Source organism: Gopherus evgoodei, chromosome 9 (assembly GCF_007399415.2).
Source record: "Gopherus evgoodei ecotype Sinaloan lineage chromosome 9, rGopEvg1_v1.p, whole genome shotgun sequence".
NCBI lineage: Eukaryota > Metazoa > Chordata > Testudines > Testudinidae > Gopherus > Gopherus evgoodei.
Genome location: NC_044330.1, coordinates 70,064,405 through 70,134,295, shown reverse-complemented (window position 1 = coordinate 70,134,295; position 69,891 = coordinate 70,064,405). Strand labels below are relative to the sequence as shown.

Here is a 69,891-nt window from a genome sequence, read left to right as displayed (position 1 = left end):
GCCTGGAGGAATGTAGTTATTATAACTACCTCAGGTATACTAATTACCCCATTCAGTGTTACAAAAGAATAGTGTTTTGACAATTCCCCGACTGCAACAGAATGGCTGGTACACTCAATTCCGTGAGCTGATTCTGAAGAGGATCAGTCAGTTCAAACATGATTTCAGCAGGCTGGGACCAGGTGAAAACTGGGGGTCATGAAGTGCACTCCAGAGGAGGGAGATCAGAGGAAATTTCCTAAAATTCAGAAAACAGAATGGTTAATGAACATGTTTCCCAGCTCTAGAGATCAGGAATCTCACAGAGCTTAAGTCACAAAGTGGAAACAAGTTTATGGGTCGCATGCTATCCACAGCAGATAGTGGTCCTCACTGCAAAATGTACCACCATTCAACATCTTCACCCCTGCTCTGAAAGACCCAATATGGGATCAGCGAGGGAGCTGTGGGTTACATTGAGGAGTAGAAGCAGAGTAGTGCGGTGAACAAGAGGAGGCGAGGCAGTACTAGAATAGCAGGGAGCACTGCAAGCTAGAACTGTAGTGCACTAAAAGAGCTGGGAAGAAGCAGAACTAGTCTAGGTCTAGGGTGATGGGAAGGAGGTCTAGGTAAGTAACCAAGGTGCATAAGCACGCATGTGTAGGAGATTCCACAGCACCTGTCTGCTCTGTCCTTGCACATGAAGGTTTCTATTTTGCTTTAAACTTTAAGAGTCAAAGAACTGCTTACTACAAAATGTGGGTTCTTCTCTCTGCTAGATGCTTATAGAAGAAACACAAATTTGAGTAGAGCCCCGCACATCCGAGTGGGTAGACCTGCACATGGGTGTGCATGCTTCCCTGCCCAGACCTTTCTTTGTACATACGCACACAGCCTTATGAAAGCGCAGGCCTACAAAAGATCTCCCTCATCCCTAGATTTCCAGACAGGCACACGATTCAGTGCACAAGTATATCAATACACACACACACGGCACTGCAGGACAGACATACCTGGGTCAAAGGCTGGCTTATTACACCATCTCGTACTGATTGTTTGTGATGTACCGGGAAAGGCAGCAGGCAAGAAAGATCCCAACCAACTGAAATGTGAAAAAATAAACTAAGTATAGGTCGCCCAAAACCAGACATCCAAACTGCAATGCTTGGAAACAATGCAACTGAGGTCTGAACCACTGGACACTTTGCTTTGGTTTTATAAAAGCAAAATCTGGATGATGCGGGTTTTGCAAAACCAAAATCTAGGCTCTGTCATTTTAGGGTGGATAAAGCTGAGAGTTAGAGGATCCTGGCAGCCATCAATGAGAAGGAGCTCCCTGTGAGAGAGAGTCAATGTTGCTTCTTGTTAGAATTTGCTTTATGAACCATCTACTGTTTTATGGTAATTTCACAGAGACTATATGGCTCTCAGGAGCATCACAGCCCATTACACAAGCAGCAGAAAATATCAACTGCCTCTCCCCACAGCAAGGACAATGATGGAATCAAGGTTAGTGTGTTTCTGATGTAAAAATACTGAAGGACACACATCAGTTATTACTGTCGTGTGGGCTCCAGGCAGCTGTTTTCTGTACCAAAGATATTTAGGACCTGATCCTAAAAAACACTCATGCATGTAACTGTACTCACAGGAGGCAAAGTTGCAGAACTGGGCCTTTCACTTATGTGACACAACAAAGTTCACTTGAGAATAAATCAAGAAATGTTTATATGATTCTAAACCCCAAACAATGACATGTTCCTCAATAACTGCAACTGCTACGATGCGGTTACATGCCTAGAACTGATGAAAGCACATGGGCCCACCCACTTATCAGACAAACTCCAGCTGCCCTATTTGGAAGCTGTAATGAGCAGAGTGTGATATGCACATCCCAGGAAGGGGGGAGGAAATGGATAGCAGCTGAAAGAGACCGACTGGCTCCAGCCCTAGGAAACTGACGACAAAATGCAGTGAAGACAGTTTGCAGATGTACCAACTGCAAGATAAAGGTCTGTGCTCCAACCTCTCCCAATCCTCATTGTGTCTGTCTGTTACAGAGAACAGCACAACGTCAAACTAATATCAGAATAAAACAGGCTGGCCGAGATTCTTCTCTCTGTGCTTGTGCTATTACATGTTAAACCTTGACTTGGACAGGATGTGCCTGTATACTTCACAGACTGCTTTCAGGCAATTTCCTTCAATGAAGAGTAAATTAAAGCTAAAATAAACCAAGCAATCAATACACAATCTCACTCTGTCAGTCTCTTCTCTGGTTTCTGGGTCTGTGTACTCCTCTGCATTAATCCCAAGCTGCTGTTTCTTCATATTCTTTACTCAAAAGCAAACACGTGCTGAAGAAAATAAGGAGTTCTGCCATTTGGAATTGATACAGAGATCTGTGACTCTGTGTTTGAGAATTTCAGAAAGAATGGAAATCACCTTGAAACAAGAGTTAAAAAAAAAAAAAAAAAGTCAAGTCAAGTCACCAGGTGTAGTTCATCTGTGTCTTTGTTTCTGTTGCCACTTTCCTTGCTGACTGCAAGGTGTCCCAGTTCCTAGAAACAATCACAGCCAAACATCACAGAACACGGGGGATTTAAGCAAACCTTGCAGCTGCAGCAGAAAGACTCGGGCTCAGACCACAATTGAGGCAATCAACAAGACGTACACAGTACAGTAGATGATCTTACTTGACATACTACTCAGAAACTTGTTCAGATATCTGCCCTGTTACGTACCCATACACACAGATGTCCTGTTGCAGTTATCAGCATTCTGGGAGAGCCTGTGGATAAGGCAGATCTGCACCAGCTATCTTTTAAATTCTCCTTAAGACTTCTGACACACACAAGAGTGAAAGATGGCACTACAGAGATGGTGAGAGCACATGCCTATGTGACAGAGCCATGAAAGAAACACACTAAGGGACACCATTCTGATCACCTTCTCAGATGAGAGACAGACCAAATACGGCAGGAAGCTTCATCAGCCAGAGCGATCCTATATGAAGGCAAAACCTGCCAACCTTAGCCCATTAGCCAGGCTTTCAAGTGCTCAGGAACAAAAGCTGGGGTCAAATTCTCCAAGCAGCTCAACTAAATAAAGGCCAGATTTGCAAGAGTGCTCAGCACCAAGCAACTCCCACTGTGATCAGATTTTCATAACTGCTCAGCACTCAACATGCACCCAATGTAGGGAGCTCTTCTGAAAGCCCACTTCAAAACATTCCCCATGCATACAAGGAGCTCAGGCCAGAGGCCTCTTGCTTCCTACTGAGACAAGTTGATCAGATTAGGAGACATTAGTTCCATTGCTGCTTGAGACACGATGCTTCTTCACCACCAGGATAAAACCTCAGGTTGAAGAATCAGAGGGACAGGAAGAAATAGCAGGGGGAGAAGAGGGAGTCTGTAATATTGTGCTCGCTGTTTTGCAGTGTGGCTAACAGAAGATGGTGTCATTGTATTAACTGGGTCTGAATTTGAGAGAGGCATTTCAGGATGTTTTAGGTCACGTACAAGCACTTTCATTTAGTTAAACTATCATCCTGCAAGGGCAGCAGAAGCAAGGGTGACAGTTTGTGCACTGGAAGAAGTAATTCAGACAGCTAACACTGAGTCAGAACAGCAGAGGTTTGGTTGTATTGGCATCTCTTAAAAGTTGGCTGTTTCCAGAGAGGGCTGTTCTCAAGCCATACACAGGCTTGCTGGTAGGAATTTTCATCCCCAGCTTTGGAGATGGGTGACTGGGTGGCACTTAGGCAAAATGGCAGGGGAATCTGAAGAACAGTCGACCATTTCCTCCTCTTTGAAATATGCTGTGCCTTTCCATATGCAAGAAAATGTTAAAAGACATTAAACACAAAGACTAGACTCAGAGCTCTTCAAGGACCACAGAAGTACAGCAAGGACGATTTTACCTGGAAGCAAGCGATGCCAAAGGAGATACCAGCCACAATGCCCATTTTCGATTCCATAACTGTTGTTACCATACTGAAACAACCCTGCAGAAAAAATAATTAGCATGAGGGTATAGCATGGACAATTCCTGGCCGCCAGACACCAAGTGCACATCCTTCCAACCCACAGACACCGCACAGGCAGCTGGAAGGTTAAACAAGCTCAGGAAGAAATCCAAGTAAGGGCCTGGGATTCAGGACTTCCTGGGATCTGTGCTGAATTCAGCCACTTGACTTGCTGTTCGACCTTGGGCGAGTCATTCAAAGCTTTGTACTTTGCACCTTTCATCCGGGGCACTTTGCCAAAGTGAGCCTTAGCCCTGTTTTACGAATGGGGATGTACAGACACAGAAAGGCAGCATGATTCACTGAAGGTCACAAGCATGTCAGTGTCCGAGCCAGGAGCTGAACTCAGACTTCCTAGTCCCAGTTTAGCCACTAGGTAACACTACCTGCCTCTGCATCTCTATTCATTCCCCTGCATACTATCTTCACAGGGAAGCTGTGTGGATTAAGCGCTACAGGAACATAAAGCATTATACACAGTATCTTACACAAACCCCTTCTCACACACAGGGCAAGTAGTACAGTGCAGGCGAGCTAATGCAGACAGATTCTTTCCCACCAACAAGGAATAGCTGGGACTTCCAGAGAACCTGAGAAAAAGCACTGGAGATATCTTCTCTACGCATCTTTCCTTAGCAGCAGCAACACAGCCTTCACCCCCATTACTGCATACAAGTTTCCTGAAGCCCAATAACCCTCTTTCTGGAATGAAGTTCCCTGCCACCTACAGGACTTGATTCTCTACCAGATAAAGAAGATCAAAGTATCCCAGCTCTCTCCTCCTGACGCCTGCTTCCAGGACATGGAGAGGGACAGTCTCTGAGATTCACTTACATTACCATACACCATAGCCTTGGCTTTATCCAGCTCCTTCAGATCACTCTCTGTGCAGTTTTGGAACTTGCAGCAGCTCAGAGGGATTCCCTTCTGTGCAAAATAGGTAGTGTTCACCCAGTCTGAGTAGTTCTGGACTCCACAGCAGTGTAACTAGGAAAATCAAGTTTTAGAACAGTAAGGAGTAGTGCATGAACCCCAAAGCACCACATCCCCAAGACTACACCAATCACTGCAGGCACTGGAAATGTTTCCCCTCCTCGGCCTCCTCCAAACCCCTCCTCATTGCAACCCAACAGCCCTGCGTAAACAGCTTCCACCACCTTCTACCCTTTACCTGTCACCTCCTCTGAACAACGCTAAGCAGCTATTTTTCTTCAAATGCAAACACTTTGAGACAGTCTCAGGGATACAGATAGGGTAACCAGATAGTAAGTGTGAAAAATCGGGACGGGGGGGTAATTGGCACTTATATAAGAAAAAAATCAAATATTGGGACTGTCCCTATAAAAATCAGGACATCTGGTCACCCTAGACATAGATATATGCAGGACAAGGACAGTGTCTGCCAGTTTTGTACAAGGACAAGCACACTCTAGGCACTCAGATAAGATCTGTGTAGCACATACCCTGCAAGGCCACTTGTGTGAACACAGCCACCCTCTATGCTGTCCATCATAACGGCTGTCCCTTGTATGCTTGAGAACTGGGAACATCAAGGCAATACTGCTCCCCAGTATTCTGAGCCAATTACATGGGGAATGAGGCAAGGGGAGGTTGCAACACACTCTCCTTCTGAGGAACAGCTCTGGCAGTAGTAGAGAAGGCATCTAATGTTTAATGCCTCCTGGTAAAACAGGGCCTTCCTTGCATTATACTTTGCCCGTGCATGGGAGGCTCAGCCTCAGCTGCTGCACAACCCAAGTATCGGGGTGTCCTGGGCCATGCATCTGGAGGATACAGACTTCCCCACCAGTTTCTTTAGAAGGAACTAAATATAAGCACTCACAGTTCTCTGGATGGTATCTACCGCCTCGCTGTGGGGATCCATTGTTGTATTGTAGTTCTTCAGTGCAAGACTGTAGTTGCTCTCAAAGTTGTTCTTAATCTGCAGAGAAGAGAAAGATTTTCATCAGCTAAGCCTCCGAAGGCTACAGGTCCCAAAGAGTTCCCTGTCACAAGAACGTCTCTGTCTTAAAAATACAGCTCCATCTGAAACAGAGAACCAGGAATGGCTTAAACCATGTTAAAAAGTCATTCCTGTTACTATCCAGGTGTGAGAGTGGCTATAAAGATGAACTGGGGATTAGGGCAGGGAGCACTGCCCCAACTACTAGAACTTAATTCATGCATTTACAGGCAGACCTAATCACTGTGACATCACAAATAAAATCAAGATTTGTGTGGGCCACATTTATGGCCAAAGACACTTGCAGAATCAATCTGACTGGCACGTTTCAGATTAAGGATCAAACTCACAAATTAAAAAGTCTGTTTTTTATAAAAATGTTCACGTCCGTCAAGCTTAGTAGGAACTAGGGAATGGTTTTGGTTTCCACTTTACACTCCTTGGGAGAGATGTTCAAAGGCACAAATGGAAGGTAGGTGTCTAATAGCCGTTTATGCCTTTGAACATCTCCCCCACCTCATTATAGTCAGGTTGTTTCTAATCACTGAAATACTTTTCTACCCAATTTAAGGAACTTTAAGGGATTAGTGACTAACATTTCTCTTGGATAGTGTAATGCACCCATTGCAATTATTTCTAGGCATTCTACATATAGTCTCTCTAAACCCGTTGATGTTAAATACTGGTTAACTTGGTGGATAGTGTTACAGTTGTATTTCACAAGTACTAAATTCAAGTTTAGCTTTCATTTTATCTTTGCTAATATTCTGATTAATCATCAGCAATGCAACTACAAATTAATTCTTGTGAATCAAAAAAAAGTTCATTCCAAACATGTCTCATGTATACAAAAGTTAGAAAGAGGCCAGCTGTGTTGGTTATGGTATGAGATTTGTAAAAAAACAATCATGCTGGCAAAGGGAGTAATGCTAGTTATTTAAAGGTTGTATTAAAAAAAAAAAAGTTCAGATTTAGTTCCCACTCCCAGTTCAGAACCCCTACATGTGGGTCCCCCAATGTTGGCCCTAAATTTCTCTCATTTAACTTTCCTGTTGAACTAATTAAACTTTTCTGATGTGATTTTTTTAGCACTTTTTACATCTTTATATGACAAAGACTTTTCTTATTCAGTATGTTGAACATTTGGAATCAGAAACTGAGACAAATTCTGTTCTCAGCAACAACACTGTAAATCCCGACTACCCCACTGAAGTCAAAAGGATTACTCCAGATTTATACCTGTAAAAGGAGCAGAATTTGACCCTCAGTATGCAACAACCAGGGGATTATACAAAGTAAGAGGAAACAACACGTAAGTGAGAACTCCGTCCTGTGCAGAGGCCGCATCCAAGTCCTGGCCTCAGGCTGCCTCAGGAAGAGGAGGGAAGGGGTTAAAGTACCGGGGAGATAGGTCACACCTGGACTCACCTCATGTCTGAAAACAAATCCTACAACAGCAGCCACCAGCACAATCAAGAAGATGAGGGACAAGAACATGGCATACTGTGGACAGAAAAGAAGAGAGAATCATTGCAAGCAAAATACATTCCAGGGCTAACACAGGTACACAGAAAAAAAAGCTGCACGGAGAGCATCTATTAGGACATATCTCAGATTCAATCTCTTTGGCAGAGCTGAGGTTCTAGCAATTGTGGTTATGCAAGAAAGTCAATGAATGCCTGGTTCAGAGAAAGTTTCTTGAGGCAGACACACACAGAAAGCACAACACAAAGAAGGAGCACATGCAGACAGCTGGTGAAGTCCTGGGTTGTAGAAGCAGGTATTGGATTTGTGAGCCTTCTGGTAGTCAATGGCCACTTACCAGTTTTAACATCCATGTGCTTCCACGGCAGGTGGCGAAACAGCCAAAAGTGCCCAGAAGGATGACAACAGTGCCTGTGCCAATGAGTACGTAGGGGACATTGGTGGCCTTCTCATTTAACAGGGAGAAATACACCTCTAGGCCCACCTTGCCCCAGATGCCAACTGCCAGGAGGATAATGCCAGAGATCTGGAGAAATCAGAATTGAGACTCAATCATCCTTACTCCACTTGTTACTTCAAAGCACTTTACTTAGCCATAGTCACTTAAACCCACACACTGAGAGCCTAAGGGTATGGCTACACTTGCAGCCATACAGCGCTGCCACGGGACCGCTCCCACGGCAGTGCTTTGAAGTGCGAGTGTGGTCGCTGTGCCAGCGCTGGGAGTGCACTCTTTCCCAGCGCTGCAGGTACTCCACCTCCCCGTGGGGATTAGCTTACAGTGCTGGGAGAGAGCTCTCCAAGGACTGAGGCAGTGTTTACACTGGCGCTTTACAGTGCTGTAACTTGCTGCGTTCAGGGGGGTGTTTTTTCACACCCCTGAGCAAGAAAGATGCAGCATTGTAAAGCGCCAGTGTAGCCAAGGCCTGAGAGACACCACAAGATACTCTGGAAGTGTGCAAGAAGACAGGGATCCCACAGGAGAGAAATGGGAGGCTAAAGACAGATAAACTGGGGATGGGAAGGCAGCGTGGGTAGAGGGGTTCCAGGAAAGACTGCCTGGCAAAAGTCCTTGAGAGTGGGCAATAAAATTGTTTATGTGAAATCATTTATCAGAAGGGCAGAGCTGGGAGTCCAGGAAGCACTTGTATAATCAGAGCATTTTACCTCCGAACTTCAGTCCCTCAGGCATTGTATAAACAGGAACACAGATGAATCTGCCTTTTAGGAATTAACTTTCCCCATGTGGAAATGATTTGCTCTGTTACAAACATGCCCATGGGTGCCACATTCCAGACCCCTTCATGCATACGCACACGCACATAGAGGGGAGACACAAAGAAGTCAATGGTAGGGCAGACAGGCCCAGCGCTAATGGATTCGGACACACTCACCTGCTGGAGGAGCCTGGGGAGCAGTGAAAGGAAAGGGACAAGGTTACAGGGTGCACTCCTCCCAGCACTGCTGTTCCCTGGGGGCTGCCATGCCAATACTGGGCATGGATAGGCACATCACCAGTCACACAGGTGCAGGGCCATGACACGGGATAAGGGGAGCCCTGTGATGGGCACAGACAGCTGGAGGGGCACACGGACCTTAGAGTCCATGGGGGCACCTGGCCAGAGGGTCCCTACAGACCGGACAGGAGAACCCCTCTAAAGCCTGGGCCCTGCCCCCGCACCCACCCTTGGACGGGTCCAGCCGGCCCAGCCCCCCCAGGTCCTCTCGCCTAGGCCCCTACTATCCTCAGGACTCCGCCCCACCTCCCCCAGGACCCCATTACCTGCCAGGGGCCCCCTACTCCCCCAGCCCCTGCCCCACCACCCCCAACAACCCCCGGGACCCCTCCCCCACGACCTCATTACCCACCAGGGGCCCCCTACTCCCTCGGCCTCTACCCCACCGCCCCCAACAACCCCCAGGACCCAACCCCCAGGACCCCATTACCCACCAGGGGCCCCCTACTCCCCCAGCCCCTGCCCCACCGCCCCGGTGTCCCCAACAACCCCCGGGACCCCTCCCCCAGGACCCCATTACCCACCAGGGACCCCCTACTCCCTCGGCCCCTGCCCCCAACAATCCCCGGGACCCCTCCCCCATGACCCCATTACCCACCAGGGGCCTCCTACTCCCTCGGCCTCTACCCCACCGCCCCCAACAACCCCCAGGACCCAACCCCCAGGACCCCATTACCTGCCAGGGGCCCCCTACTCCCCCAGCCCCTGCCCCACCGCCCCGGTGTCCCCAACAACCCCCGGGACCCCTCCCCCAGGACCCCATTATCCACCAGGGACTCCCTACTCCCTCGGCCCCTGCCCCCAACAATCCCCGGGACCCCTCCCCCACGACCCCATTACCTACCAGGGGCCTCCTACTCCCTCGGCCTCTACCCCACCGCCCCCAACAACCCCCGGGACCCCTCCCCCACGACCCCATTACCCACCAGGGGCCCCCTACTCCCTCGGCCTCTACCCCACCGCCCCCAACAACCCCCAGGACCCAACCCCCAGGACCCCATTACCCGCCAGGGGCCCCCTACTCCCTCGGCCTCTACCCCACCGCCCCCAACAACCCCCAGGACCCAACCCCCAGGACCCCATTACCTGCCAGGGGCCCCCTACTTCCCCAGCCCCTCACCCAGAACACGAAGCTGTAGGTGAGCAGGACGCTCTTGAGGCAGGTGATCACCGGCTTCGTCTGCAGCCTTTGGGACGGGGACGCCATGGCGGCCGGGCCACGCTCCGCTCTCCGCCGCCGGCACCGACCCCGCCCCCGACTGGCCCCGGCCGCGCCTGACCGGAAAGCGCTGGGACGGCCCGAGCCGGAAACGGCCGAGAACTGCCGAGGGCTGAGCCTCCTCGCACGTCTCCTCCCCCGCCCGGCTCGCCGCGAGCCCGCCCCTCGCACGTCTCCTCCCGCGCCCGGCTCGCCGCGAGCCCGCCCCTCGCACCGCCCAGAAGCCCGCTTGCCGCTGCCAGCCCTGCTGCCCCTGACACTCGGCAAACCGCTCATGTCGCTGCGCTGGGTCCCCCCTCCCCTCCGCTCGGGAACAGTCCAGTCACCCAACTCCCGATTTCAGAAACATCCCCCGAGGTTTGCAACCCCGCCCCCCGCGCTCCTGCAGGAGTCCCTGGCCTGCTGCGTACCCGGGTCAGCGCCCCCGGGGGCCCCTGGATCTGCTTTGCACGCCCATCCCCGCGCCTTATGGAACCAGGCCCTGCCATGTTTGGCATGGAAGGCAGGAGCCTCGTAACCAAGCTAGAGGCGGTTAAACAGAAGGGTTATTTGTTATGGCAGAGGATGGCTGGATGCAGTTCTAACTATGGGCTAAAGTCAGCCAGGTGTGAGTGAGTTCAGCTTGGTTTATTTCAGCTTCAGCCTGTGGTGAACTTCCCTCCACCCCCAGTGGATCCAGAAAGTAACTCAACTTGACTAGCTGTTTTAGAGCAGACCATCACTTAATTAATTATAACAATTTCCAGTCAGGAAACAGAGAGGAGGTAGAGAAGCTGCAGATGAAGCACTTGGCACCTACAGGTTCCTGGGTCCTGCTAGTGAGAACATGGTGACACAGCCTCCAGCTTCCCTAAGCATCAGTGGTGGGACAGGGAATTCCAGTGTCTCATGGGGAGTTGGAGTTGAAGAGGCCATCATTAACTTGAACTAGTTCATTTAGAGCTCTCTGTATTTCATCTGGTAAGCAAATAGCAGTGAGTGCAGCGTGCACAGAGCACAGCTAAAATGCATGCACATCAGCCTCCTGCATTCAGATGCAGGGGGTAGCTCCCCTCTGGACTAGTTGAAGTTTCCAGGGGGCTTTCACATTTAAGCCTATTGCCATGTTCAGCTGAGGGGTCCCAGTGGCATGGATGATTGAGGTGAGGTCTGCATTTTAGAGGATGGCACGCAGTCTCTTTGGGTACATCTACACTACAGGATAAATTCAAATTAGCTTAAACTGATTTTATAAAACAGATATTATAAAGTCGATTGTGCACGTCCACACTAGGCACATTAATTCGGTGGTGTGCGTCCGTGGTCCGAGGCTAGCGTCGATTTCTGGAGTGGTGCACTGTGGGTAGCTATTGTAAAATCATGAGGCCAATAACGTCGATTTGCGTCCACACTAACCCTAAATCGATATAGTAATATCGATGTTAGCGTTACTCCTCTCATTTTGTAGGAGTACAGAAATCGATTTAAAGAGCCCTTTAAATCGATATAAAGAGCAGTGTAGTGTGGACGGGTGCAGCGTTAAATCGATTTAACGCTGTTAAAATCGGTTTAACAGCATAGTGTGGACCAGGTCTTTGTTGGCTCTCAGTGAGACTGCTGTTCTGGGGACCAGTGCAATCATGGAGAAACTAAGAGCAGTGATGGCTCTAGCAACAGTCCCATACCACAGGCCATCGCAGGTATTGGAGTGGCTATAGGCTTTGCTAGGTCCTCTAAATACTTGCCCTTGCTGATCAGCATCAGCTGTTGTTATAACCTTATTCCCAGATTCTGGACCTTAGCGTCCAAAATATGGGGGTTAGCATGAAAACCTCCAAGCTTAGTTACCAGCTTGGACCTGGTACTGCTGCCACCACCCAAAAAATTAGAGTGTTTTGGGGCACTCTGGTCCCACTGAAAAAACCTTCCCTGGGGACCCAAGACCCAAATCCCTTGAGTCTCACAACAAAGGGAAATAATCCTTTTTCCCTTCCCCCCTCCAGATGCTCCTGGAGAGATACCCAGACACAAGCTCTGTGAAACTAGCAGAGTGATTCCCCCTCTCCGTTCCCAATCCTGGAACAAAAGCACTTTCCTCTTCACCCAGAGGAAATGCCAAATCAGGCTAGCAATCCAACACACAGCTCTCCCCTTGATTTCTTCCTCCCACCAATTCCCTGGTGAGTACAGACTTAATTTCCCTGAAGTAAAGAAAAACTCCAACAGGTCTTAAAAGAAAACTTTATATAAAAAAGAAAGAAAAAATACAAATGTTCTCTCTGTATTAAGATGATACAACACAGGGTCAATTGCTTAAAAGAATATTGAATAAACAGCCTTATTCAAAAAGAATACAAATCAAAGCATTCCAGCACTTATATTCATGCAAATACCAAAGAAAAGAAACCATAGAACTTACTATCTGATCTCTTTGTCCTTACACTTAGAAACAGAAGACTAGAAAGTAGAAAGTACTTCTCCAAAGCTCAGAGGAGCAGGCAGACAGACAAAAGACTCAGAGACACACTTCCCTCCACCCAAGGTTGAAAAAATCCGGTTTCCTGATTGGTTCTCTGGTCAGGTGTTTCAGGTGAAAGAGACATTAACCCTTAGCTATCTGTTTATGACACGCCCCCCAAATTGCAGACAGTGGGGAAGCTCACTGGCGGCAATTTCCTTCTAGAACTTGAAAATAACAGATTAATACAACACATGCACCTTTACATATACTACTAAGTATATAACTAACAGACTTTTACATTTTAAGAACACTTTTTAACTACTGGATTCTGGGAAACTCTCACGGGAGAGTGCATCAGCAACTTTGTTAGAAGCTCCTGTGATGTGTTGAATTTCAAAATCAAAATCTTGGAGAGCTAAACTCCAACGAAGAAGTTTCTTGTTGTTCCCCTTGGCAGTATGAAGCCACTTTAGTGCAGCATGGTCAGTTTGTAGTTGGAACCGCCGTCCCCAAACATATGGGCGTAGCTTTTCCAGGGCGTACACAATGGCATAGCATTCCTTTTCACTGACTGACCAGTGACTTTCCCTCTCAGACAGTTTCTTGCTGAGAAACACGACAGGATGGAAGTTGTGATCTGTTGCTTCCTGCATGAGCACTGCTCCTATACCACGCTCAGATGCATCTGTGGTTACTAGGAATGGCTTGTTAAAGTCCGGGGCCCTGAGCACAGGGTCAGACATGAGCGTTGCCTTAAGCTGGGTAAAGGCTTTTTGACACTCATTAGTCCACTTAACGGCATTTGGCTGGGTCTTTTTGGTTAGGTCGGTCAATGGGGCAGCGATTTGGCTGTAGTGTGGTACAAATCGCCTGTAGTATCCGGCCAAGCCTAAGAAGGATTGGACCTGTTTCTTTGACCTTGGGACAGGCCACTTTTGGATAGCATCCACCTTGGCCTGTAGGGGGTTTATGGTTCCTCGACCCACCTGGTGCCCCAGGTAAGTTACTCTGTTTTGGCCTATTTGACACTTTTTGGCCTTAACAGTTAGTCCTGCCTGCCTGATGCGCTCAAAGACCTTTTCCAGGTGGAGTAGGTGTTCGGGCCAGGAGTCTGAAAAAATGGCCACATCATCGAGGTAGGCAACTGCAAATTCTCCCAGTCCAGCTAGTAGACCATCTACCAGCCTCTGGAAGGTGGCGGGTGCATTTCGAAGGCCGAAAGGAAGGACATTGAATTCATACACCCCCGCATGGGTGACGAATGCTGACCTCTCCTTGGCAGGTTCATCTAGCGGTACTTGCCAGTACCCCTTGGTTAAGTCTATTGTAGAGATGAACTGGGCACGTCCCAACTTTTCCAATAGCTCATCAGTACGTGGCATCGGATAGTTGTCCGGACGAGTTACAGCATTTAGCTTACGGTAGTCCACGCAAAAGCGTATTTCCCCATCTGGTTTGGGTACCAGAACCACTGGAGATGCCCAGGCACTGGTAGATGGGCGGATTATACCCATCTGTAGCATGTTCTGGATCTCCCGTTCTATAGCAGCTTGGGCATGAGGAGACACCCGGTAGGGTGGGGTTCTGATTGGGTGAGCATTACCTGTATCAATGGAGTGGTATGCCCGTTCAGTCCGTCCTGGGGTGGCTGAGAACAATGGGGCGAAGCTAGTGCACAGCTCCTTGATTTGTTGCCGCTGCAGACGTTCCAGGGTGGTTGAGAGGTTTACCTCTTCCACGCCACCGTCTTTTTTTCCGTCGTAGTAGACACCGTCAGGCCACTCAGCATCATCTCCCTGGACTGTAAACTGACAAACCTGTAAGTCTCTGGAATAGAAAGGCTTGAGAGAATTAACATGGTACACTTTAGGCTTTAGTGAGGAATTGGGAAATGCTATGAGGTAGTTTACAGCTCCCAGGCGCTCTTGGACCGTGAATGGCCCTTCCCATGATGCTTCCATCTTATGGGCCTGTTGCGCCTTCAAGACCATAACCTGGTCTCCTACCTTGAAGGAACGTTCTCTGGCATGTCTGTCATACCAGGCCTTTTGCTCTTCTTGAGCATCCTTTAGGTTCTCTCTAGCAAGGGCTAAAGAGTGTCGGAGGGTGCTTTGTAGGTTGCTTACAAAGTCCAGAATGTTAGTTCCTGGAGAAGGCGTAAACCCCTCCCATTGCTGCTTCACCAACTGTAATGGCCCCTTAACCTCGTGACCATACACAAGTTCAAATGATGAAAACCCTAAACTGGGATGTGGTACAGCCCTGCAGGCAAACAGCAACTGCTGCAACACTAGGTCCCAATTATTGGAGAATTCGTTGATGAATTTTCTTATCATGGCCCCCAAAGTTCCATTGAACCTTTCCACCAGGCCATTGGTTTGATGGTGGTACGGGGTGGCAACCAAGTGATTCACCCCATGAGTTTCCCACAGTTTTTCCATGGTCCCTGCCAGGAAATTAGACCCTGAATCTGTAAGGATGTCAGAGGGCCAACCTACCCTGGCAAAGATGTCTGTTAGGGCCAGGCACACAGTGTTAGCCCTGGTGTTGCCTAGAGCTACTGCTTCTGGCCATCGGGTAGCAAAGTCCACTAAAGTCAGTACGTACTGCTTTCCTCTGGGCGTCTTTTTTGGGAAAGGGCCCAGAATATCCACAGCTACTCGCTGAAATGGGACCTCAATTATGGGGAGTGGCTGGAGAGGGGCCTTGACCTGGTCTTGAGGCTTACCTACTCTTTGGCATACCTCACAAGACCGGACATACTTGGCAACATCCTTGCCCATCCCCTCCCAGTGGAAGGACTTCCCCAACCGGTCCTTGGTTCTGTTCACCCCAGCATGGCCACTGGGATGATCATGGGCTAAGCTTAAGAGCTTCTCCCGGTACTTAGTTGGGACCACCAACTGTTTTTGCGGCTGCCATTCTTCCCGGTGTCCACCAGAAAGAATTTCCTTGTATAAAAGTCCTTGGTCTATAACAAACCGGGATCGATTAGAAGAGCTGAGAGGCGGTGGGGTGCTCCGTGCCGCCGCCCACGCTTTCTGAAGGCTGTCATCTGCTTCCTGCTCAGCCTGGAACTGTTCCCTTGAGGCTGGGGTCACCAGTTCCTCCTCAGACTGTGGACTTGGGCTTGGTCCCTCTGGAAGCGATGTAGGTGATGGGGTTGTTTCCGTTGCTGGTGAACCGCTCTCCGCTGGTGCACCTGAGGGTATTTCAGGCTCTGGCTGAGCCTTTTGGGTATGGCTGTCGTGTGCTTCTGCCAGTTTTGGCGCGCTGGCGCCCTCTGGCGTTGAGTTTGAAGATGTGGTTGCACTTGCTGGTGCTGGTTGCTTTTCCAGTTCCGGGCCTGGTACTGGAGATGCTGTGGCTGTTTCAGTGGTAGGCATGGAATCCGGGTCCACTACCTCTGTCTGGGTCTCTGGTAACACAGACGGGGCGTCTGTGGACGGCTCAGGAACAGGAATGGGTCTGGAAGCTTGCCTGGTTTGGCTACGGGTAACCATTCCCACTCTCTTGGCCCGCTTCACTTGGTTGGCCAAGTCTTCCCCCAGTAGCATGGGGATAGGATAATTGTCATAGACTGCAAAAGTCCACATTCCTGACCAGCCTTTGTACTGGACAGGCAGTTCAGCTGTAGGCAAGTCTACAGCTTGTGACATGAAGGGGTAAATGGTAACTTTGGCCTTTGGGTTGATGAATTTGGGGTCAACGAAGGATTGGTGGATAGCTGACACTTGTGCCCCCGTGTCTCTCCACGCAGTAACCTTCTTTCCGCCCACTCTCAAATTTTCCCTTCGCTCCAAGGGTATTTGAGAGGCATCTGGGCCTGGGGATCTTTGGGGTGATGGTGGTGTAATGAATTGCACTCGCATGGTGTTCTTGGGACAGTTGGCCTTGATATGTCCCAGTTCATTACACTTAAAGCATCTTCCATCTGATGGGACACTGGGCCGAGGTGAGTTACTGGAGACTGGTGAGGTTGAAGAGTAGGGTATCTGTGGCTTTACTTGGGTGGTATGGAGGGTCTTTGGCTGTCCTCGGTTGTAGGGTTTATGGTCTGTGTGCCCCCTGGGGTAATCGTTCCCCTTGACAGTAGCTTTTTTGCTTTCTGCCAGTTCCATCCATTTGGCTCCAATCTCCCCCGCCTCAGCGATAGTTTTGGGATTTCTATCTTGTATGTACCGTGTGATGTCTTCAGGAACACCATCCAAGAACTGCTCCATTTGTATGAGGAGGTTCACTTCTTCCAAGGTTTGAATGTTGTTTCCTGTTAACCAGGCCTCATAGTTTTTTGCAATGTAGTAGGCGTGTTTGGGAAATGACACCTCTGGTTTCCATTTTTGGGTTCTGAAGCGCCGACGGGCATGATCTGGGGTTATCCCCATCCGGTATCTGGCCTTGGTTTGAAAAAGTTTATAGTCATTCATTTGCGGCTTGGGCATTTCAGCTGCCACCTCTGCTAAAGGTCCACTGAGGTGTGGCCTTAATTCTACCATGTACTGGTCTTCGGGGATGCTGTACCCAAGACAGGCTCTTTCAAAATCTTCCAAGAAGGCCTCGGTGTTATCACCTGCCTTGTAGGTGGGAAATTTCCTGTGCTGGGGAGCAATAATTGGCGCCGGGTTGTTAGGGTTGGCTGGCACATGCAGCCCAGCTTTTGCCATCTCCAGTTCATGTTTTCTCTGTTTTTCCTTCTCTTCATTCTCTTTTTGTTGTTTTTCCATTTCTTTTTGGTGCTTTTCCATTTCTTTTTGGTGCTTTTCCATTTCTCGGCGGTGGGCCACCTCTTCTTCTTCTAGTTTTCTTTTGTGTGCTGCCTCTTGGGCTGCCTGTTCTCTTTGGAAGGCTGCCAGTTTGAGGCTTTCTTCCTTTTCTTTCATCTCCATCTGTCGCCTGTGTTCAGCGTCTTTGATTTGTTCTTCGGTGTCAATCCTTGCCTTAGAAGTCATGGTTCCTGTTTTCTTGTGTTGGGGTGCCCTCCGATGTTTATCTAATGAACTGCAGGCTCTCTGTTGCCTCCTGAAGTCTGCCTAGCAACAGTGCTTTTTTCCTTTTCTCTCTCTAGCTAATGTTCAATTAAGGGAAACCAGAAAAACCACTTTATCTGCATGCATATAAGTGCTGGTATTTGCCTCCTAATGGGAGGGCTATTGCATGACAAAAGACCCTTAACAGTCTTCTCGCTTAATATGCAAACCACAAACTGCTAGAGAGCAGAAAAAAAAATTCTCTCTGGTTCCCTTTTAAAACCAAACTGTTTCTCTCTGCTAAAAAGCCCTTAGCAGAGAAAAGAAAAATATAATATTCCTACTGGCTTCTGGATTCTGTCTATATCCCGCCGCTGCTACACCATGTTATAACCTTATTCCCAGATTCTGGACCTTAGCGTCCAAAATATGGGGGTTAGCATGAAAACCTCCAAGCTTAGTTACCAGCTTGGACCTGGTACTGCTGCCACCACCCAAAAAATTAGAGTGTTTTGGGGCACTCTGGTCCCACTGAAAAAACCTTCCCTGGGGACCCAAGACCCAAATCCCTTGAGTCTCACAACAAAGGGAAATAATCCTTTTTCCCTTCCCCCCTCCAGATGCTCCTGGAGAGATACCCAGACACAAGCTCTGTGAAACTACGCAGAGTGATTCCCCCTCTCCGTTCCCAATCCTGGAACAAAAGCACTTTCCTCTTCACCCAGAGGAAATGCCAAATCAGGCTAGCAATCCAACACACAGCTCTCCCCTTGATTTCTTCCTCCCACCAATTCCCTGGTGAGTACAGACTTAATTTCCCTGAAGTAAAGAAAAACTCCAACAGGTCTTAAAAGAAAACTTTATATAAAAAAGAAAGAAAAAATACAAATGTTCTCTCTGTATTAAGATGATACAACACAGGGTCAATTGCTTAAAAGAATATTGAATAAACAGCCTTATTCAAAAAGAATACAAATCAAAGCATTCCAGCACTTATATTCATGCAAATACCAAAGAAAAGAAACCATAGAACTTACTATCTGATCTCTTTGTCCTTACACTTAGAAACAGAAGACTAGAAAGTAGAAAGTACTTCTCCAAAGCTCAGAGGAGCAGGCAGACAGACAAAAGACTCAGAGACACACTTCCCTCCACCCAAGGTTGAAAAAATCCGGTTTCCTGATTGGTTCTCTGGTCAGGTGTTTCAGGTGAAAGAGACATTAACCCTTAGCTATCTGTTTATGACAGCTGTATCTTGTCTGGTTTAAACTACAGCCTGCTGCCTTTTCTGCACATCCTAGTTTCTGTCCGGCATTGGATGAGTCTATCAATGATCATCAAGTCTACATCATGAAAAGGAGACCTAGAAGTAAGAATTATCACCAGCATAGGATGACATTGGCACCAGCACTTTCTCACAGTCCCAACCACTAGCTTCATGTAGATGTTGGAAAGGAGAGGTGACAGGTTTGTAACGTGTGGGTCCCCACGGTTGGGAGCCTTCAGAGAGGAGAAGCGGTCACCCATCAATTCCACTCTGGGATCCTTTGGAAATCATTGAGTGGAACCACTCTGCAGGGATTCTTTCCACCCTGCCAGATCATTCAGCCATGTTAGCAATACCCCATGATGGAAGAGCACTGAAAAAAAGTCAAGCCATGTCATAAAAGACCTGGCTTTTGAACACTGCCCTGAGGAGATCATCAACAACAGCAGTTCTCCCTCCTTTGTCTAGGTGTTTGTTTATACCACACTCATCATGATGGAATCTAAGCACCATTTCTGGGCTGTGGCCCACTCCTAAACTGAATTGTATGGGCTCTAACAATCCTGGGGATTTCAAATATTGTTCCAGTTGGCCTAGTGCAAACTTCTCAGTGAATTTTCCCAGCAAGGGAGGTTAGAGACTGGGGAACGGCTATTTAGGATACTAATGTGCTCACAGTTGTTTTCTAGGAGAACACTTCAACCTCCCTGGCCACACTATAGCAGACCTTAAGGTGGCTATCCTGCAGCAAAAAAACTTCAGGACCAGACTTCAAAGAGAAACTGCTGAGCTTCAGTTCATCTGCAAATTTGACACCATCAGCTCAGAATTAAACAAAGACTGTGAATGGCTTGCCAATTACAGAACCAGTTTCTCCTCCCTTGGTTTTCACACCTCAACTGCTAGAACAGGGCCTCATCCTCCTTGACTGAACTACCTCATTAGCTCTAGCTTGCCTGCATATATATACCTGCCCCTGGAAATTTCCACTACATGCATCTGACAAAGTGGGTATTCACCCACAAAAGCTCATGCTCCAAAATGTCTGTTAGTCTATAAGGTGCCACAGGACTCTTTGCTGCTTTTGCAGATCCAGACTAACACGGCTACCCCTCTGACAGTTGTTTTCTAGAGCATATCTAAACTATAGCTTTGAATGCTTTGGCAGCTTGCTTTCTCTGAGAAGGACATTAATGAGTACTTTCAATAAAGTACCCATACATTTCCTGCAGCCTTTCACCACATAGGATGGGCACAGGGCCTGATTGCCAGATTGCATACCACTTGCAGCACCACAACATCTGACTGGGACATTGTTTGAAATGCAGACAGAGTCTGTGGCACTTCTACTTTGACTCTGTCACTCCCCAAATTCAACCAACCTACTCTGTGAAGATTGCAAACTACTCTCAGCTAGAAACTGTTACCTCCAGAGCCAGCTGTAGGCACTCTGAGCTAGTAAGCAGTCTTCTACCTGGATAGGGTGATCAGATGTCCTGCTTTTATAGGGATAGTTCTGATATTTGGGGCTTTTTCTTATATAGGTGCAAATTACCCCCACCCCCTGTCCTGATAAGAACACCTTACTGCTCATCATGGCCATGAAATAATAGTATCAAAACTACTTATGCTGCAGATGACTAGATTCATTTCTGGACCTCTGCTAGCAGCCTTCTAGTCTCCTCTTCTCTCTCTTCATTTTGCAGCAGTGTCATGCCCCTGTGTGAGTACTTCAGGAGCCACCATATTAACGGTTGTGGTGAGCAGACATTTGTAGTGTCCTATCAGAGCATCTGCCCTATGCCTTGGATTTATAAAAACCAGATTGCTCAGATGCATTCAGCACAGTCTAGTGATATGAGCACTGGAGAGCTGGGAGCTTCTGAATTCCACTGATGCTCATGTCCTCCGTGGCTTTGGGCAACTCTCTGCATTTTGTCCATCTGTACAATGGGGATAAAGAATCGAAGCCACCTACCTTGGAAGGGCGTGTGGGAAGTGTTTCAAAGATGCAAAATCTTTAAATTGCTCCAATGAAAAAAGTCCTAAGGCCAGCTTTTTTGCGGGTGTAAACTGGCACCAATTTACAAATGCAAAGAATTTGGCTGCTAGTGTTCAAAAGGTAAGCCGCAGCCGAAATTGTTCCATGAAATGGGTTAGATCACCCAACCCAATGTCAGACACTGCATGCCTCACTCTGATCCTTGGCTTTGGGCATGGATTTGAGAAGGGTGCAGCCAGAAGGAAAGTGGTAAAGTGGCTCCCATGTGGCTTTCCCTTCGTGCAGCCTATGAAATGGTGCTTTGCTGTAACCTGGATTGCAGAGCCTGCTCATGCTGACTCATGAAACCTGCAGCTCTCAGTATTCCACATCCTAGACTCAGGCTTAGCTACAGTAGCTATTGCTCTAACTATGGGCTGCAGGCCAGGGAGAGAGACATCATCCTGCCCACATTTGGTCTTCAGTGGGTAGATTAGCTGCTTAGATCTCTGCATAGGGTAACAGCCCTTCAGCCACAGACGGGGGCCTCCTCCCTAGCCTTCTCTTTTTTCTCCCCCTCCTCTCTGGGGGACTGTACAGCTTTAAGGAAACGTCTGGCAGATGCAGACGCAGAACATCTGGGCAGCGTTAGCTGAGTCTCAAATGATGCAGGAACAAACCACGCACTTTGGGAAAGTTAAAGCACAAGTTTCCTGAACAGGCTGAGAGAAGGCAAGGAGAGGGAGCAGCGCTGAGACAGGTAAGATCTGCTTTAACCAGCCATTTGACTTCTATCCACAAGGGAAAGGGATCTGGGGAGCGTGGATACAGAAAGCTTGTGAACTAAGCTACACCACATAGCAGGCTTCCCCTGGAGCAGAGGATAGACATGTTCCTGCATGCTGTCCTGTGTGACAAGCCTCCCTCCAGGCACCTTCCTCCAGCAGAGGCAGGGGAAGGATCCAACCAGTTGGTTGCAAGACTCTCGCTAATATAGCAGGTAAAGACTTAGGGGGTACTGAACTATTGCCAGTGACAGGACAGGCTCCTCTGTATAGAGAAGGCCCCAGAGGGGCTCAGGTACTAAGATGATGAGCATGGTGTAAAACCCTAGAGCAATATGAGCTAGAGCAGTAGTTCTCAAACTTTTGTACTGGTGACCCCTTTCACACAGCAAGCCTCTGAGTGTGATCCCCCTTATAAATTAAAAATACTTTTTTAATATATTTAACACTACTATAAATGCTGGAGGCAAAGGGGGATTTGGGGTGGAGGTTGACAGCTCATGACCCCCCATGTAGTAACTTCGCAAACCCCTGAGGGGTACCAACCCCCAGTTTGAGATCCCCTGAGCTAGAGGGAGGACTTGGAACAATAGAAATGTGGGGGTGGGGAGTGTCTTTAAATATACAGATCAGCATCACCAAGAAGGAGCTGGAATTTCTATCTTATTTTGTTTTTCTACTCAAATTCTGCTTGTCAATCTGCTCAGTCTGCCTGGCCAATTCTCTGTGTTTGTTAGAGGTTCCTCATCCAGCCAACCTGCAGTTCCTGAGTAAAGATCTCCTGGTAACCAATCAGTCTGTCTGTGTGTCTCTCCCCTGATCTCAGTCTTTCATTGTCTGCCCTCTTTCCCCTCTCTCTGTCCTGTACCCCAGGTCCCCCTCCCTCATGCATTTCCATTGCACTCATTCTGTTTCAGTGGCACTGACCTGAAGCCGCAGTAAATAGAGAACGCATTTTTTTTCCCTTGCCTGTTCCAGTCGAGGTGTCTGTAAATAACGTTAGCTCCCCTGCCTTGGCCCTAACACCTGCCCTCACTCAGTGGATCTGCCTCCAGGCTCTGCACTGACTGAATCCTACAGAAGGAGAGTGAAACTTTAACTCAGGGCTTGTCTACATCAGAAAGTTGCAGCGCTGGTGAGGGAGTTACAGCGCTGCAACTTTGAAGGTGTACACATCTGCAGGGCATCACCAGCGCTGCAACTCCCTGTTTGCAGCGCTGGCCGTACTCCCGTTTTGTCTCGGGTGTAGAGGATCCAGCGCTGGTGATCCAGCGCTGGTAATCCAATGTAGACACTTACCAGCGCTTTTCTTGACCTCCGTGGAAGGAGGAAGCCTCTGGTAATCAAGCTGGTCTCCTTTCCCGGTTTGCTCTCTCGTTCCCGGAACCCCGAGCAAGCAGGTCTCTTTCCCTGCGGTTTGCAGGGTGGCTCCGGGAACGCGAGAGCAAACCGCGGCGAAGCTGGTCTCCTTTCCCGGTTTGCTCTCTCGTTCCCCGAACCGCCGAGCAAGCGGTTCTCCTTCCCTGCAGTTTGCAGGGTGGCTCCGGGAACGCGAGAGCAAACCGCGGCGAAGCTGGTCTCCTTTCCCGGTTTGCTCTCTCGTTCCCGGAGCCACCCTGCAAACCGCAGGGAAGGAGAACCGCTTGCTCGGCGGTTCGGGGAACGAGAGAGCAAACCGGGAAAGGAGACCAGCTTCGCCGCGGTTTGCTCTCGCGTTCCCGGAGCCACCCTGCAAACCGCTGGGAAGGAGACCTGCTTGCTCGGGGTTCCGGGAACGAGAGAGCAAGCCGGGGAAGGAGACCAGCTTCGCCGCGGTTTGCTCTCTCGTTCCCGGAGCCCCGAGCAAGCAGGTCTCCTTCCCTGCGGTTTGCTGGGTGGCTCCGGGAACGCGAGAGCAAACCGCGGCGAAGCTGGTCTCCTTTCCCGGTTTGCTCTCTCGTTCCCGGAACCCCGAGCAAGCAGGTCTCCTTCCCTGCGGTTTGCAGGGTGGCTCCGGGAACGCGAGAGCAAACCGCGGCGAAGCTGGTCTCCTTCCCCGGTTTGCTCTCGCGTTCCCGGAACCCCCCTTGAAGCCGCCCAACAGCGCTGCAGTGTGGCCACATCTAACACCACTTGCAGCGCTGGTTGCTGTAAGTGTGGCCACTCTGCAGCGCTGGCCCTATACAGCTGTACTAATACAGCTGTAACAACCAGCGCTGCAAAATTTTAGATGTAGACATGGCCTCAGACAGCAAACCAACCTGGAGAGTCAGTCACAAAGAAACTCTCCCCATGCTGGGGAGTCTGGAGCAAGCAACCCCCTTCTTGCTCTGGACAGATGTCTTACTAATCAGTACATTTAGCTGGCCTCTTCTCTTGAAGGATTATCCTCTCTCCCATGCCCTCCACTTTTCTATCTGTTCATATGGGGCCCAATCCCCCTTTGCCTTGTGCAGTCCTTTGCACTAGCACCAAGCAGATGTTAAACACTCACACTCTGCTCCAATACTCTTTCTACTCACTGCAATGGTGCAAATGATCACACAAGGTGTAGGGCAATGGTGAATTGGGCCCTTTGATTCCAATAAATAACATCTGCATGTGCTCTAGATTTTGGTGAATTTCAGCTAGAAATGGGCCCAGATTAGAGTCACTTATCAGAACCTGGGGCCTGGTTTCAAACTACCCACTTTGGAGTTAGCAATGAGTTTTACTCCTTTCTAATTTCAGCATGAATTTCCTCCACATTAAAAAGCCTTGATTCAGTGGAAAACAGTGTTGCCAACTGTCATGATTTTGGGGGGATTTCTGAAAGCTTGGGGAACCCAGTGAGAACCTTCCCTTTCATTTTTTTTAAAAAGGAAGTTTCTAGCCCTCCTGGTTGCAGAGAAAAGCTTGAAAACATGACTCCCCAGAGGCTTAAAAACCCTAGGAGGCACATAAAAAGAGCCCAGAATTTGTTATTTTTCAAAATCTTATGATTTTTAAGTGACTCATGCTTGCAAGGGATCTGAGTCGTTATTTTTGAATGCTGGGGGTGGACAATACTAGGGAAAAGTCTGGATCTGACCAGCATGGACCGGATAGCAAAGCTAGGGGAGAATACAAGCATGTGTGGGTCAATAACACACCAATGGCCAGGGGTTGTTCTGTTTTAAACCCACTTCCCTTTATTCTAGGTACCAGTCTACACTGCTGCCTGCTGGGCTCGCCAGGCTGCAGCCTGCCTGCTAACGTCAGAGTGCACTACCAGGCAAGGTGCTGGCTCCCGTGGCCCGGGCCCACCCTGCATGCTAGAATGGCACAAGGAGAAGCACCACTCCTGCTGCTTTTCCTCACCAGGCTGGTGTCATCAACATGGTATGAAGGTCAGTATCCACCCAGCGCAGGAGAGTTAGTCAACAGCAGCTGGTGCTACAAGGGAGTGAGGAATCAACAGGGGCGAGTAGGACTCTCTCAGGGCACAGGAGAAGTTGCTCTTCTTTGTGGTGTCTAAGAGTAAATGAGTAGAGCAGAGGGAAGCAGGTGCAGTTCATGGCTGGGAGTTTGGTGAAGGAGGAGGGGAAAGGGAGCATGGTGGGGAGCTCTGACTCTGCTGGAATAAAGGATTGAATTCAGCCTTGCAGCCAAATCCCAGGACCCCTTTCTCCTCCAGGCACTCTGGGAAAGGTGACCCAGCTTGGAACAAGTTCAAGGCCTACTGATGGAGGCCAGAGGAACCTTGACAAGGTGCTCTGTCTGTCTGTCTGTTTCTCTCTCTCTCTCTCTCTCTCTCTCTCTCCTTGTGGGGGTGTAAAGAGGAGTCAACTGACCCATCACTTAAAGTGGACGTGCCCTGAGGGAAGCAGTTTGCTGAGAGCCAGGGAGCAGGTTTGGGTTAGGAGGACCAGGAAGGAGCTGGATAACAAAAGACAAACCTATACCCGGGAAGTTGACATGACTGCTCAGAGGGCCCTGGCATCTCTCTGCTGGGGGTGGGGGAAGGAAGAGACAGACCCAGCGCTGGGGTTAGGAGCACATCCAGAGAGGAGTAAACAACCAACTTCCCCCATCCCAGCCACAGTGACAAGAACTAAATTTTTCCACATGCCCTCAGCTCCTTCGGGAGCCTTTGGCAGGCAATTGTTTGTCTGGAACAGCTGCACAGACCAAAACCCAAGCCTCTTCCCATCCTTGGCTAACCTGTCCACTTACAACCCCTCAGCTTGTTTGCTGTAGAAACCAAACTCTCTCCCCCAGCATCACAGCCACAAACCATTGCCAGGTTAGCATGGGAGGGGCTCTCAGGAGGCCCAGAGCCCTGCTCCCCAACACTATAATGGCCTCTGCAACCCCCTGGAGAGCTTTGACCCCCCCCCCACATGCATTAATTTGGTCTCAGTTCCCACCCCTGGCTCCTCCTTGAATCAATAGATCCTCCTTGCTTTGTTGTCTCAGGCTCTGCTCTCTGCCTGATTCATACTGAGTCATGAAATCACTCAAAAATTACAGACTGGGGATGAAAAATCACGTTTCCATGTATGCATCGCTGTCTCCTGGAGGGGGTGGCTCTGTGGCCTCAGCATCAGGTTTATAATAACGAGACCCCCTCAATCATACATTCAAATCCCAGCAGGGCTGAGTCAGCCCATCCTTCCTATGAGGTAGATGCATTGAGTTCTTTGCGCTTTGTTGTGTGTGAGCCTTAAAAACTGAGGTGCTGGCTGCTTAGAGTGGATGTCAAAGATCTCACAGCACTTTGCTGCAGAGTAGGGGATTTGCCTCGATGTTCTAGCCACGGTCTTCCCCTCCTGAGGCTCCTTGCATGCTGGGTGGGTGCCCAGAGGTGGCTGCATTTCAGTGGCACTGCATGTATGAAGTGTGTGAAGGGCTCTGGGGTGAAAGGCTCTGTAGAAATGAGTGGGTCAGAGGAACAGGGCAGTTTAATTGGGGATCAGGAAGGGGTAGGGGAAGTTGTATTATTATGGTTCATAAAGCTTCCCCCAACGTGGAGGCTCTTCAGAGGGGCTGGTGGATGGAGTGTACTCAGGTGACAACCCCTCTCCTTTCATCCTCAACCCATCAGCACTGCAGCAGGGGAGGGAGAGAAAAAGAGAAGGCAAGTCTCTGGACTGAGTGTGGGTCAGAGCAGGGGCGGCTCTAGGGATTTTGCCGCCCCAAGCACGGCAGGCAGGCTGCCTCTGCCGGTTTGCCTGCGGAGGGTCCACTGGTCTTGCAGCTTCAGCGGACCTCCCTCAGCAAGCCGCCGGAGGCAGCCTGCCTGCCGCCCTCGCGGAGCCGGCAGACTGCCCCCCGTGGCTTGCCGCCCCAAGCACGCATTTGGCGTGCTGGGGCCTGCAGCTGCCCCTGGGTCAGAGGAGGGTATGAGCAGGTCTCAGTGAGACTTACTGTGCTCCCCTAGAGCCTGTAGTGCTCCGATCCTGGAGGCCAGAGTAACGTGCTCTCCCTGGTCACTCTGAGCTGAGGTTTCCTTTCCCCACTCCTTCCTCACAGAAGCCTGCAGGCTGAGCTTGTAGAGAAACATCTGGGATTCTGCTTAGCACAGACATTTGGTTTCAAGACTAATACAGAAACAATTCACGGGGCACCGGCATTTAAAAAAAAAAGGGAGCAAAATTGAGCATGCTCACATGCAGTCACTGGAATGGAGAGGGAAAGAAAAAGTCTGGAATGAGAGGAAATTCAGCTAAAAGGTGAGCTCACAGCTCGAGAATGCCACTCTTCCACCCATGTCATTTCTTGGGGCTCAAATGCATCCACTGCTGGCCATGGCTAAGAGGGAAGTTCGGTCTCCGTGTTCATTCAGCTCTGGACGTCTGCGTGTGTCCTGGTCCTGGCATGGTGAGGGTTCCCTTTGCTGAGTCGCACAGGAGTGGGGGCCCAATCCTGTTCTTCCCACCACTCGCTCCATCACGCCGTTGCGGGGGTGTGAGAGGGGAGTGATGGGATGCCACTTCCTGGAATTTTGTTCATGAAAGGACTGAGTTGTCCCTTGTCCAGCTGTGCTCCGGTCCGACACCCACTTCCTGTAATTAATGAGCCTGGCACACCAGGCTGTTTAGTCTGCTGGACAGTGCCAGCCACACAAACCATGTCACTGCCAGAGCTGAGGTTTCTGCATAGATGTTCTCCCTTCTCAGCGCTTGGCTGGAGCCCTGTCTGTGGAGGAGCTGAAACAGGGACAGAGTGAGAGAATCAAGTGTCAGTGAGAGAGGAGCACAACCCTCAAACTGCTCCAGCAGCCAATCCATGCAGGACTCTAGGCCTGCTGCTGGTGCAGCCCTTTACCCATGCACAGTGGGTATAATAGGTGAGCGCTGTCATCAGATAGCACCCACTGCTGCACACCCCTCAGACCTAATTCCCCCTGGCCCTGCACCTCAGGCAGCCATTCACACCAGTGCAGAGTGGGTGTGAAGTGCTACCAGCTCTGAATGGCAATGTTTTACCCCCCTGGCTGTAGCAATGCAGGCCTTCCCCCTGCTTCTCTCAGTCTAGTGTCTGCGTCAGCACACCATTCCCTCCCGGGTACCAAGGAGCCTGAGAGGAAACAGGCATTCCAGGTTGCCAGGGGGATGGAGACATTATCTTAACAAGGGCTGAAAATGCTGAGGGGGAAGCCAGAGTCCGTAGATGGTTCCCCCTGAGGGAGGCCCCACGCTGGGAGGCGTTGCTGTAGGAAGCAGATGTTGCCCAGGGAGCAAGTCTCTTTCCAGGAGTTCTGGAGAGGGATAATTCCCTAGAGCCCAATGCCAGCACAGCTCCTGTCACCATTTCTCTGCAGACCCCCAGCACCTCCTACGCTCAAGGCCAGCTTTAGCAAGTGCGGGGCCCAATTCAAACAGTTTTGACGGGGTCCCGGCAGGGATGACTTAAAAAAAACACATGTAAAAAAACACATGGGGCTTGTACTCACCGGACGGTGCTCCAAGCCTTTGGCAGCATTTCGGCGGTGGGTCCTTCACTTGCTCCAGATCTTCAGCGGCACTGAAGGACCTGCCGCCAAAGACCCAGAGCAAGCGAAGGACCCGCCATCGAAGTGCCGCCGAAGACCCGGAGCGAGGGAAGGACTTGCTGCCGAAGTGCTGCTGAATACCTGAAACACCGCCAGGTGAGTAAAAATTAAAAAGGCGCCTCTAGCCAAGGAAGGGATTCTCACTGGGCGTGGGGCCCTCTTGGGCGCAGGGCCCAATTCGGGGGAATTTGTGGAATAGGCCTAAAGCCAGCCCTGCCTACACTACTCTGAGGGAGAATCGGGTGGGATGCAGAAGCAAGACACTCAGGTTGAGACCGCTCCTCACCATTCTTTCTTCCCACTAGGTTCTGGCTACGACAATACTGAGAGGTACAACAATGAAGTGTACGTGGAAGAGGCTCCTCAAGCTCCTGCCCTGGATTATCGAGGTAACAGTTGCACACTGACCTTCCACCAGGCCAGGGGAAGTCATCCCAAGCCTTCCCCATGGTTCCCCAGATGCCCATAGAAGGGTGCCCCTGACCGGGACTGATGCTGGGCTGCCCCTCATCTGGGCCACATGCTGCCCCAAGACCCTGGAAATGAAGCACAGAGTTTGCCCAGCTAGACTAGCCCATCTGAACATTTAGCAGTGACATCTCCCCTCCTTTCTCTCTCTCTCTCCTTAGTTCCCCAGTGGTGCTATTCATTAAATCTCCACCACGGAGAGGCAACCTGCCACTCCCCCAGGGGAGGGAATTACCGCAGCAGCCTGGGGACACGCTGCGAACTCTCATGCGATCGAGGTTTCCGGCTAATAGGGCGGAGGTCAGTGCAGTGCTTGCCGAGCAGGCGCTGGTCTGGCACCGCCTACTGCAGACGTAAGTCCTGTATGGGAAAGGAGTGTGCATGAACGTTCCAGTGTGCGTGAGCATGCTGTACTGATGGTGACTAGTGCTGGGTTACACGACAGAGGCAATGGGGAGGGATTGTTTGGTGTCTGTGTTGGGTGCAGCACTTCATGTCCATTAGGACCTGATCTCCGTTCACTGCCTGCTCTAGTCTCTTGCTTGTTTGCTGCCCACCCCCAGGCTCTGGTTTTGCATCAGTTGCAATCGCCTTCTTTTTACATCAAAGGAAGAGCCTGCTGAAGAGAGACATGAAGCATCTGTACAGGGGGCAGGGTGAGGAAGGGCTCTTTAAAATTGCATTGGTCAAAACCAAACCCTGGAAGGCCTAAAGGAGTCCTGATCTGAGCTGTCCCTAACAGGAAATGGCAGTGACAATGTCGCTGACTCTCACGATTTTATCACAAGTCTCCTGATATTTGATGTTTGTCTTAAAGCCGCAGCTCCGGGACTCGTGTGATTAGGAGAGACTCTCAGCTTTCATTAAAAACATAGGGTCCCATCCCTCCTGGTTGGGGGACAAAAGCGGCAGAATGTGACCCAGGCACATCCTTAGAGCTCAGGAACCAGTAGACAAAGACTCCAACAGTTATTATTCTTTTAAAAGTTCTCATGATTTCTAAGTCAGACTCATTTCTGAATGCTTGGAATGACGATACTACATTGGAGACTGATAGATGGCACCTGGCACCTAGAAAGGCACTGAGCAACACCCTGGACCACACACTGAGAACTACTGCAGTGCGCAGCTTGTAAAGCACTTTGGACTCTGTAGAAGAGTGCCTTACTGGCCAGTACACCCCATCCTGGCTGGGTACAGCCTAGCATGCCCTCCTTTGGCACTTCTGTGGTGCTCGGCTTCTTTTCGTGCTTAGCTTCTCCCAGGTCCCGTTCTGGGTAACAGAGAATCCCACCAAACAGTAGTCCAGTGACCTTACAGCAGGTCTTCCACCCCGACTCTGGGTTTGATGGTCTTTCCACCCCTTACCTCAGGGGCTTTCACCCCACCTTCTTTGGTGGCCTGTAGGAGAACATAGACCTTGCCTCTACTCTGGGTTCCAGCCCAGGGATTTTGTAGCTGGCAGCTAAGCTCTGCTTCCTCAGCATCCTTGTTGCCTCCCTGGAACTTCCTACCTTAGCTTGGTTCTGGACCCTTTCTCCAACCCCTTCCCGGGCTCTGGAGAGTTCTTTCTCCCTGGAGCCCCAGCTCCCATCTGCCTCTCCCTAGGCTTTCTGTGTCCATGTCTCTTTCCACCAGAAACCTGACCCAAGGTCCTACCTCCTTAGGCCTGTGATGGTTCTCAGGGTGCCCAGGACCGGGAGTCACCTTATTACTCTTGTTGCCTGCATAGGGAGGAAAATGTGCTTGTGCTTAACTAGGTGCCAGCTCCCTGTTACCACCAGCCTATCAGCCTTCCAAGCACTCTCCTCCAGGCTATGCCAGCCCTTACTTTGCCTAGAAGGTTAACAATAGGTGTACCCCAGTCCTTGAGTCCCTTTGAAGTATTTTCCTGTAGCGTTCAGCCCCTCCTCCACCAAACGCTCACAGAAATACCAGGTCTTCTGCCCCAGGGGAACAGCACACACACCAGCTTGAATGATTCAGCTCCGGATCAGCTACTTGAGCAATACCACAGCACTGAGATATATTGACAGTGCAAACAATGATAAATTTACCGTCACAGTTTCGAGAGCCAAGAGATAGAGTGAGGATAGCGGAAACAAAAGGGTTATATATAAAACAAAATATTAACTTGATTTCTAGAGACTAAACTTAACTTACACTAATCTTCTGTCTAAAGTTTATCATCTCACCCTGAATGATGTTCTCAGCCTTTCAGCCAACTTGGGTTTGGATCCAGTTTTCACAAATGTCATCATGCCGCCTGTTACTTCCTAGGTGCAGAATCAAGGAGTGTCTTCCTTGTCTTCTCCTTATATCCCCAGAGTTCATTGTCTGTGCCAGAACCAGGATAATCCCCATGGCTTATTCTCCCATGTACTGCCTTCCAGTTGATTTCTCTCTCTCTCACGCGCACACACACCCCTTGACTTTGTATGTAAATAGGGCTTCCACTGTGTTGGCTGACTGTTTAATTTACATGTCTAGCAGAAAGGCTTTTTGCCAACTCTGCCTTGATACAGACTTGGAGAATGTATTTTCAGCCTATATAAGATATTTCACAACAACCTTAATGACCATCATGACCCTGACTATCATTTAAGACCTGACCTGGTATTCTTTGGTGAACCAGAAGGTACATACCAGAATCAGGAGATTCCTATACCCCCCTTGCTAGCTCGGATGGAGGGATTCCTGGGTTCTTTTGTCCAGGAGCACTCTAGGAGCTTGCTCCTCTCCCATGCCTTCCTACAGTCTTTCCTAACCCTAGGCTAGGCTTCCCTCTGCAGACAGCACCCCAAGACCCATTCTTTCCATGTTCTCCTGCCTAGGTTCCTTTCTTTCTTTATCACCCAATGCCCCTCAGCTGGGCCAGGTGCATCTGGAGCACTAATTGCTCTCTGGCTCCAATTAACTCTTTCTTTGCCAGTGTGGGGATAGACATGCCATTACAGGCTCTTTCAGGATCACCCTACTGAAGTCCTACAACCATCAGGAATGTCTGAGTGCCTGGATGGAAGGCCCTTCATTTCCATGTCCTGCTCCCCTTCCTACAGCTTTCCACTGGGTTTATTGCCCCACATTAGCAAAGCTGCATGAGGGCTGGAATGGAAAAAAGACTCAGGAGCCCTTAAACCAAGCCACCCTATGGCCCAGAGCAGCTGAGCTCAAGGCCATCCTTGCTGGTTCTGTGTCATTCCAAACCCTCCCCAGCCCCAGTGCTGCAGTCTCGAAACATGTGCTGCCCCCCAGAGGGATTTCTGCACATCTGTCTGCTGAGCAGATCTGCTCGTTCTGTTGCAGAGGTCCGGTGTCATGTACTGCCGGCAGTGATGAGTGGCTCCTACCAGTGTTCAGCCGGGGCGCTGCTGGACTCTCACTGTGATTACTCTTGCCTCCCCGGGTACCACCTGGAGGGTGACCGCAGCCGGATGTGCATGGAGAACGAGCGGTGGAGCGGCAGCGAGCCAATCTGTGTAGGTAAATTCTCACCCTGCTATCCTTCCTGCCAGCTTGGCTCATCCTGCACATATGCCCTAGAGACTAGGATTGCCTAGAGTGTCTCCTCAATTCCTGCTCTGTGGGGATATTAGTGTTTGATCCCTGGTCCCCTCACTCCTGGGAGATTACAAACCCCAGCTAATCCTGAATACCTTCCACTGGGGACTGCTGTACCAAAGTTACTTCCCATGGTTTACCCTGTTTACCTCCCCCAGGGGCATTGTATTCCCCTTGATTTGAGGTGATTGCTTGGCTCATGGAAGGAACGACTCATATTCCTATGCTTTATCCTAGTTCCCTCACACTGGGCTTGGCATCTCAGTGGGTTATTCTGGGTCTCTGCCCCAGGGGGCATTGCTGTCTGCATGGCTCACCCCCTGGCTAGCTTTCCTAGAGAGGGAACTACTGCATGTCCCTGTGCTTTCTCCTAGTTCCTTGCCCCCGTGGGTTTTACTGCCTCCTCCCAGGGTTTATTGCTGAATGTCACCCACCTTGTACTGTGGCCCTGCCCCACGTGGTTCCCCTGGAGTTTCTCTCTGCTTTGCTCGGGCAGATATTGAGCCCCCCAAGATCCGATGCCCAGAGACTCGAGAGAGGATGGCAGAGCCAGAGAAGCTGACAGCTACTGTGTACTGGGACCCACCCCATGTGAAGGACTCTGCTGATGGCATTATCAAACGGTGAGTGCTGAGGGCTGCAGGACCCCCATCCCAAACAGGGTCTGGTGGCTTTGTTGCCCTGAAGCCGCTTCATAGGGATCAAAACAAAGGCCCAGCTGGGAGAAATGCACCGCACACTGAAGCAACTCTGTCTTTTGGGTCCAGAGTGACACTGCGGGGCCCAGAACCTGGGTCTGAGTTTTCAGAGGGGGAGCACGTTATCCGTTATATCGCCTATGACCAGGCCTACAACCGAGCCAGCTGCAAATTCATCGTCCGAGTCCAAGGTAAGGGACGGGTCACCTGCTGCACCTGGGACCCCAGCTCCCTCACTCCTTGGCTGGAGGAGACAATTCTTCCCGTGTGTGGGCTCAGGAGCCATGCTCACACCAAGGATGTGTGGGAACAAGTTTGGTTCCTGCATATTGTCCCCCATGCAATCAGTGTCACCTGCGGGTCCTGTGCTCCTGCCACCACCAGAACCCTACTAAGCCCAAGCCACTCCAGGCCACCTGGCACTTTCTCCCACTCTCCCTGTCTCATGAACTCTGGCCATACCAGGATACATGATGCCACCTCCTCATTCCTGGCCCAAATCCCTCTAGGGCCTCCTGGCACCTTGGCTAGCCCACTCTACACTCCTCCAGCACTGCAGCCTGTGCTAGATCAAGGCGTCCCTTATCCTTGACGTCCGCTCTCACTTTTGCAGTGAGACGCTGCCCTGTTCTGAAGCCGCCACCGCATGGCTACCTCAGCTGCACCTCTGAGGGCAATAACTACGGTGCCACATGCGAGTACTTATGTGACGGTGGCTATGAACGCCAAGGGAGCCCCTCCCGCGTCTGCCAGTCCAGCCGCCACTGGTCGGGATCCCAGCCCGTTTGTGCGCGTAAGTGTTACGGGGAGAGTTGCTGGTGGGGTTGCGTGCCCGCTAAGGCTATAGCCTGGAAATGACTGAACTGCCTTCACCAGGACACCTGCACAGGGCTTTATGAATCAGGCAGCTCCCCCTCATGCTGAACTGGGTCTGTTCTGTCTCTAGCTCCCAGGAGCTCATCAAATCAAGGGTCTGATATTCATCGGTGAACATAGGGCTTTCCTGGCAGCATCCACACTACCTGAGCATCCCCCAGGCAGCCTCCTGGTGAGAGACATCCCTCTCCATCCAGATGTGGAGCCTCCTCCCTTCTGTGGTGGAAAATCACCTATGGTTGAAACAAGGAATGGCAGTGCCAAGGCTTGGGAGCCATTGGCGGACAGGGATAGCATCCCACAATGGTCCTCTTGGGTCTCTGGCCCAGCCTGTCTCAGCTACTGCTGAGCACGTGACTCTGAGCCTCACTCTTGGCCTGATCCACAGAGGGAATGAGTCTGTGTTTACCTAGAGCTCAAGCTGTAGCTGCTTGTGCTTGTAGCTCTGAAGGTGTTTGGCCAAGATGGCAGCTGTCACCTGTGCCTCCCCCATTTGGGCAGTGGCAGGTTGAGCAGCTTGCCTCAGTCTGAGCAAACTCCCCGAGCCCCGTCCCAGCCTGCCCCGTGCTTGCTGACAAACCTGAGATGGGATCTTCCAAATGGCCCTCTTCTGTGGTTGCTCTAATGTGCTACTCAGGAACGTGGAGAGGATGCCCCCTAGGCCATTATTCTCTCTGTGCGTCACCTCTTTAGAAAACAACTACACAGAAGCCCTCAGTGCAGCATGTGCTGCCTTTAGGGGCTGGTTGGATGTTCAGATGAATTGGATAAGGGAAAGAAGAGTACAGTGCAGCTGTCTTTAGCAGCCCCCACACCTCCTCCATCAGAGTTAGATTTGCCCAGCAGCCCCTCACCTTGAGTTCACTCTTATTTTCTTTCTCTCTTTGTTAATATCACCCAGCCTTGTCCCTGGGCTCACTTTGGTACTGCTTGTCGGGGCCTGGCTGGTGGCAGAGCTGGGCATAATGCTATTCTTACTGGCCTTGTCTCAGATACACACATGGGCCTGAACCAAACCCCCACCCCAACCCCCTTGCCCTTTGGGAAAGTTGGAATCCAGATCCAGACTTGGCAGTTGACCCCTCTCAGCACCATGTGCCAAACCAATCCCTGGATCTGACCACCACCTGCATGCAAGGCAGGTTGGATCCAGATCTGAGTCTTGTGGCGTAGGCCCAGGTCAGGTTGCACGGGAATCCCAGTACCTGCACTGCCTAGAGAAAATCCCCCTCTCCTCTTCATAAGTGCTATTTAAAACCCAGGAGACCCATGGCCATGGTCAGGAACTGAACCCTGAGCCTGCTGCCCTCCCTAGACTGGGCTAGGCAAAGGCTCCCCTGCACCACTCCCTTCATCTTGAGCATATCAAGGTTTAGAAAGCCCAAGATTTATTGCTTCTCTCATCCCAGGGCAAATCAGGGGTGAAGCCACTTGAGTTGCCCCAGCATAAGCCTGGGGAAAGAGGAAAAGACTCAAAGCCATCCTGTTTTCAGCTATTCATTAAAACGGTCACAAACATCATCCTTAGGTTATACCCCCTGGTTAGTCCCCATCTCCTGCTGGCCACTCCTAGAGCAGTAATGCAACATAGCCAGCCAGGCTGGCCACCGTGAAGTCCCTGACCACATTCAACACTGAGATGGAGGTCTGGTCTGCTGAGGCACTGGGTTCCTCCTTGAGCTGCATGGCATGGCCCTGGGGCATTCTCTCTCTCTCAGGCTGATGAGATGCAAGCCATTGGCTCTTGGCCACTCTCAACTGGGTGAGACGCAGACTCCCTGGTTTATGTGACAGTGAGGTGCAGCTCCCCTGCCATATTTGCTGCCTTGTGCTGGAGAAGCTGGTGAAATGGTTCCTGCTGATAGAGAACAGAGAGCCCCAATCCAGGCAAGACACCTCAGCTTGCTGGGGGAAGGCAGCTGACTTCTCGGGTAGGCTACACGAGGATCCTGCAGACAGAGCAGGGGTCAGAAGTCCCAACCAGCCACCTCCCTGTTTGTGCTCATGAGTTCACTTTCCCCTCTTAGCCATGCAGATCAACGTGGACGTGAACTCGGCTGCTGGCCTCCTGGATCAGTTCTATGAGAAACGCCGGCTCCTGATAGTCTCGGCTCCTGACCCCTCCACTCGCTACTACAAGATGCAGATCGCCATGCTGCAGGTGAGCCACTCCCCTGTGCCTCCTCCAGCCCCAATCCCACCCAACAGCATCTGACTGGCTCTTCTCCTGTCTGCAGCAAGCCACCTGTGGGCTGGACCTGCGGCACGTCACCATCCTCGAGCTGGTAGGGCAGCCCCCCCACGAGGTGGGCCGCATCCGTGAACACCAGCTCCCGGCTGACATCATTGAGGAGCTCAGGTATCAGGGGTGGAGTACAGCCACAATAGCTTACAGCAAGTGGGATCATGACCCCCAGGTCAACATGTGGGTGCAATACACTGCCAGGGTGGATGGCTGTCTCCGTCGTCGTGGAGCAGCTCCTAGCAACCATAAGAGCCTGTTCCTTAGAGATCCTGTAGCTACTGCTTTAGCTCATGCAGTGCTTTTGGGGCTGTCCCCCCACAGCTGCAGGTCCCAGCAGTGATGGTGGTGGAGTGCAGCTACAGAGTCATTAGAGACACCTGCTTGCAGGAAAGGCACCCATCCTCCTGAGTGCTGGCGGCCTGAATCCTGTCACAAGTGCAAATGACAGATCCTACTGCCTGTGTAGCCAGGAGAGTGAATTCCACCCCTGCCTATGTCGGACACTGAGTCATCCCCACAGAGCAGCAGGGTGGTATCTTAGCCCTAAGTTATCCTGCACAGGCCTGTGGAAAAGCCAGAGGGTCCCACAAAATCCAGCAGTCAGTAACCCGGCTCTCAGGCATTGGAGTGCTGGCAGTGGCAGGCTGGTGCTGTGACGTACACATGTCAATGCTATCAGTCTCTGCGGGCACAGCAGGCACTCATCTACCCACTCATTCCTTCCACAGACAATTCCTGCATGTCACTCGCTCCACTTTTAATATGGTGCTGATTGACAAGCAGGGCGTGGACCGCGAGCGCTACATCGAGCCTGTCACCCCTGAGGAGCTCTTCACCTTCATTGACACCTACTTGCTGAGCAGCCAGGAGGTCACCCAGCGAGCACAAAGCAAGGACATGTGTGAATGAGTGACTCTGCACGGGTGGGGGCTGATCCCTGCAGTCCAGGTGCCAGTGCTCCCATCCCTTCACATTCAGAACCCCACAACCTCAGGACAGAGAATTCCCTTTCCGCATCATCTTGGGTCAGCTGTGAGGGAGGAAATGGTGTCAAAGGTCACAGACTTTTCAGTGGAGCTGGGAGCTAGCTGGGCCAAGCCAATGTTACAGCAGCCTTTTACTACACCAGGCCAGCAGTGAGGTTAGGAGAAAAGAGGAGTTTAGGGGCACTCTCTCTTCCCCTCCCCCCACCCCAAATCAGCCTCTGCCCTGGCCCAAACCATCACTATCAGACCAGCAGGGGGAGGCTGCCAGTCAGGAAGGAGGGGTCCAAGCTCAGGTTGGAATAGCAGGAGCTGCTGCATCTCAGGACCAGAACATCAATGGGTAAACTTAGGTCACTCCCCTCTCTTGTAAGAAACAAGCATGCGCTAACAATAGTAGGGTTCTCAGCCATGCAGCAGGCCCTGCCTGCATCCCAGACTAGATTTGCCATGCAGTGCTAGCACAGCATGCCCTGCCCATGCCACACTAGCCCCTTGGCAGAGGACATGTGGCTCCAGCAATAGCACTGTACCCCAGCACCCCATACAGATAGAATCATAGAATATCAGGGTTGGAAGGGACCTCAGGAGGTCATCTAGTCCAACCCCTTGCTCAAAGCAGGACCAATCCCCACCAAGCATGTTTGTGTAGCCACCAGAGGTGGAGCTGTGATGCTCTGGCAAGGGATGACAGCAGCTGACAGTGGGGCTGCCCAGACCAGTCTATGAATCCCTGCTGCATAAGGCTTGTTCCCAAGAGCTGGAAGAGGGTTAGGCAGGCTGCAGCCCACCACCACCACGAGCCTGACAATTCTCCAGGGAAAATGGCTTCTCTGAATCCCAGAGCAGGAACAGAAGATGTTTGAATGACACCCTCAACTACAAAGACTGGGCTTTGTTTAGACCCAAGCAGGCATGAGGTAAGAGTTGGAGAGTAGAAAGAAAGCCATATGGGGAACAGGCCACCTGGCTCAGATAGGGACTGAAGCTGGTGAAGGCCATGCCTTTCCTCAGCCACCAGATCTGACCACCCAGGAGGTTTCTTTCCTATTTTAAAAAGGGTGGGGAAGTGCTTGGTTCATTAAGAGCAAAATCACCCCAGAGCCCCCAGCTTCCCTGCACACTAGGGCCTAGCCAACAGTCTTAGGGCCACAGCCCATGCTCCTGCCTCATTACAGGACTTCATTAACACTTACCTACTGAAGAAAGGCCAGTAGTATAGGGGACAGGTTTGTAACCCTAGTGTCTCTTGCCCCCATCCATCATTCCCCTTCTCCAAGGAACATGGGGATGGGTAGTGAGGTGAAACAAGGACAGACCATGGGGCAGAGTGCAGGTAGCAGTGAAGGGTTGACAGAGCTTGCCCCTGCTGTGCCGCTCAGCCAGTGGCAGAGATAGGCTCCTTAGCTCAGCAACCATCTCACTGCAAGTTTCAAAGTGTCTCTTCCCTGGAGCAGACCCTCAGGGACACAGCTCCAGGACATGCTGCCACAAAGCAGTGCTAAGACTGATAGCCGGACACAAGCAGAGCAGACAACAATCTGCAGTGGGGGGCAGACCGGATTCTATTCACATCACAGTTAATGGCAGCAGCTTTTTCCTTGTCTCTTTATGCTGCTCCCTGCCCTTCTTACCAAGCTCCAGGAACTCCCTCCCAGAGCCAGCCCCTCTGAATGACTAGTCCTGACACCACCGACAGCAGCAAGAAAACCTTTATTAAAACAGATGGCCCTTTGTGGTGAGCCTTGACACAGTAACCAAGCAGGCATTACAGTGCATCTGCCAGTACAAAGACTGCCCTCCCAGATAGTTGCTTGATGTGGATTTTAACTCATGCCCTAAAATTTGCCTTTTCTTTCCTCCAAGAGGGGCTGTTGCTCTCTTGGTGGGCACTGTTTTTGACCCCCACAACATTTTGTATTTTTAATGAATAAATCTGTGTAAAATAGCTGGAGCGGGTGTGCTGGGCAGAGGGAAGGGCTTGGCGGGTGTGTGTGGGGGGGCAGAAGCAACAGTAAGGACTAACCACCCACAGCATAAGGGGCAATAGACCACCACCCCTGCGGAGTCCTGCAGCTCCAGCATGACCGATACTCAGCTACCAGCTCAGATCAATAGCATGCCTGCTCTCAAGAGGAGACAGCATGTGGATGTTTGTTTCAGAGCCACCTCCCCCAGGGGAGATCAGCACAGCGCTCTCTGAGCTGCTTTCCCCTGTGCCAGTGACACAAACACCATAGCCTGATCAGAGCACAGTCCTGGAACAGGCTGAGGCTTGTTTTCCCCTCCCCACACCAACCTGTGTCTCAACAGCACTGGGTATTCTCACGCTCTACATAGCAAATATTGATTGCTTAGGCTCATGCAGCCTCTAATTTGTACAGTCTGATTCTATCTGCACCATCCGAGGAGGACAGAGAAGGGGAGACAACAGTGGAAGCTATAGATGGGGCAATCAAACAAACCACATGGGAGATGTCAAGAAACTAAGAAGAACAAGTTTTAAAAGCACTTAGCCCCTGCAAGGGGGGAGACCCTATGGAATTCAATTCTAGCTAAGTTAGGTGACAAAAACCCTTTACATAAAATAAGCTGCTGCCAAGAACAGGCTGTTAGGCTGAGCCTGCTGAAGACACAATTAGCTTTACTGCTACACAGGCGAAAGCCAGGGCCTGCTCCCACTCCCTTAGATCCTACATGTGGCCCTTGCTGGTGCCGTGGTTTTGGCTTTGTCGCCTTCGCCTGGTGCTGCCTTGCTAAAGCTGGTTTCAGGCCCAGCGCCCAGACTATGGCTATGCTCCTGGCTTGGCCATGGTGGAGCGGAGCTGTAGTGTTCCTTCTGCCCAGGAGCCTGGGAACTGGAGCATCTTCTGCCACAGGCTCACCTCCTCTCCTGTGGAGTCCATCCAGTCCACCACCTGGCCCTTACTCATACCTGAGAGAAGGGGAGCGACAGAGGTGAGTTACTACAGTGCACAGCCCCGTTCCCAAGCTCTGGGCACACAAGAGCAGCCTCCACTGCACAGAAGGGGTGCTGGGAAACGGACCAGTGGTAGGTAATGATGGGGACTGCTGAATGTGAGCATGGTGCCCAAGGGATTTCATCTTCCTAATTAGGCATTCAGCTTCACTGGATGGGGAATGGGATTGTCCAGGGCAAAGCTGGGATGGAGGAGAGAACTTGGGTGACCCAGCCCACCCATTACATTCTGGTACTCCCCCCCCCCCCCAAGAGAGCAGGGACAGCCCCACCAACAACTGAGACCAGGGGACAACTCACCATTCCCAACTCCCAGCCTGACTCCTCCCAGGAAGTCATTGCTGGACAAAGGCTCGCGGTCCCAGACAGTCAGCTCCAGACAGATGTGCTGCAGGTCCTCTGGGCTGATGCCATTGTAGACAAAGGTGTGGTTGTAGTGAGGATTCAGCGTCTTCTTCATCACAGGAGTCTTCCTCTTGGTGGCCTTGTTTCGGAGCGGCAGCAGGTAGCTGTGGGAAAGACCCTTATATAGTTAGCAACTCCCCCTCACAGTGCCCCCCCTCCCACCTGAGCAGAAGAGACCGTGATGGCTCAGGAGATTGGTAACAGGCTAGGGCATTTCAGACAGTGAGCCCGCCAAGGCAGGGATCAGCTCTCCTCTAGAGCTGTAGAGGACTCAAACAAGTGGGGTTAGGGCCCCAAACTACAGCAAATACACCCAGTGCTGAAGGGACAGCTTTGGATTTGGCCAAGTAATTTGCATCCGATAGTAGTTCAGTGACCCTAGGGAAGAGGCTGTGTGACTTCAGTGCAGCTCCAACACATGGGTGTCAGTTCTGGACTGTGAACATAAGAATAGCCATAATGGGTCAGACCAATGGTCCATGTAGCCCAGTATCCTGTCTTCCAACAGTAGTCAATGCCAGGTGCTTCAAACAGAATGGACAGAACAGGGCAATCATCAAGTGATCCACCCACTGGCATCCAGTCCCAGCATCTGGCATTCAGAGATCTTCTGACACCCAGAGCATGGGTTTGCATCCCTAACAATCTTGGCTAAGAGCCACTGACGGACCACTCTTCTATGAACTTATCTAATTCTTTTTTGAACCCAGTTATACTGTTGGCCTTCACATCTCCTGGCAACAAGTGCCACAGGTTAACTGTGCGTTGGGGGAAGAAGTACTTTATGTTTTAAACCTGCTATTAATTTCATTGGGTGACCCCTGAGTTCTTGTGTTATGAGAAAGGGTAAACAACACTTCCTTAATTACTTTCTCCACATCATTCATGATTTTATAGACCTCTATCATATCCTGCTCCTTAGTCATCTCTTTTCCAAGCTGAATAGTCCCAGTTGTCTTACTCTTTCCTCATATGGAAGCTGTTCCATACCCCAATAATGTTTGTTGCCCATCTCTGTACCTCTTCTATTTCTAATATAGTACTTCAAATGTTGGCATACCCTGGATTTATATTGGGGCATTATATCTGGTCTTACCTATTCCTAATTGTTCCTAACATTGTTAGCTTTTGTTTTATTGCCGCTGCAGATTGTGGATAGTTCTCTGAAAACATCTGCTCAATGACTCCAAGATCTTTCTTGAGTGGTATGAACTAATCTCAACACCACCATTTTGTACGTATAGTTAGGATGTTTTCTGACAAGCATTACTTTGCATTTATCAACACTGAATTTCACCTGCCATTTTCTTGCCCATTCACCCAGTTTTACGAGATCTCTTTGTAACTCTTCACAGTGTGCTTTGGACTAAACTAACTTGAGTAATTTTGTATGGTCTGCAGACTTTGCCATCTCACTGTTTACCCCTTTTTCCAGCACTGGCCTGAAGACAGATCCCTGGAGAACCCAGCTATTTACCTCTCTCCACTTTTGAAAACTGACCATTTATTCCTACCCTTTGTTTCCTGTCTTTTAACCAGTTACTAGTTCATGAGAGGACCTTCCCTCTAATCCCATGGCAGCTTACTTTGTTTGCTTAAGAGCCTTTGGTGAGGGACCTTGTCAAAGGCTTTCTGAAAGTCCAAGTACACCAAGTCCACTTGATCACCCTTGTATAGATGTTTGTTGACCCCCTCAAAGAATACGAATAGATTTTGTAAAATCTATTAGCAATTCATTTGTGCCAAATAGCGTTGACTCTTTCCCAACAAATCATGTTCATCTGTGTGTCTAATAATTCTGTTCTTTACTATGTTTTCAAGCAATTTGCCTGGTACTGAAGTGCGGCTTACCGGCCTGTAATTGCTAGGATCACCTCCAGTGGTGCTGGAACTAGAGGTGCTGCTGCACCCTCTGGACTAAAGTAGTAACAACAACCCAAATACATGGTTTCCATCATCAGCACCCTCCCCGCCCCCACTATAAAAATTGTTCTAGCACCCCAATCAATAATGGACCCTTTTTTAAAAATTGGTGTCACATACATTATCCTCCAATCATCTGGTCAGAACTGATTTAAGTGATGGGTTACATACCACAGTTTGTAGTTTTGCAATTTCATATTTGACTTCCTTCAGAACTCGGGTGAATATCATCTGGTACTGGTGACTTATTACTGTTTAATGTATCAATTTGTTCCAAAACCTCTTCTATTGACCCCTCAACATGGGACAGTTCCTCAGATTTGTCACCTAAAATGAATGGTCAGGTGTGGGAATATCCCTCATGTCCTCTACAGTGAAGACCAATGCAAAGAATTAAATTTTGCTTCTCCACAATGACCTTGTCTTCCTTGAGTGCTTCTTTAGCACACTGAGTGTCCAGTGGCCCCACTGATTGTTTGGCAGGCATCCTGCTTTTGACGAACTTATTTTGTTATTCATTTTTAAGACTTGCTAGTTGCTCTTCAAATTCTTTTGTGGCCTGACTAATTATACTTTCACACTTACTTTCCTCAGTAGGATTTGACTTCCAATTTTTAAAGGATTCCTTCTTGCCTCTGTTAGCTTCTTTTACTCTGTTTAGTCATGGTGGCCTTTTTTTTTTTTTTTTTTTTGGCACTTTTACTACTCTTTTTAGTTAGCGGCATACATTTAATTAGAGCCTCTATTTTAGTGTTTTAAAAAGTTTCTATGCAGCTTGCAGGTATTTCACTGTTGTGACTTTTCCTTTTAATTGCTGTTTAGCTAGCTTCATTTCTGTGTAGTTCCCCTTTCTTAAATTAAATGCTACTGTTATGGGCTTTATGGTATTTCCCCTCCTCCTCCCCAAGGATGGTAAATTTATATTGTTCCACTGTATTCACCCCTTGGACCAGATCCTGTGCTCCGCTTAGGACTAAAGCAAGAATTGCCTCTCCCCTTGTGAGTTCCAGGACTAGCTGCTCCAAGAAGCAGTCATTAATGGTGTCTAGAAACTTTATCAATGCATCCCATCCTCTGGTGACGTGTTCCCAATCAATATAGGGATAGTTGAAATCCCCCATTATTATTGAGCTAATTTATTTTTATAGTTATAGTGTCTCTAATCGCCCTAAGCATTACACATTCTGGTCAAGTGGTCGGTAGTACATTCCTACTACTATATTCTTATTCATGCATGGAATTTCTATCCATAAAAATATTTATGATACACAGTGATTCATTTAAGATTTTTCCTATGCAGCAGAACCCCATTTATTCAACCATCCATTAACTGGCTGTTTGCATTAAATGAACAACCAACACAGACCCAAAAGCAGGCAATCTCTTCTGTGGCTGCTAGATGGTGCTGCAGCCCTGCACTCTCTCATTCTCCAAGTTATCCAAATTTTTGATTATCTGAGCTGGCCTTGGTCCCAATTAGATCAGATAAACGGGGTTCTGCTGTATTTGACTCTATGCTTTCTTTTGCATATTGTGCCAGTCCCCCACCAGCACAATATATTCTGTCATTTCTATATATTTTGTACCCTATTAGTGTCCCATTGACTGTCATCATTCCATCAAGTTTCTGTGATTTTATATCAATAGCTTCATTTAAAATACCAGGCGCTCCAGTTCACCCATCTTCGCACTGAGATTTCTAGCATTTGTATACAAGCACTTAGAGAATTTGTCAGTTTTTAGTTGTCTGCCTGCACATGATGTAATTGAATGAGACTGTTTCTCTTCAGTTCCTGCCTGCAATTCATCAACTTCTATCCTCTCCTCTTTACTACATATGGAGAATCCCAATTAATAGCTCCCTCCTCCCCCCTGGGAAGTCTGTGTGGTTATATTGGCTTGTGACTTCCATCCATGCCCATGAGCTAGAACTCGCCTCTCTCTGCTTCATAGAGGACCCCTCTGTGGCCAGGCACTGGGAGGAAGTCTGTGAACCACGCTGCGCTTCTCTTGGCGACAAACTGCAGATTTCAGCTGAGTTATGGATGCTCAGCACTTCTGAAGCACATGGCGCAAGCTGCTCCAGGCCCCTCCCATCAGCATTTAGGACCTTTCACCACAACAGGAGCACAAGCTTATCAGCATAAACACACAACCCTCAACCCCCGTCCCAACAGCAGGCAGCTGGGAGAGGGTTGTGGACAGAGAGGCCCATTCATTTCCAGGCCCCTGGGTCACTCCACCGCAAAGCATTATCCAGGGTCTGTAGGTGCCGTCCATCTACGCTGTAACTGGCATGGTTCCGACACACTCACCCCTTGACAAAGCTGTCAGAGGTCCCTCCAGATTTGGCAGCCATGAGGTTCTTGGCCTCTTTGATCCAGACCTGGAGTTCGCCTCCTTCCTCCTGTTTGCCTGGAAGAGAAAGTCTGAATCATCCATGTTTTCAGCCACAGCTTCTCTCCAATCATGGGACGTGACCCCCTCTGCATCACTCCACTGGAATCAAACATAAGCCGCTTGTCTTCACTTGCAAGACTCTTCACAGTCAAGCTCTCATTCACTATTGAGCCATCAATCCTCACCTGCAGCTGGCCCATGCTGCCAGCTTCCATCGCTCACTTATTAAATTTGCAGACAAGCCCTTAAGTGCATTCTCCCATGCTGCCCCTCATGCTTGGGAGGTGCTCTCTGTAAACATCTGCAAAGCTACTTCATTGTCCTCCTTCAAAACTTACCTTAAAAGTCTCCTTTGCCGTGATGCCTACAGAAAACCTGACAGCGTTAAGGCTGCTAGTCTGCAAGGACCACTGGATGTTATGTGGACTCCTTGTGCCCCTAATTATCTGTATCCATCTGTCGTTCCTTGACTTATACTTACATTGTCAACTCCTCGGGGCAGGGAGAGTATTGTTGTGTGTTTGTACAACACCTAGTACAATGCAGGCCTGGTCCACAACTGTGGCTTTTAGGCACCAAGGTAATACAAATAAATAGAACTGCTGGCTCACTGAATCTCAGAGAGGCTGGCACCAGACATCCTCATCTGTAATAGATGGACAGGTTCCAGCATGCTGTGTTTTACCTGTCCCTGAATTGCCTGGTCCAATTCAAGCTGGGTCCTGGATCTTGGGAGAACTGTCCCACAACATAAGACACGGGCAGCTGATCTGCTCCAGAAACAAACCAGATGCAGATTGCCAATGCAGCTCTCTGCTCAGAAGAGTTCCAGGAACCCTGCTCTAGCTTGCATCAAAGCTTTACTGCAATAGAAGCCAATTACCATTCAGGCTGAATCTGCATAGCAGGAAAGCCTAACTAGTAGCACTGCTGAAATAACCATGGATCAGAGTCACATTTCAGAGCTGAAGGTTAAATTATTACAGCTGCTTGGTCCATTAATGGATTAGCTTCTTCCCGAAAACAAAACGCAGTTCCTGTTCCTGGGTGAGCTCTGGATGTTTGGAGACTGGGATTACATACTCGATGCCAGTGTGGATTAGCATCTGGATCTGTTTTCACATATTACCTTATGAGCTGAGGTTCTGCAGCAGCTCAGACACTCACCCTTTTTTCCATTACCTGCCCCTGGGTGTTTGGAAGATGGGATGTACTTCATGGAAACAACCAACTCTCCTCTGTACTGCTGGGAGCCAGCAGAGTCAGCACCAGCCTGAAAAATGGGTAAATCTTAAATTATTACCACTGCAGTCTTGTCTATACACTAATGTGCCCCAGTTCAAAGGCTTTGTTCTTTTAAAAACCAGTTTAATTAAATCAGTGCAGATGTGTGGACTCAATATGATTTTTACCAGATTGATCATAAAGACAGACATCTAACTGGTGCAAACCCCACACAGACACTTCTTTTGTTTAACTATAGATAGGTTTCTTATATTGATAACCAGTGCAAGCTGGTGTGTAGATAAGGCCTTACTGAAGGTGCTGTCACTCAGACAAACATTCTCAGGGTGGGGCTCTCCCAAAGGTCTCCCAGAGATCAAGGAGAACTGGACTCTTGCAGAATCCCAGACAGCTGGAAGCTGAGCCACCTCTACTGCTTGTGCAAACACAAGTTTGCCATAGATTCATAGACTCGATGACCTCTCAAGGTCCCTTCCAGTCCTAGAGTCCAGTCTCCTGCCCTCATGGCAGGACCAAAATACTGTCTAGACCATCCCTGATAGACATTTATCTAACCTATTCTTAAATATCTCCAGAGATGGAGATTCCACAACCTCCCTAGGCAATTTATTCCAGTGTTTAACTACTCTGACAGTTAGGAACTTTTTCCTGACGGCCAACCTAAATCTCCCTTGCTGCAGTTTACGCCCATTGCTTCTTGTTCTATGATTAGAGGCTAAGGTGAACAAGTTTTCTCCCTCCTCCTGATGACACCCTTTTAGATACCTGAAAACTGCTATCTTGTCCCCTCTCAGTCTTCTCTTTTCCAAACGAAACAAACCCAATTCTTTCAGCCTTTCTTCATAGGTCATGTTCTCAAGACCTTTAATCATTCTTGATGCTCTTCTCTGGACCCTCTCCAATTTCTCCACCTCTTTTTTGAAATGCGGTGCCCAGAACTGGACACAATACTCCAGTTGAGGCCTAACCAGCGCAGTGTAGAGCCATGACAGCAGCTGTTCCACAGTGCCTTTCTAATGGCACTCACTGGCCTGCAACAGGATTTGGATCAGGTCCACAGAAGTCCATGGGAGAAAACAGTCTTGGATCTTCCCAGCAGAAGAGATGATGCCAGAGTGTTGGCACCCTGCAGCAGCAGAAATCTACACCACCTTATGAATGTTCATGGACTCCTCTGTTGTCACATAAGGCAGGTGCACTAAGCAGACCCAGAAAGCCAGACTCAGTCAGAAGGACTTTATATGACTATGGATATATTGACTGACTTATTCAGTAAGTCCAGATCTCTGAAGGTTTATGTGGCAAGTGTCTTACTTTATAAAATAACCAGGTGTCAATCACCCTCCTACGAAGCGGACTGCCTGCTAACGTTCATTTCTATATACAGACTGATGGCCCAGAGTGCTAAGACCCCCTGAGTACATACTCATGTGGCTAGGTCGTACGGCCATCTGTGTCACTCCAGCTACACTGCTTTTTTCAAGCGCCCTCTTGAGCAGAACTAGCACACGTACATCTATGCAAGCTGGGAATCACCTCCAGTACAAACACAGACATACTCTGTGAGGGATCTGTGTCATTATGTTAGAGGAACGAGAGCACCTCCCACAGTAAAAGGCACTGGCCAGACTAGTGAAGAGCACTGGTCGGGGGAAGTTCACATCTGCTCCAGAGTCACTGTCCTTACTGGGAGGAGCTGTGGTAGATCAGATGCAAGAGCTACAGAGGCCATACCTTGCCATGCAGGGGGAGACGCTCTTCCAGCTGGCTCTCAAAGTTCCAGGAATCCATCGGGATCTCCACCTCTCCCAAGAAGGTGTTTCGGCCAAAGCGATCATGGTGCCAGACTGAGAACTGCAAGGTTCTTGTGAGCAGGAGGGACTTGCTGATCTCGTACTGTGAAGAGACGAGACCACAGAGCCAGGTGAGCCAGTGGTGGCTTCCCAGAGCAGCTAGGACCATACCTGAAGCTTTCACTATGAGAAAGAGATGTCCCTTGGCACTCCTAGGAAGACTGAAATCCTCCCACCTCCTCCCAAGAGCCTAACTAGTATGTTTGACTATTGTCGCATACTCCTTTTCTCTTCAGGGTTTCACCACTGTGAGGAAGGTATCAGGCAATGGCTGCCCAGCTGCACTCCAGGAGTCTAGCCACACAGAGGAGACAGGTACTCTGGGTCCACAGCAGAGACTCCAAAAGCTGCCCACAGAAAAGGAAGGGCAGATTCTGGGAAGCAGGCCCAGGAGCTTACATGATTTTTATACTGAAAACTTGAGCCTCAGCAAGTCTCCAACATGTAGAACTAAGGTACGTGCACACATGCAAGTGGGCTGGACACCTCACTACCTGCTTTGCCCCAGCAGCTTCAGGTGTGTTCACTTGCTGTGTGACTAATCCAAGCCCCACGGAGGAGCTGGGCCTGCACATACCCATTCTAGGGACTCTCTGCACTGGGCAGCCCTTGCCTCCTGGGGGAGTGGGAAGCACCTTTAGGGTAGAGGTCTGGAGGCTGGGGAGCAGAGAGTTCTGCTCAGTCCATCTCTGAGCACAGGCCTGGCCTCGGGCAGGCACAGTGGAATTGCTCACAGATTTGGGGATGAAAGTTACTGAAATAGGAGACTCCAGAACCACTGGAGCTTTCTGGATTCCAAAGCTTTAAGTGCTACCCTCTGTCCTTTGTGCTCCCTGCATTTACTTATATCGGCTGCAGCACAAACTCCGCAGCAGAAGCCAGTAAGCGAAGGATGCATTTGGCAGCAATCCCCTGCTGGATCCACACGGCTTGGATTTAGCTGGCTCCCTGCTCAAGTGACTGTACTGCCCTCTGGTGACATTGCTGTGGCTGGGAGGGGCCACAGAAAGCAACGTTTCAGAGATGGGAAGGGTGCTCTGAACAGGAAAACGCCCACCCTCTGGTGATAGTGGCAGGATGCTAGGCAAAGCAAGCAGAGCAGGAGAGTGATGTGTCTGCAGGGAGGTCATGGCAACCCGACACACAGTTCAGGGCTTTAGCTATGCCTGGCCAAGTCACCACGGCAACAGGGCTACAAAAAAAAAAAAATGCAGTGACATCAGCAAGACAGCCTTGCACAGAGAGAGACTGTCAGTTATCTAGGTCCCCGCCCCAGTGCTGGGAGCCTCCTGCAGGATTTTCAGAGCTGATTCTGGTCTCCTTGGGAAATCAGCATCCCTCGCCCTCCCAGCAGCCCCAGCAGAGGTCCAAGAAGGAAGTGGCTGTTTTTACTCCATCAGTGAAGCAAAAGGATGAAGCAAGGTGCGTCTGGTGGTGAAGCCTCCCAGTCCTAGGTCTTATGATTTGGGCCAAGCATCTGCCTCCCCAACTGAGCTTGTGATGGAGCTCTCTTTGGGGTGGGCAGGAGACAGCCAGTAATCCCTGCCCCAGAGCTCACCTTGAGCAGCTCATTGTACAATGGGTTGACACTGTTGCGTTTGATGGTTGTCTTGCGTTTGCCTTGCCGGGATTTATCAGGCAGGAGGTACGTCTTCACGTATCTGGAGTAGGCAAGCAGGCAGTGTCACCCATTTCACGGGCATCTCCTCAAATCTAGCATGTACTCCTGCTCTCTGCCCTCCACCTGCCACCGCCAGCCACACCTCTGTTCCTGGATGGCAGCTGCCCATCTCAGACTCCTAGCACAGGAGCTTGCCTAATCAGTATGGCAGCACGTAGTGCAGGACAAGTCCAACCCTCCCCTCCGCAGTAAGGTCAGCACCTGTGGCAGGCAACCCCCCATTCGTCCAGCCCCATGTCCATATCCCGGGCCAGAGGAAGCTTGCTCAGCACTCACGGATTGGAGCGCTTTTTGGCCTCATCGGCATAGGCCAGCTGGCGACACTCCTTCACGTGGATGAACAGAGTCTGAGTCTTGTGCTCGTAGCTCAGAGAGAAGGCAATCTCTCCTGTGACACAGACATTGCCGAAGTCACCAGCTTCGCTGTAAATGCTGACCATGCTCCCCAGCGTGCTCTGAAAGTCATGATCCTAGTAAGATTTACTAGCATATTTCCAATTCCTCCCCCCATATTTGCCCTCCTGACCACTGGATTGGAGTCCCCTTCCTCCAACCAGTTTGCTGTGGTAAGTACTCAGCACTTTTCACACCCTCTTGCAAGCTCTATCAGAGAGAGAAGCTCAAGCTGAAAGTCTAAGGCAGAGTTTGGCACAGTACCTAGCTAACTCTGTGCTCTAACCACGAAACAGTTCTGCCTCCCCGCTTCCTAACCCCAATCCTCACTCAAGCATGTCTTCCTGCAGTCCCGGGGTGGGGAAGTGGCAGCAGAGCCAGAGGGACTCTGGTGGCAAAGCCAGAGGGGGGGATTTGATAGTAGCCTTCTACTACGTGAAGGGGGGTTCCAAAGAGGATGGAGCTCGGCTGTTCTCAGTGGTGGCAGATGACAGAACAAGGAGCAATGGTCTCAAGTTGCAGTGTGGGAGGTCTAGGTTGGATATTAGGAAACACTTTCACTTGGAGGGTGGTGAAGCACTGGAATGGGTTACCTAGGGAGAGTCTTCATTCTTAGAGGTTTTTAAGGCCTGGCTTGACAAAGCCCTGGCTGGGATGATTTTGTTGGGGATTGGTCCTGCTTTGAGCAGAGGGCTGGATTAGATGACCTCCAGAGGTCTCTTCCAACCCTAACATTCTATGAGTCTATGACTCACCGAAGAGGTGCCGCTGCGCATGCTGCTTCTGGCCGTCCTCCGGCGATGGATCTCCACCAGGTTGTCAATGTCTTCCTCTTCCTCATCCTGCAACAAGGGATATAGCCATCCATACCAGCTGGAAAACCAAGGCAGCTAGACCCTCCAGCAGCAACCCTGCCAGGGGGAAGCAGCCTCAGCCACTATGGGTACATCTACATAGCAATGAGTCCCAGAGCCTGGGTCAATTGACTCAGGCTCCTGCTACAGGGCTAAAGATAGCCATGTAGACGTTCAAGGCTCGGTCTGGTGAAACCTGGCAAGTTGGGAGGGTCTGAGTGCCTCGGCTTAGGACCAACCCTCAATGTCTAAATAGCCATCTGTAGCCCTACAGTGCAAGCCCGAGTCAGTTAAGCCAGGTTCTGAGATTCGCTGCTGTGGGGTGCTACTTGCTGTGTAGACATACCTGAAGGCTTCTCGCCCAACACCCAGTCCCATCAGGTGTACTCGCCTTGGACCGGGGGAAGATGCCCTGAGCACAGAGGAGACCAGTGACCTGACTAAGTTCCTCCCCCCCAGCCCCAGAAAGCTCATTCAGACAAGATGTGAGACTAGAGACCCGCAGATGTGCAATAGGGTCTGAGCTTCACTGGAAGTTTAGATAACAGCATGGTAATCTGCAGCTGAACTGAAATGGAAGAAGGCCAGGTGGGGAGCAACTCCCCCTCGATCCCATGGGCCTCAGAGAAAGGTGGCGTGAAGGAGAAGCCTCCCTCTGTTAAGCAAACAAGTTGATGCAATGCAGCTCAATAGGCTCTCACCACTTCAGTTTTGAGACCTGGGACCGACTTGCTTCTGTCTCCCATGGAGCTGCTTTCACTTCCCAGCTCCTCCGGGCGCAGATCAATCACTGACTTGGTGTAGTCTGTGTCAGAGACAGGAAGGTGAGATGCCTCCAATCCCAGCTGTTAGTACAGTGCTAGCACACTGTTACAGGCGTATCTAGTGCTCGCTCATCTACTGGTCAAGGTGTGTTACAGAAGTGGAGAAGCTTCGCTATTCCCCTTCTGAGGGCGGAGGAACTGAGGTGGGGTGAAGTGACTTGTCTAAGGTCACTCAACAGGTCAGCAGCAGAGGCAGGAACAGAATCAAGGTATCCAGACTCAGCCCTGCACTTTGTTTCCCAGAGCACAGCTGCCAGGGTCCCCAGGCAGGAACTCACCTGCAGGCCTCAGGATTCTCCTGGGGTTCTTCTTGAATATGGTTTCATTCTCATCTGCGGATACTGCACCATGGCTCCCCACACGAGCCTCCTATGAAGGGAAAACAGGCTGTTCAGAGAGGGGGAACTAGACTGTGTATAACCCCCAACCTCACAGGGCAGGAGAGCCCAATCACTGCAGCGGTGGTAGCGGACACGTACACTTTCTGAGCCAGAGGGAGTAGTGTCTCTGGAGCGGGTGGGGATGGGCAAGGTGGATACGTTGGAGCCCACGGGACCAGGCCTTTGCTTCCCCTCTTGGAAAGCGACAGTTTTATCCAGGGAGTTTCTCCTGCAGACAGTAGAGGAAAAAGTCAGACTAGCTCTGTATCCATCCAGCATGAGAGCTCTTTTGGGGGGAGTCCGCCTAGCAACCGGAGTTAGCTTGCTTATCAGCCAATATCTTGACTCTCTCAACAAGCATTGGAACAGCCTTCTGAGTAACATTAGAGTGTCTCCATCTACCAGCACCATGTGCTAAAGGAATGAGCAGGGGAAGACATGGTGGAATCCTGCTTACCCAGTGTAAGATTTAAACACATTTTCCCCTAGCACTGCATTTTGCACTTGCCACTCTGCCTGCATCACAGCCAGCTCAGAGTTATCTACTCTTCAGGCTGCAGCAGCACTGCTCCCAGTTCCTCTCGTGGCTCGAGGCCTTCTGGGTCTATCAGGACTTAACAGGCAGCTGAGCACCAGCCTGTTCAGCACATGGACCGGAGCAGCCATGGGCTCTAAAGGGACCAGGGTTTGGGAGACAGCTGTACCAACTGGAAGGGGAGGGGAGCAGCATCTAGAACAGGTATGGGAGTCATCTCCCCATTAGTGTCTCTGCTAAGCATTTCTGGAAAGTGGGATCCCAGCTCACCTTCAGAAGCATCCCTAAAGCATGCCCCTTTCCTCCTACTCCAAATCTTTAAAGGACCCTCCATCTGCCCTTTGAACCATTTACTTAAGGAGGGGGAGGCAGGGAGAAGACAGCAACACAGGAAGTGGGAAGAGCCAAGCACCTGACCACTCCTGTTGACAGTTTTGGGGCACAGGAATCAATCTCTAACCTGGATCTGACACCTGTGCCAGCGACATTGGGTCTGTACCCATCCAGACTCATGTTCTCCATGGACTCGGTATCACTCTTCCCATCTCGGGGGTCCAAGGCTTCAGGAGACATGCTGGGAAAAAACAGATCTGTCCCTATGGTAGGAAAGGCAATTCCAGACTGCAGTGCAGGAGGCCCAACCCCTCCTGAGAGACAGGGAGATCCAGGGTGTCAGCCACTATGCTGTATGGCAATATGGGCCTTTGGGGCAACTGGCAGCACTTTGATTTTTGCTGCACAGGGCCTAGAAGAAGATACCAGCCCCTGAACGCAGCCATTTTATTTATAAGGGCAGGAGATAGGTTTCAGATAAGCAGAGCCACGTGGTGGATTTGTAGGTCAATAAGAGAAGGGTTTGATCAGATTTGACCTGCATCAGAACACCACCACATTGATCATGGGAGAGCTGGATCGGCTTGGAGACCTGTTGCAGCTCTCTGGAAAACTCCACTGGAGGGTTGGGTTACACAACAGCAAATCCTCATCTAACAGCATCAGGAAGGGGCCTGGAAAGGAGCATCAACAAAAAGAGGGAGCTTTAAAAAGGTCTGGTCTATTTTAGCTGTATACGGTCTCCATAAAACAGAGTGGCATTACCAGACAGCCATCGTAATTTACATTTTCATGCCATCACCCAGATAAGCCACTTTGGTGCCAGATATCAAAGGGGTAGCCATGTTAGTCATTTATGTGCCAGAAAGCATAATGGGCTGGGATAACACCCATCTCCCATGGTTCCTCTTTTAGGACAACAGATTCCAGCTCAGCGCCCCGTGGCCGAGGGATGGTATCATTCCCACTGCAGGCAACAGAAGGACATGGTTGATCATATGAAACGATACAAGAGGTAGAATATCACATAAAGCCCATGGGACACAAGCATAGCCAGCTGATCAAGTGTAACCAACAAGCACCAAAGCATCTCACCAACAAGGGGAGGGTATCATGCTGGGGGCCTTCTGGCTGAATGAACAGGGCAGGAGCAACAGCACTGGTTTGGCCCTTCTGAAATTCATGGTTCTTGGCCAGTCTTACATCACACCTTGAAGTGATTTTCTAATACGCCCATCAGGCATGGTATCTGACTGTCTGTGCGAGGGAAATTGGGAGTGACAGATAGCCCAGGTCCCCTGCCCCAGGGCTGGGAGGGTAACTGAGGAAGGAATCTTCCCCAGTTTATTTGCCAAAGCCTAGAGATCCACAGTCATCTGCTGTAGCATCCGACAGTAAGACTCACTCTGTGCCAGGGGTTCTCAACAAATTTTTTGGTTACCTCAGAGTGCAGCCACCAGCTCTTGCTGGATGGCCACTCTGACAAACCTGTTTCTCTGCTCCTGCCTCCCACAGCTCTTCAGTGAGAGCCTGCCCCGGGGAAAGCTGGCAGCCTGGCAGGAATGGGGGAGCTGCCTAAAGGAGTGCCCCGGGGACCAAAAGCCACAGCTGCCTCCAGCACTGCACGAACTGACCTCGTGTGTCTCCAGATGTGCTTGAGGAAGTTGCACGGTGCAGGGCACTGATTCCTGCTGGTGGCGCCAGCACATACACCAAGGCAGCACGGCTCACTGCCTTTGGTACCAGCTACTCAGGGGAAAAGCTGGGCACTGCTTTGCCCCCCACCCCAATCTCCACCCATGGTTTGGAGGCTGACATGGCCGTATTTGAGAAATGCTGGTCTATGCCCTCTACAGCTACCAGCCCTCTTCCCATTAGAGAGAACATCTTCTCAAAGCCCACTGCTCTGCCTCATGCACATGGATTTCAGGTCATTGCGTCCCTGAGAAATCTGAGGTGAATGCAGGGAAGGTGGGATCTAGTTCCCTCTTTCTGCAGAGGCTCCAACAGAGGACACCTGCAGGATGGACTCAAGACTCACCTGGACTCCTTCTGTCGCTCCTGGAGATTCTTCTGCTTTGCCATGGGGGAGTCTTTTGGATCGTTCGACTGTGCCTGCTGGAGAAGGGTTTGCCCCACTGTCTCCCTTTTGTTGGCTGGAAGAATATAAAAAACAATGCCAAGGCAACGAAGATGGCAGGAGAGCAGCCCAGGAGGGGTAGCCTGCAGAGACCTCAGGCATCTTATTTCCCCATCAAAGTGCTAACTCTGACATCGCCATGAGCAAGAAAACAAGTGCCTCCATCCAACCTGGAGGTCCCCCTGGGGGGAAATGGGGCCTGTGTCCTTGGCCTCTCCACATGGAGGCCGTCAACTAGGCTGCATCCCAGAGGTGGTTTTTTAGGATAGGGCCCCTCCCCACCCAGAGCTTGGCTGTTCCTACCTGGAGGTTTGCGCCGAAGGGACATTCTCACTATGTCGCTCCCCGGCCCGTTTGCAAAGCGATTGATTCTTTGGTCATAGAACCAGTCACCGGTTGTCTTCTTCAGCTCTCTGCAGGGGAAAGAGACAGTGAGAGGTCATTCTCACCCTGTGTAAGGTCAGTGTTCTCTGCTTCTTTTACTCTACCACCCTGCAGGACGAAATACTATTGGAGCAATATAGATGACCATGGCAATTTTAGGATGCAGATGCATAGAAAGACAAGATCTCAGCCCCAAAGAGCTGTCAGGCTGGCCCTGGGCATGCAGTCCCAAAAAGGCCTGCATACACTGTCAGCAAGGAACAGACACAGGATGCCTGGTGCACCGGCCACAGGAAGCTCTCCCGGTGTGAGCAGCAGCAGGAGAGATGCTGCGGAGCTACAAGTGGGCGAGGGACAAGGGACACAGGTAAGGCAGGGCAGGAGAGGAGAGAGGGGTCTGTTTTTCACCACTGAAAGCTTGCATATTGCCAGCTTGGTGCAGAAAGAGAATGGGAAGAAGGGCGTTGGAGGGGAAGACTCATAGCAGAAGTGCTCGGAACAGACTGGGAGGGAAGAAGAAAGGCTGGACTCCAGGGTAGGTGGAGAGTGGAACAGCTGTGGTAAGAGATAACCAGGACAACAATCAGCAGAAATAGAGGACGGACGGACGGGTTTTACAGATGTCGGAGTAAGCCATGAGGTCTTTGAAAGAGCCTTACTGTGTGTGGGAGCAGGGGAAAAGAAGAGCAGGATGGCACCCAGGTTGCAAGCCTGGCAACAGGGAGGATGAGGAAGGCAGGCATGATCTGGGCAGAGAAACACACTTAGCCTGAACTCTCCCCAGGGAAACACTCACGCTTCCTTGGTGCAGACTTTACAGCGCCAGGTGCTGTTGATGCTGTAGGAGCGGCAGTCCCGACACACCAGGTGGTTGCAGCCGCGGCAGCTGTTGGCCTTGGGGCTCACCCGGCCCAAGCTCTGCTGGCACCGGGCACACGTCCTCTCGCTGTAGCGCTGACTGCCCCGCTTGGCCCCTTTGCGTCGGATCTCCAGCAGCTCATTCTTCAGTCGCCTGTTCAGATGCAAAACCCAGGAGCAGTTAAAAACCACACTGAGCCCTGCGTCGATGCTGCCTCTTAGAGCAAGTCAGGACAGGGCAGCCACCATTTACCATTTAGGAGGAACAGAACACAATACCAGTAGGGCAGCTAACTACAAGACCCATGTCCATCCCCACCCTGCCATTTACAGGCAAAACTCTACCAGCCATCAAGGAAGCAGACTGCAGCTGAAGACTGAAGGAAAAAAAACTCTCTCCTCTACCCAGGCTCTCACCTGACCCTTCTCTCCTCAGCCTTGCGGAGCTCTTCATCTCGCTGCAGGACTTGCAGGATCATATCCCTTTCTGCCTCCGATAGGAAAGACAGATCCACAGCCTCCGACATGGCTTATCCCAGGAATTGCCTGCCTTTTCCTGAAAGGATTCCTCAGAGCTGGAGCTGGAGCAGCTGGATTCCTCAGAGCTGGAGGCAAGTTAGCAAGTTAGTACAATCAAGGGCAACACTCCTGGGTTCTTCTAAGCCCCTGTGCACTCGCATGAAGCAATAACTCATTGATAAGTCCAGGTGGCCATTAACTGCCCCTGTATCTACTCTGCCTCAATGCACTTTGTTGGTCCCATCTCACAGCAAGGCTGTGGCGAGTCCCTGCATTAGTCACTAAAGCATGATCAGCTTCATCCCTGTGCCCAGCCTAAGAGCATGCTGCCTCTGCTGCCCTCCCAGCACTAAATTACACTGCCTGTTCAGAGAGTTCAGTGTTTTGGAAGCTCTTAGCCCCCTGCATGTGGGCTTAATGAGCCCCCATGGGAACATCCAGTGGCTGAGTCGTTCCACCAACACACCTGGAGTTTCCTGCCTGCATCCAGCACTTGCAGACAGACCCAGCCTGGAAAGGGGTTGGGCAGTGAAAACGAAACAGGATGGATTAGAGTTCAGAGGTACAGCGTTGCGCCTCCCCTACTGACACAGGCCCAAGTGTCCAGGCACAACAAGGCTTTGTGAGCTGCAGACCTCTCTAACCCCAAGGAAGTAAGGCTACTGCAAGGATCTTGGAAGCACAGGATGTAGGATCTGGCCTACGAGGCTTCCCTTGGAGCCCAGAAGAGGCAGGAGAGCAAAGAGATCAGGCCCATCGCTAAGCTGCCATGAGCGGTTGCTTGTAGTATTTCTATAGAGCTTGGACCATATCTAGGTCACTTTTCCAGGTCCCAGCTCAGCCCATCGGGGTCAGATACACCACACAAGAGCCTTAAAAAACAAAAAAACAAAAAACAAAAAAAAAACAACACACCTGTCCCTCCTCCATCTCAGGAACAGGCTCCTCAGGGCTCTGAAGCACACAACAGCAAGCATATGCTGCTGCCAAAAGCAGTACTGCCCCTGCCTTGTTCACCTAGAGCCTTGCACGTTCATTTCCTGGTCTGGACCCCAGCTATCTGCAGTGATGAATTTGCCCCTACTGCCAGCAGGAAGTTCACACTCCCTTGATGCTGCCCCTGAGTGACCTTCCTGCCTCCTAGATGACATCACACTCATTGTTATGGCTAAAGATGTGCTGTGACTTCTCAGGACAGTGGGAATCAGGGACTCCCTAGGAGCAGGAGGCCAGGACTCCAAAAAGGAGGTTGAGAATCTCATTGAGTTCTAGCTCAAATGTGTTGGGGTTTGTTTTGGTTCTGTTATTTTTTAAATACAAAAGAAAGCCAACCCAGGCCTTAGGATTTGCCTATGAATTAACTCAAGAGAGCACAGATCAAGACAGACCAATATATTAACCCCTGTGCTATTTTCAAACTGAAGACACTAAGCAAAAATAAGTCACATATTGGAATTTACTGTACCTGGTGTGACAAACTTCTAAACTTGTTTATATAGAGAAAAAATCTGCACCAAATATCAACTATGGACAAAACCCCATCTTGTAAACCGCCTCTTTAGGGTACACCCCTACCCTGATATAACGCCACCTGATATAACATGAATTCAGATGTAATGCGGTAAAGCAGAGCTCCAGGAGGGCTGGGTTACGCGCTCCAGCAGATCAAATCAAGTTTGATATAACACAATAAGATTTTTTGGCTCCTGAAGACAGCGTTATATCAAGGTAGAGGTGTACTTAGGTTCCAGGTTTTGCTTGACCTTTAGTTAAAGAGCCACCTCTACTAAGCAACTCATCTTTGCGGGCTCCTTAGTCCCATTTTCAGCCTATTTAACAAGATTTGGGGTTTTAAAAAAGACACCATTCCCATTGTGATGGGTGCAGTGCTAAAGACAAAAAGCCAAGGGATTTGGCCCCAATGTTTTGTTTCTTCATAAAAAATTATTTTCACAAAATTCTGAGACGACAAGAAATACCGCCTGGAGTGTTTAAAAAGCATCACCCTCTGGTTTACAGTACTGTGCTAATATATGTGAGAACTGGAAAGTGAAACTGAGCAGCATATCATTGTTCAAGCAGAACGACATGAAAAACCGTTACCATTACATTTTTAATAACCCAAGATGTCCTTTATTTAGGTTGCTAAGAAAGGTAACATATGAATTTTAAATCGCCCATGTTCCTTTAAATGGCCGTGTTCTACAAACATGCAACAAGGTAGCATCTGGGTTCCAAAGGAATGGAGAGAAGAGCAACAATGAGAACAAAAGCAATGGGGAATATTAGTGGGCTAATTGAAGTCACTACCAGTACTTTATTCAGAGCCTCTCTGAAACAGTCCCTCAGCCCCATGTCAAGGAGTAAGATGCATTTCTTACTTCAGGACTTGCAGTAAGTTGGTTACAAGTCTTGTCTGGATACCAGAGTGATTGACACTTAGACCATCCAGGAACAAGCAAATAATGACACAGTCTCTCAGCCTGCACCCAGTCAACATGCTTATATACGCCAATTCACTTCCTACTCAGTCACCATTATCAAGGCCTACCCAGAATATATGCCTCAGACTCTTAGCCGTAGAAATAGGAGTACTTGTGACACCTTAGAACTTCACTCCCCTAATGGTTAGAAACCTTCGTCTAATTTCAAGTCTAAACTTCCTAATATACAGTTTGTACCCATTCGTCCTCGTGCCTACATTAGTACTAAACTTAAATAATTCCTCTCCCTTCCTAACGTTAACCCCCCTGATATATTTATATAGAGCAAGCATATTCCCCCCGCAGCCTTCTTTTGGCCAGGCTAAACAAGCCAAGCTCTTTGAGTCTCCTTTCATAAGGCAGGTTTTCCATTCCTCGGATCATCCCAGTAGCCCGTCTCTGGACCTGTTCCAGTTTGAATTCATCCTTCTTGAACATGGGACACCAGAACTGCACACAATACTCCAGATGGGGTCTCACCAGCGCCTTATATAACGGTACTAACACCTCCTTATCCTTGCTGGAAATACCTCGCCTGATGCATCCTAAAATCGCATCTGCTTTTTTAACAGCCGTATCACATTGGTGGCTCATAGTCATCCTGCTATCAACCAATACCCCAAGGTCCTTCTCCTCCTCTGTCGCTTCCAACTGATGCGTCCCCAACGTATATCTAAAATTCTTATTATTAATCCCTAAGTGCATGACCTTGCACTTTTCACTATTGTATTTCATCCTATTACTATTACTCCAGTTTACAAGGTGGTCCAGATCTTCCTGAACAGTATCTCTGTCCTTCTCCGTGTTAGCAATATCCCTCAGCTTTGTGTCATCCGCAAACTTTATTAGCACATTCCTATCCATATCCAAATAAGATCCCGGTGGTCTATAGCACACCCCAAGCACTATCTCAGGGGAAGCTCTAGTTGCTTTTTTACCCAGTGTGATTTTTGCCCAGACAGACTTTGTCTTATCCATTCCATCGCTTCTTATTTCATTACAGTTAATCTCAACATTGATGTACAAGGCTACTCCACCACCTTTGCCTTTCTTCCTGTCTTTTCTAAACAGCACATAGCCTTCAATACCTGTACTCCAGTCATGAGTACTATTCCAACAGGTTTCTGTTATCCCTATAATATCCGGTTTCACTTCCTGCACCAGTAGCTCCAGTTCTTCCATCTTGTTACCTAGGCTCCTCGCATTAGCGTACAGACATTTTAATTTTTGGCGTTTGGCGTCAGTGACATTCTTTCCCCCATGCACGCACCTTCTACCACCAGCATCACCCATTAATCTGGTTTCTACTCCACTATTCCTCCTTGGATCAATTCTTTGGTCCGCAAGGGTATCCCCTCTCACTTTGTTTACTTCCCTCTCCAGGTTATATTCCAGCGTGGAGATCTCCTGAACATCTCCCAACCATCTCCCCCAACTTCCTAGTTTAAACCTCTCTTGATGAGGTCGGCGAGCTTCCATCCTAGAATTCTATTTCCCTCCTTACTTAGATGAAGTCCATCCTGAGCTAACAGTTGTCTATCCGTAAACGCTTCCCAATGACCGTACATCCCAAAGCCCTCCTTATAACACCAAGGCCTGAGCCATCTGTTGATCGCCATAATCTTGTCACTCCTTCGTCGCCCTGCTCTAGGAACCGGCAGAATCCCACTGAAGATCACCTGAGCCTCAATTTCTTTGAGCGTCTTCCCCAGTCTGGCATAGTCCTCCTTGATACAGTCCAGCGAGTAACTAGCCGTATCATTCGTTCCCACATGAAGGACAATCAACGGATTCTTTCCTGCTCCCGCCAGGATCCTATTCAGCCTCAGGTCCACATCCTGTATCTTAGCCCCTGGCAGACAGCACACCCTTCTGTTCTCCTGATCAGGTCTAGTTATAGGCCTGTCTATTCTTCTCAGTAAAGGGTCTCCAATCACGTAGACTTGCCTTTTCCTGGCGACAGTGTGATTCTCCGGTCTATCCCCCACACCAGCTGGCCGCAAGTCCTCTCGATTTGTATTTGCCCTTACAATCCTCCTAGGGCTCATACTTGGTGTCGCCTCCATTGACTCCTCCCCTCCTTCTGCAGGACTAGCTGCTCGTCTCTTTTTCCTTGCCCTCCCTCCTTCAGCAGCCTGCTGTGCTCCATCTTCATTTTCCAATTCAGCAAACCTGTTCCTGAGTTCTGTTTCTCCATCGCTGGCCCGTCTTTTCCTCTGCCTGGTTCTCCTAGTCACATGCTTCCACCGTCCACTTTCCTCACCCAGCAGCCCCTTGAAGTATTTTCCATCCTGATTTTACAGAGATGATTTTTACCTTTCTTTCTTTAATTAAAAGCCTTTTTTTTCTTAATACCTGATTGATTTTTCCTTGTTTTTAGATCCAAGGGGATTGGATCTGGACTCACCAGGGACTGGTGGGGGAAAAGAAGGGGGGATGGTTAATTTCTCCTTGTTTTAAGATCCAAGAGGTTTGGATCTGTGTTCACCAGGGAATTGGTGAAGTCTCTCAAGGCTACACAGGGAGGGGAAAGTTTTGTGGGGCAGGGAGTGATCCAGACACTGAAATTCTGGATGGTGGCGGCAATACCAGATCTAATCTAGTAATTAAGCTTAGAAGTGTCCATGCAGGTCCCCACTTCTGTACCCTAAAGTTCAGAGTGGGGGAAGGAACCTTGACACACCCTGACACTCATTGCAAGGGCCTCTATAACCCAGGGGTTAGAGCAGGGAAGGGTCACCACTTGAAGATGGAGTGTCCACACTCAGACTAGGAGAAGGACCCAGGACAGTGGAGGCTGTTTGCAGATGCAAAAATATTAGCCCAGGAGCTACATGCAAGGAGGTCAGCCCCAATTCCCCTCTCCTTGTGCAATGTCCTCTTGTACCCAAGTGACCATGAAGAGAAAGAATGAAGCTGAACAGGTTGAGTAACCTCTTGTTTCTGACAGAGTGAACTGGCCTCCCAAGGGAGATTCACCTCCTCATATGTTCTCTGATCACTATACTTCCAACTCCTCAGGCTTTGCTTCTCTAGTGAAGTGGGGAGGGGCTGAGGACAAGGGAACCAATCAATGCACCCTCCAGGACAGTGCCAGAGCAAGACTCAGACCCGTAAGTACCCACCCACTTCCACCTCCAAAGAGCCAAGAGCCGTGCGATCCCAGTCCTGGAGGGCCACTGCTTTTTATTCTCTTGTAGCTACACAGCCCCAGGGCTACATGCTGGCTTCCCTCTAACACAGGGGGAAACTAACCAAGTATTTGGCAGTATCTTACTTACTCACAGTGTCTGGGACTGTCAGGCTTTCCTGTATGTGGAACTGCATAGGAAAGGCTGCCAGGGGGCACCCTGCAAGAACCCTCCCTCACCTACCTATCACCTGCCTTTTTAAGAAGTGCATAAGCTCTGGAACAAGTCTGGTTAATACAGAGGGAGTGCTTACCTCTTTAGATTACATCTTCTTCTAACCCACTCTACGTTACACTAGCTGGACTTTAAACTCTCACTTCCCAGCATGTAACCCATATCCCTAAGAACACAAGAACAGACCATTGGTCTGACCCAGTATGGCCATGTAGCCCACCATCCTGTCTTCCAATAGCAGCCAATGCCAGATGCTTCAGAGGGAATGAACAAAACAGGGCAATTTATTAAGTGATCCATCCCATCATCCAGTCCCAGTTTCTAGCAATCAGAGGTTTAGGGCCACCCAGAGTATTGGGTTGTGCCCATGACCATCTTGGCTAATAGCCACTGATGGACCCATTTTTCACAAATGGGTCTAATTCTCTTTTGAACCCAGTTGTACTTTTGGCCTTCACAACATCCCCTGCCAATGAGTTTCACAGGTTGACTTCCACAGTACACCCCTACCTCAATATAACGCCACCCAATATAACATTAATTTGGATATAATGCAGTAAAGCAGTGCTCGAGGGGGCTGGGGCTGTGCACTCCAGTGGATCAAATCAAGTTCAATATAACATGGTTTCACCTATAACCTGGTGGGATTTTTTGGCTCCCAAGGACAGCATTATATCGAGGTAGAGGTGTACTTCCTTTTGTTTGTTTTAAACCTGCTGCATATTAATATCTTTGGGTGACACCTGGTCCATGGGTTATGTGAAGGGGTAAATAACATTTCCTTATTCATGACTGGGGTGGAGAAAGTGATTTTATAGATCTCTATCACATTCCCACTTAGTTATCTCTTTTCTAAGCTGAACAGTCCCAGGGTTTTTAATCTCTGCTCACATGGAAGCTGTTCCCTCCCTCCACCTTCTCCCCACATCCCCGCTTCCACACCATCTCTGGATTGGGCCCCCAAGTTCAAGCTGCCATGCCAAAGGTTACAAGAAAGGAGTTAGCATGGAAAGCGACTGCAGGGTGTGAACTGAAGCTACCACCCCCTTCTCTAATTTACACCTTCTGGCCACACAAATTACACCAACTACACTCTCTCTCTCTGAGATCTGTACATGTAAATGAAACCACATTGCATCACCTTACATACTCTGAAATCGGTCTGTCTCCAGTGCTCTACACACAAAGAAGCACCTCTGCAAATGGGAGAGAAAGTATTTTCAAATGGATAAAGGTTTTAATTAGGAATGTGACTCACAGATGAAGATTAGCAGGATCTAACAAGTGGAGAAGGTTTCAACACAACAGTCCCATAGCTATTATTCCACATGAATGCCAAGCAATGTCCAAGCACGTAAGAGAAATACAGCCTCTACCTCCGTATTTATAAGCCCACTTTCTTCACAACAGGATGTGTGCCTCAGGGAAGCAAATGAATGCATCCTCCCACCACCAAGATGAAGCAGGGAACTGAGTTATTAGAGTCATGGTCCTTTCCTGTGGCAGGAAGCCTGGGACTGCTGTGCAAGGTTCTGGAAGGCTCTCGAGCGCAGAGCTGGAGACAAACTCTCCCTCCCAACCAAACACAAGTTGCAATCCTTCCTCTCTCCTCCTCACTGATCTGCCCTGAGAGCTGCAGACTGAAGGTTTGGGAGTGGGAGCAAATTCCTGACCAGCTTAAGCAGTCAACTGCCAGGCAACCTGACCCAGACACCCCCCTCATGCCCACCACATGACAAACTCCAGCCATGCACTACTATGCGGCACACCCCCAATCTACCCACCACCGCAAGGGGTTTGCTACCCGCACAGCAATCCCCAAAAGCTTGCTTACCACACACGCTCCAGAACTGGCATCTACACTCTGCCTCTGCTGTCCCAGCTGTGCTGTTACGTAGGAAACACGGCTGTAGTAAGCCAGGCTCTGCTATCCGAAAGACAAACCTCTTCAAGAATGCCAGGAAGTCAGGATCACAACCAGCAGCCCGTCCCAGCGAGCTGGCCTGGGGCCAGCACCCCAAGTAACACACAACTCGGCGGTGTCCGGGCTCCGCCGATCGCTTAGCCCGGGAAAGCCCCTGGCAAGGCAAAGAGAGAGTCAGGCCATGGCCAAAGCAGGAGCTTCTTTCCCGCAGCCCCTGAGCAGCAGCGTCTCAGCAATTGCCCGGACTGGGGGACACCCCGCTCCGGCACAGGGACCGGCCGGCACCCACGTGTCCCCGCTGCCCCCAGCGCCGGGCACCGTCAGGACTGGGCGCTGGGGCTGCAGACGGCGAGTGTCCAGGCCGCCCCCTGCACGCACCGCGACCCCAGGCCCGCCCGCAAGGACCTGCCTGCGGACACCGCCCCGATCCGCCGCTGCGCCCCGGCACCGCCCGCTGCCAGCAGCCGCAGGGAATAGGGGGCTGAGCGGAGCCCGGGGCGATACCTGCGGCGTTACCCGGCCCAGCCCGGCGGCTGCACCAGGCTGAAACTTTCACCCCGCGTGGGCGAGGCCGGCTCCTTAGCGGGGCCGCCCCCCTCACCTGCTCCCGCCCTTAAAGGGACCGTGCCCAGCCGGAGAAGAGCCGCCGAGCGCACGCGGCCCCTAGCACCGGGGAGGGGGACAGGGAGGACACCACCCCCCCAAGGGCCTCCGGTGACGGGCGGGAAGCCTGCCCCCATTCCCAGCTCCACCGCCGCCCCTCCATGCCGCCCCGCAGCCCCGGTAATGCCCCCCCATCCTGAGCCACCGTCTGCACTGTTCCAGCCCCAGTAACCCCCCATCCTGAGACAGCACCTGCCCTGTTCCAGCCCCTCAGCCCAGGTAACCCCCATCCTGAGCCACCCTCTGCCCTGTTCCAGCCCAGGTAACCCCATCCTGAGCCACGGCCTGCCTTGTTCCATCCCCATCCCGCCCTGGTAACCCCCCATCCTGAGCCACCACCTGCCCTGTTCCAGGACCATTTCCACCCCCCTCAGCCAACACCTGCTGTTCCAGTCCCACCTCCAGCTCTGCAAAGGCATCTCAGCCATGACGATGCAGCATCCGCTTAGAGTTCCAGGGATGGCATCACTTGGCATCAGATATCAACTCGGCATAGCTTTACTTGGAGAGGAGACCATTCAGGTGCTCTGTACTCCCCAGTGCAAGAACAAGGGGGCAGTCAATTAAACTGAAAAGCAATAAATTTAAAACTGATGAAAGGAAATACATTTTTACATGATGCATAATAATCTGTGGAACTCACTGCTACAAGATAGTAAAGAGCTTAGCAGGGTTAAAAAAAGGACTAGATATGGATGTGGAAAAGGAAAGTATCCAACGAGATGAAAGGATTAACTACATTAAGGGATATAAACTCTTATTTCTGAAGGCATAAGCCAACAACTCAGTTTGTTGGTGAGAAACTTCCCTTCTGGGAAGGCTATTCCAGAATTGTCCACTTTGGGGCTTCTTGCACCTTGCCCTGAAGAAGCTGGTGATGGCCAGTGTTGGTGACAGGCCACTGGACAACAGGAACCCCACTCTGGCATTGCCCAGGGTTGTGTATGGTTCTGTTTTGCAATATGGACAAATGTTTCTAAGCACATGCAAGGAACCATGGAACTAATTTTTCTTCATGATCTGCCCTGAGTCAGAGCTGGACCCCAGTCTCCGGAGGTGAAGAGCTGCCACATTAACACACTACACAACCTGAAACTAATTCAGTCACACAGAGAAAGACTTGATTGTTGAGCCCTGTCAGGATGTTCCCTCATCCTAGCAGTAATGAAAAAGACTGTGCTGAGGGCCCAATTCTGAGAGGTGTGGCGCACTTGCATCTGCTAGAATTTGGCGGTACCCAGCACTTCTCAGGAGCAGGCCCTAACATGGCTGCTCAGTAAATGTTTGCTAAGGTGACACTGCAGAACTTCCCTCTGACACCTGTTCCCCTGAAGCCCCACCCTGTTATGATGCAGCTGCCTAAACAGCCTTGCATGAGGTTGGATCTGATGAGCTGTAGGGCTTTGTGATGTTGAAGGACCTTGACAGGCAGGACTTGTCTGGAGCCAGACATAAATCAGGCCAGCCAGGTGTCAGTTCTGACACACACACAGCAATACCAATGCACCTCGCTGCTGATCTCCAATCACACTGTTAATCCAGTCCTGGGGCCCGCCCACAGCTCTCTCAGTCTATCTTGATCCTGATCTGCAGCGTGCTCCCACCTGGAGCCACAGTTGGGTAATCCAATATTAACAAACACAAGCCAATACTGCTAGCAGTGATACATTTTTCAATATTGTGAAGTGAGCAAATGCTTCCACCATCCTAGTCTGAGAACATCAAACTCAATTCATTGGTGATCTGCACAGTGAATTCTAATCCTGGAGGTGAAAGGGTAGTATGCTGACCCAATACATTTACTACACTCTTCTAGTTCCGATTTAGGAATGTCCTATCCTGAAAATGTAGGAATTTTCCTTTTAGGAAAGGACATGCAGTTTATTCCGTAAAGGAAGTTCAGGTTAGTGCAGAGCAGTGTGCAACCTAAACAAGTATTGGGGGTAGCTGTGTTAGTCTGTATCCACAAAAACAAGAAGGAGTCCGGTGGCAGCTTAAAGACTAACTGATTTATTTGGGCATCTGAAGAAGTGGATTTTTTTATCCACGAAAGCTTATGCCCAACCTAAACAAGACACAGTAAGTGGCAGAAACAAGCAGAAGTTTAACTCAGGAGACATTTCTAGTATTCAGAGTATTAAATCTGCGTGGGCCCAACCACTGCAGCCTAACAGGTCACACCCTGTAGATAGCTGCCTGCTCCTTTATCTGGGGACTGCTGCCTGAGTCAGCACAATGGCTGCACTAATCAATCCCACACTGGCCTCGTTTCTCTCTGTGCCACCCCCACATCGCAGGTGACATCACCGCCGAGCCATCAAGCTTTGCACTGTCCTCTCTGAAATGTTTCACTCTCTCTGTCTTTGAAACATCATAGGCAACTTTCCAGTGCTCATGAAATCAGGGACTGATAGCAGTCACTACAGCCAGTTACAGTACACAAGATACGTGGGTGACCAGGCAAGCTGCATGCCTCTGACAACGGACTTGAATCCTGCTCTCCCAGCATCACTGCAGTTGCAGTCCTGGGCCTACGCACAGCTCTGCTGGCACATCTTACTTCTGACATGCAGCAGCCCAGATAGTCCAGTGCTGACACCTACATACACAAGCGTGTGCCTGCACAAACCAGCACCCCCTGCAATTCTAGTCCTGCAATCTAACGCACCTGAATTCTGCTCTGTATCCCCTTGGCTAGTGCTTGTAAATGTGCAGTGTGAAAGGGGAACACTAAAGGACTTAGCGATCATGGCAGAGAACCAAAGCTCCCCAAGTGATGTGATGGGGAAGCGGGCTAATGCAATCCTTGAATGGGGGATTATCAAGTAGGAGTAGGGAGATGATACTGTATTCAAGTCTGATCACCACCCTTTGAAAAGGATGTTGAAAAATTTGAAAAGGTCTAGAAAAGAGCTACAAGAACAATTCATGATCTGGAAAACCATCCTTTCAATGCATCTGACGAAGAGGGTATTCACCCATGAAAGCTCATGCTCCAATACATCTGTTAGTCTATAAGGTGCCACAGGACTTTGCATCCTTTCAATGAGAGACTTAAGAAGCTCATTTTATGTGGTTTATCAAAGAGAAGGTTGAGAGGTTACTTGATCATGGTCTTAGAAGTACTGTACTCACAGAGGAAGAAGACAGACAATACTACATGGGTCTTTAATGTAGCAGACAAAGGAATAACAAGATCTAATGGCTGAATATTGATGTTAGAAACATTCAGTCTAGAAACAAGGCAGATATTTTTAACACAGGATAATTAGCCATTGGAACAGTTTACCCAAAGGACATGGTAGATTCTCTGTTTAAAAGATCTGCTCTACTTGCACTACGAGTTATTCAACTAGATGGAGGAATTACTGGATGAAATTCTCTGTACAGGTCAGACTAGATGATCATACTGATCCCTTCTGACCCTAAAATCTATAGGAGGGAAGGGGCAGAACTCCTGGATTTGGTCCAGCTCAGAGGAGCAGCCCTGTGTGAGCCAGATAATATTTGCATGTGAAAATGAATTAGCAATCAGTATGCAGGTTAGCTCTTGGCTGGCAGATTCTGTGATTTTCACATGGTGCAAGTGAGATGTGCTGAGATGAAACTGGCTCTCAGCACTGCACTGCATTGCTAATGAATTCTGCTGCTGCTTCTTTTACTAGTAAAATTTAACAACAAAGTGATCACAGCCAATAAATAAAGATCAAAACACCAAGCAACACAAGGGGAAAAGAAACAGAAGACAAACCCTACCAGAATCAGTCCCTAGGATGTAGGGAAGAAACACAAAACATGATATTAAGCCAATGCTCCCATTAAGACTTCCTTATACTTCTGCCCAGTACAAAGGAAGGGAAATATACAAATCCTTGTTTGTTTTGATTCTAGTGCCCATACTGTTAACGCAGTCAACTGGCATCTGTATTTGCTCAATAAGATCTAATTTTACCCTCCAGTCAATTTCAGGTTTTATTTTATCCGTGCCCATTGGTCATTCTGGGGTAAGTGTATTTTTTGGAAGCACGCTGAGATCATATCCAGAAGTTGTATTATGTCCTTAATGTATCTCAGCACACTGAATGCCTCATCAAAGCATTAAAGACTTTTGCCTCCTACTCTAGCCAGGTTCAACACCTCTTTGATCATCTGCATTTGCAGGTTGCTTATCAACCCAAGGACACATGGAATCTGTTCTTCTATTTCAAATTCTTCTGAGTGGCATGTCCTTATGCAGATGTGTCACAGTGCCTTAGCCACAAAGGCTTATTTTGAGCACAGGATATAAAGC

General features: G+C 49.8%; 3 protein-coding genes across 5 annotated transcripts in view; 1 reads left to right on the top strand and 2 right to left on the bottom strand.

Annotated features, from left to right (window-relative positions):
• The window catches only part of TSPAN6 (tetraspanin 6), a 10,836-nt gene extending 599 nt beyond the window's left edge, over window positions 1-10,237 (bottom strand). The window contains exons 1-8 of the mRNA XM_030575701.1: window positions 10,095-10,237; window positions 7,795-7,983; window positions 7,401-7,475; window positions 5,853-5,951; window positions 4,844-4,996; window positions 3,905-3,988; window positions 993-1,081; window positions 1-238 (exon numbers count right to left, since the gene is read on the bottom strand). The exon at window positions 1-238 is cut by the window's left edge and continues 599 nt beyond it. Coding sequence (XP_030431561.1) covers window positions 1,013-1,081; window positions 3,905-3,988; window positions 4,844-4,996; window positions 5,853-5,951; window positions 7,401-7,475; window positions 7,795-7,983; window positions 10,095-10,181 — 756 coding nt within the window. The 5' untranslated portion in view covers window positions 10,182-10,237 and the 3' untranslated portion in view covers window positions 1-238; window positions 993-1,012. The remainder of the gene's footprint in view (window positions 239-992; window positions 1,082-3,904; window positions 3,989-4,843; window positions 4,997-5,852; window positions 5,952-7,400; window positions 7,476-7,794; window positions 7,984-10,094) is intronic.
• A 10,860-nt stretch (window positions 10,238-21,097) lies between these two features.
• On the top strand, window positions 21,098-39,051 carry SRPX2 (sushi repeat containing protein X-linked 2). The gene is made up of 11 exons (XM_030574301.1): window positions 21,098-21,608; window positions 24,792-24,980; window positions 28,933-29,016; window positions 29,257-29,448; window positions 32,402-32,578; window positions 33,153-33,279; window positions 33,424-33,545; window positions 33,968-34,147; window positions 36,258-36,391; window positions 36,468-36,589; window positions 37,204-39,051. The coding sequence occupies exons 2-11, from the start codon at window positions 24,911-24,913 to the stop codon at window positions 37,382-37,384; spliced, it is 1,389 nt and encodes a 462-aa protein (XP_030430161.1). The 5' UTR covers window positions 21,098-21,608; window positions 24,792-24,910; the 3' UTR covers window positions 37,385-39,051.
• Window positions 39,052-39,153: 102 nt separating this feature from the next.
• On the bottom strand, window positions 39,154-66,136 carry SYTL4 (synaptotagmin like 4). 3 transcript variants are annotated; one of them, XM_030574292.1, is made up of 18 exons: window positions 66,000-66,136; window positions 64,848-65,091; window positions 57,064-57,251; window positions 56,585-56,800; window positions 55,708-55,817; window positions 55,306-55,420; window positions 53,392-53,505; window positions 52,496-52,625; window positions 52,295-52,385; window positions 51,894-51,997; window positions 51,094-51,180; window positions 50,222-50,400; window positions 49,823-49,925; window positions 48,146-48,307; window positions 46,334-46,439; window positions 45,082-45,181; window positions 40,739-40,947; window positions 39,154-40,393 (listed from the first exon to the last, which is right to left on the bottom strand). In XM_030574292.1, exons 3-18 carry the CDS (start codon window positions 57,171-57,173, stop codon window positions 40,251-40,253), a joined length of 2,079 nt encoding a protein of 692 aa, XP_030430152.1. In that variant the 5' UTR covers window positions 57,174-57,251; window positions 64,848-65,091; window positions 66,000-66,136; the 3' UTR covers window positions 39,154-40,250. The 3 variants fall into 3 exon arrangements, with proteins under 3 accessions (XP_030430152.1, XP_030430151.1, XP_030430153.1); XM_030574291.1 differs by lacking the exon at window positions 66,000-66,136 and adding an exon at window positions 65,442-65,520; XM_030574293.1 differs by lacking the exons at window positions 49,823-49,925; window positions 50,222-50,400; window positions 66,000-66,136 and having other exon boundaries at window positions 64,848-65,269.
• Between the last annotated feature and the right edge of the window lie 3,755 nt (window positions 66,137-69,891).

Coding starts and splice junctions, on each gene's coding strand:
- SRPX2 (XM_030574301.1), top strand. CDS start 24,911: ATGGCACAAGGAGAAGCACCACTCCTGCTGCTTTTCCTCACCAGGCTG. Junction 29,449..32,401: donor TGGCACCGCCTACTGCAGAC/GTAAGTCCTGTA, acceptor GTTCTGTTGCAG/AGGTCCGGTGTCATGTACTG. Junction 34,148..36,257: donor ATCCCAGCCCGTTTGTGCGC/GTAAGTGTTACG, acceptor TTCCCCTCTTAG/CCATGCAGATCAACGTGGAC.
- SYTL4 (XM_030574292.1), bottom strand. CDS start 57,173: ATGTCGGAGGCTGTGGATCTGTCTTTCCTATCGGAGGCAGAAAGGGAT. Junction 55,818..56,584: donor AAAGTCTGCACCAAGGAAGC/GTGAGTGTTTCC, acceptor TTTCCCCTGCAG/AGAGCTGAAGAAGACAACCG. Junction 53,506..55,305: donor GAGCGACAGAAGGAGTCCAG/GTGAGTCTTGAG, acceptor GTTTTTTCCCAG/CATGTCTCCTGAAGCCTTGG.